This window comes from Physeter macrocephalus, chromosome 1, assembly GCF_002837175.3.
Source record: "Physeter macrocephalus isolate SW-GA chromosome 1, ASM283717v5, whole genome shotgun sequence".
Classification (NCBI taxonomy): domain Eukaryota; kingdom Metazoa; phylum Chordata; class Mammalia; order Artiodactyla; family Physeteridae; genus Physeter; species Physeter macrocephalus.
The window spans coordinates 111,606,339-111,677,726 of record NC_041214.2 but is presented as its reverse complement, the minus strand read 5'-3'; the positions used below and the strand labels follow the sequence as shown (position 1 = coordinate 111,677,726).

The following is a 71,388-nucleotide window of genomic DNA, read 5'->3' as shown; positions in this document are numbered from 1 at the left end:
GCTCTAGGCACCCGAGCTTCAGGAGCTGTGGCTTGCGGGCTCTTTAGCACAGGCTGAGTAGTTGTGGCGCACGGGCTTAGTTGCTCCGTGGCATATGGGATTTTCCCAGACCAGGGCTCGAACCTGTGTCCCCTGCATTGGCAGGCGGATTCTTAACCACTGCGCCACCAGGGAAGTCCGACAGTCTTATTCTTAAAGCTAAGTTATCTTATTCCAACCCACTCTTTAGAAAACTAAGAATATAAAACAGTTTCTCTCCTTTATTTCAATGGACCATCTTGATTTGCAAAAGAGAAAATAAATATATATAGATGCATAGAATAGTATCTAAGAATAATTCATAAATCAACATTTATTAACTTTAGAATTATAGAAGGAGCCTCTATAATTTTTCAAAAGCTTTGTGTACATCTTTCTCCTGTGTATACAGCTAGAGGATTTTTCTCTTTACTTTCTTATGCCCTTAGCAAAAATCGTAAAATTCTAACAACAATGTTTAAGTGCCTACTATTCACCAGGCACTATTCCAAGAACTACTGAACAAAACAAAACAAAGTCCTTGTCTCTGCTGTCATGGAACTTTTTTTTTTTTCCCCTTTGGCCGTGCTGCACGGCATGTGGGATCTTAGCTTAGTTCCCAGACCAGGGATTGAACCCATGCCCCCTGAAGTGGAAGCACAGATTCTTAACCACTGGTTTACCAGGGAAGTCCCAAACTTATATTCTAATGGGAGGGAACAGACAGTAAGCAAGTATACGTCAGTTGGTAATAAGTGCAAAAAAAGAAAGAAAAGAAAAGGAAGAAGACTGAGTGAACTGATGAGGATGATTATAATTTTTGTGACTTTCTGTTTGAATAAAAAAAAAGAAAAGGAAGGAGGAGGAAGGGAGGGAAAAATGAAGCATCATAGATAGACAGGGAGTAAGGAAGGATTAGAGGGGATTGCCCTTTCAGATAGAATGCTCAGAGAAAGTTTCTCTGATCAGATAACAGATGGGCAGAAACTTGAAGGAAATAAAGCCCTATAGATATCTAGGGGAAGAGTGTCCCAATCTGTGGGCATAGCAAGGGGGATGCCCTTAAATAGGAGCTTGCTTTACAAGTTGGCGGCAGAGGCCAGGTGTGGCTAGAGTGAAGTAAGCAAGAGAGTGGTGGGAAATGACACCTGAGAAAGAGCTAAGAGCCAGATGATGTAACTAGATGAGTAAGCAAGTGAGAGAAATGGAAGGAAATGACCTTGGAGAGCTAAGGGTCATGGGGGACCTTGTAGGCCATGGTAAGAATTTAGGCTTTTATTCTGAGTAAGAGGGGAGACAATGGAGCAATTTGAACAGGGGTGTGATATCCAATTTCCATGTTTTGAAAAGATCGTTCTAGCTGCTATGTGTTAAACAGACTACCAGGAGATAAGAGTGTATGCAAAGAGATTAGATAGGAGGCTTAATAATGAAGGTTAGTGTTGATAGTGACTTGCACTAGGGCTAGGGCAGTAGAGGTGGAGAGGTAACAAGTGGTTATATTAGAGATATATTTCAAATAAGGGAGCCTACAGATTTGCTGATTGATCAGATGTGGAGTGTGAAAGAGAGAAAGGAAGGCTGCAGCACAAGCGACTGAAAGAATGGAGTTATTTATAAGATGGGAAAGACTAGAGGGAGAGTAGATTGAAGGGAGTGCTTTGGACGTGTTAAGTTTGAAATGGCTATTTGACATCCAAGTAAATATATCAGGTAGACAGCTAGATATGAGAGTTACAAGTTTGAGTACATTAACCAAGCAAAATATGCTACAATAAATTCTAAAGAATTGTCTACCTTTTCATTCTACAGGATACTCTGCACCTTACTCCTGTTCACCCCACCTATACCTGTCCTTTATATATGTGTGCCATTTGGGTTTTCCAGTTTGCAAACTCCCATTCTTTTCCCCTGAGAATTGTTTCTCAAACAACTAGGTACACAAGCACTTAAAGGTGAAAAAGAGTAACAATGCCGTATACTATGTGCTATTAGAAAATACTCATTTTATTTTACTCTCTGATTGAAAGAAAAGTTAGCTAACAAGGTTCTTTAGTTCGTTGGTTTAGTTTAGTTTAGTTGGTTTAGGTTTAGTTCATTGAGTTTTAAATATTCAGTATCTTTCTCTTTATTTCAGTAGAGGAAAAGGCAGTTTCCAGCACAGCACCTGAATAAACAAAGTATTTTTAGATCTAAGAGATTGCTGCTTTTCTGGGCAAACCTCCTCCTCCATGCCAAAGTATAAAATAGACCCTCCTTTTTGGAGAACAATTTGGCAATATCTGGTAAAATGGAAGATGCTGATATGACCTAGAAATTCCACTTCTAGGTATATTGCCTTAAGAAACTCTTGATATGTGCACAAAAATATAGCTATTAGAATGTTTGTTATAGCTTTGTTTATAATAGTGGAAAATTGGAGCAACCTAAATATTCTTCAACAGGAAAATGGTTAAACAAACCATGGCATATTCAAGCAATGGAACACTATAAACTGATAAAATGAATGACCTAGGCCTATGTTTATTAATGTGGATAAAAATCACAGTGTTGTGTGAATAAGGAAGGCTGGACAAGACATATGTTTTTTTATTTCACACTTCTCAAAAAGGAAGATCATCCTATCTTTACAGAAACTTCCATGTGTGAGACATTCCTTTAATGGTTTTTACCTATATTAGTTAATTTAATTCTCACAGCAGCCTTGTGAAATAAATGATGTTATCCTATTTTGCATTTATGCATTCAAAAAATATTTATATAATATTTGTCAGACACTGTTCCAAGTACTGCAGATACAGCAGTTAATTAAACAAAGTTCCTATTCTCATAGAGCTTTTATTCTAGTGAGGGGAGACAGATAATTTTTAAATATACAAACAATTATATATCAGGTGGTAATGTAGGCTATGAAGAAAAATAAAGCAGAGTAGCAGGATAGAGGGTAATAAGGATTGCTATTTTAGATAACATAAACTAAGACTCACAAGTTGAAGAAACTGAAACTCATAGAGGTTAAGAAACCTGTTGAAAGTCACTCAACGTAAAATTTTGAGCTAGGATTTAAACCTAAATCAATCTAATTCCAGAGGCTCCTATCTGTCATTTACACTCTGGGAAAATATATTCATTACATAATAGCACCTGAGATCAGCAACACTGTAAGGAAAAAAGTTTTTAAAGAATAGAGAGCAGGGGCTTCCCTGGTGGCGCAGTGGTTGGGAGTCCGCCTGCCGATGCAGGGGACGCGGGTTCGTGCCCCGGTCCGGGAAGATCCCACATGCCGCGGAGCGGCTGGCCCCGTGAGCCATGGCCGCTGGGCCTGCACGTCCGGAGCCTGTGCTCCGCAACGGGAGAGGCCACAACAGTGAGAGGCCCGTGTACCGCAAAAAAAAAAAAAAGAATAGAGAGCAGGGTAGATAGGTTGGATGCTTTGAACAACCAAACACCTTCATAAAGTATTAATTGGGAATCAGGGAATAAGATTCAGAAAGTGAGAAAAGAGTTAAGAAATCAAAGCAAGCAAGCACCATTTTTATTTTGCCTTAAGCCTTGATAGCAGCTTGAGTGGCACTGAAAATCATTTTGAGTGCTATTTATTGGAAGTAGGTTGTGGTTGCCAGTATGAGTGTTAAGAAATTAAGGAGTGAGAGTATTAATGAATTTGTTAAGAACATGAATTGGAGTCAGGTAGCCTCGGTACCCAATCATTTATTTAACAGGTGTTTGGCACAAGCCACTTAGCTTTTGTTGTTTTTTGTTTGTTTGTTTGTTTGCCTCAGAATAGAGTCTATTTGAGATTTTTTTCTTCCAGGACTTAACCTTTCAAAGTCTTGTCTTTTCCCTTTGGGCTATGTTGACAATAACTAAGTTCACTTCTCAGTCACTTTTTTTATTTTCAAATATCAGAATAACCATATCTTCTATTAGTAGATAAATTGATCATCATCTACACTGCCTGGTTCACATTTCACTTCTACTGCCATCCCCTGCCATTTATTTAATAGCAAAAATGTTTGAATGCTTACTGTGGAGATAAAGACCAACCAAATGAGAAAAGCAAAACCTATTCATTCTGAGCTCACTATAGCAAGGGAGTCAGCCACCATCACTTGCATTTTGGCAGTGACCCAAAGGCAGGCAGAGGAGTGGGAGAGCTTTGCAGTGGAAAAAAAAGGGAAGGCTGCTGGTATGTCCTGACCGGACACTGTTGGCATGAGGAAGCTGAATGCACGATAACTAGAAGGGAGGCATCCTATGTGACTGTTTAGGGGTGCATATTTGGCTTTCTCTGGTGGTTCCTAAGCTGGAAGCAGGGATAAAAATTAGGGAAGCTCTAAGTTATTAATCAAGTCTTGGCCATTTTGGACCCATTGTAACAGAAATTATTGTTTGGCTTCTCAGATTGTCACTAGAGGTAGCAGTCTGACTTCCTGAGATTCTGACTTATAAGACTGGCTTCCTGGGCTGTTTATTGGATCAACAGATAAGGGATTGGCTTCCTGGGCAAGTTGCTGCAGGGTGTGGGTCAGAGTTCTGTTTTTATATACGGTCTGGCCATTGTCCCTTAGTGTATTCAGTTTCTCACTACTTTGCATCGTTCACAATTATTTTGAGTTAAAATCTTTACCATAATGTTAATGTCTTCTTAAAGTGCTTAATTCAGTATGATTTCCCACAGGAAGACTTTAGCAAGATGAAATTTTTATTTTATTTTTTCTGGTACTGACATAATATTGCTTTTCACTTTCAGTGGTTACCAGTGACTCAGGAACTGAGCTTCCGAAAATTTATCGAACAATCTGATTTACTAGAGGAACTTAAATATGACTTCAATGAAAAAGCTGAATTGAGACACACTGAGACACATAGGCCTTTTGTCTTTAACTATTATAAAAATGTCCTGGAGAGGAATAGCAAGCGCTACCAGGCCCTTGGCCTTTTGCTTGACCAATACATTTATGAACTTTTGGAAAAAGTGTGCAAATTACAAAAAGTATATATCCCACCAGAGGCTGATAAGGAACCAAGAAGCTTCTTTTTCATGAGTGAGAGAGCATTAACAAATCATCATTCTGCTCTTCTTGTCCTTCTTCAAGACCGTGGGGTCTTTAGAGCTGGTCAGTGGAGTCAGCAGGCAGTAATACATCATGGTCTCCAACATGGAAGTCAGATACCATGTATTCAAATGGCATTGCAGGCACATTATGATGTAATTGTGCTAAACCCCAATGACAATTTTGTGGACCTACAGACAGAAAAAGAGTGGAAAGGCCTTTTAACACAAAATGTTGAGTCCTCTTCCAGAAAAATGGTTCAGACTGAGAGCTTTTTATCTCTCCAGCAGTCTCTCCAATGTATTCCAAAAAGATGCAGCAACACTCCTGAAGAACACATGGCTTATATTTGGGATTACTTCATTTCAAAGGCTGAAGGCAAGGATGTTGCCTTCATTGTACATGGTTATGGAGGCTTGGTTTTTATGGACTTGCTTGTTCGTAGAAAGTGGGAAGTAATGAGCAAAGTATATGCTGTTGCACTTATTGACTCTGAACATCACGTAGGACACCAGCTGGGGAGTGACATCCAGTTATTAGCATGGATAAAGCACCACTGCCGTGAATGGGTGACAAGTCCAAAGCCTTTGGATAAACCTGCAGCTACCGTTTTGAAAAAGGAGTTTCCCATGGTTTCTGCTGGTACAGAAAAACACAACTTAGCCCCTTCCTCTAGCCTTCAGTCAATTTTTAAATACTTTAGAAAAGCTTTGAAAGCCAAAGCAGCTATTAATTTCTCTCGAGTGCCCATAGTAACTAGAAGCTCCACAAAAAGAAAGCAAAGTGCTTAAGTTACTTTTTTGCCATCTAAGATTGTTTTGTCCCACTGAAACTTTGCTAATGTAGATGCTAGAAGAAAAAGAATACTTCCAACTCATAGGCAGTATGTTCTGGCTTGAAATTTGATTTGTTAACTTTTTTAAAAAGTGAGTATATTCTCTTCAGTAGCCTATTGATGAACCCGGAAGTCAGTCAGTACTATCATTAATATTTTACAGTATTAGTCAAATTAAGAGTAGTCTAGTTAGAGGCTCTTCTTTTGAAAAGATTTCTCAGTTTCATAGAATGACACCAAAACTGTAGTTGATAGAAATTAAAGACTAAGTCAATCTTTGACTTCTGCATTATTAATGCTATATTAAAAATATAAGTGAACATAAAAATTAAACATCATAAGCAACTCCATTCTTTGTATGTTTGTGAGTTTTTTGTTTAAGTTTGTTGATCTCGTGTGTGTGTTTACTCATACCTTCAGCTAATATTTGAGTGTCTCCTATGTACTAGTCAATACTAGCGTTGGGCACACTGGCAAACAAGGCCAACGTGGCCTTTAACCTTATTTGGAGTTCACAGTGAACAACAAATTGCAAGTGTGAAGAGTGTTAAGAAATAAAGGGTGTCATGGAACATCTAGCATGAGAGCTAATAATAGCCTTGGGGTTCAGGGAATACTCCCTGAGAAAATGATGCCTAGTTTGAAGAACAATAGTAGTTATCTGGAAAAATGAAATCATAGGCAAAGGAATCACATGTGCAAAAGTCCTGTGGCAGGAGAAAGAAGTCCGGTTCAGCAGGAACTAAAAGATTATGGGGGAGTAGTGTTAAAGAAAAAATTATTCATGACATGCATTAAAGACAGTAAGGAAGATTTATTCAAAAGGGATTGCTGCAATGGGGGTTTTGTAGTAGGGGAGAGAGATTGGGCTCAACTCCAAACACAACAAGGACAAGGGTGGGGCGGGGCGGTTACAGCCAAGTAGCAGGGTGAGGGTCAGTGAATGGAAAACTACTAAATAAAAACATTAGGGATAATAGATATTCTTGCTAGACTGACTCAACAGGATTCTTACTGAAGGCGGGCCAGGGGTGGTAAGATATTGACCGTGGAGGATGAGGAATTTTATCAGATATAACAGAGGACGTTCAGATACCAAAGGTGAGATTTTCACTAACTGACTCAGCAGAATTCCTACTAAAACTGGACTAAGCAGACCAAGGGCAGAGCCCAATGTCAGAGCCTAGTCAAGAGGAGGGCTCAGAGGAGCCAGACTCTGATTTGGTAAAGGAGAGAGGTTTTGTCAGTAGCTGCAAAGTTAAGTTAGATAAATAAACAGGCAGCTTACTCAAGGCTGCAATGTCCATGTTAAGAATTTTTACTTTAGGACTTCCCTGGTGGTGCAGTGGTTAAGAATCTGCCTGCCAATGCAGGGTACACGGCTTCAAGCCCTGGTCTGGGAAGATCCCACATGCCGTGGAGCAACTAAGCCCGTGCACCACAACTACTGAGCCTGCACTCTAGAGCCCACAAGCCACAACTACTTAGCCCACCTGCCACAACTACTGAAGCCCGTGTGCCTAGAGCCCGTGCTCTACAACAGGAGAAGCCACAGCAATAAGAAGCCCGCGCACCACAACGAAGAGTAGCCCCTGCTCACGGCAACTAGAGAAAGCCCGTGCAGCAACGAAGACCCAACACAGCCAAAAATAAATAAATTAAAAAAAAATTTTTTTTTTACTTTATTCTAATGACAATGGAAGCCATTGGATGGTTTTAGACAGGAGAATATTATCAGATTTACATTTTATAAAGAATATCCCGATTGCAGTTTAGAGAATAGATTAGAAGGAGAACAAGCTCGGAAGCCAGGAGACCAAAATAATTTTGGCAGTAGTTTGAGAAACGCTTAATACTTTTTTTCAATTGAAGTGTAGCTGATTTACAGCATTGTGTTACTATTAGGTATACAGTAAAGTGATTCAGTTTTTTTGAGGATTATATTCCATTATAGGTTATTACAAGATATTGAATATAATTCCCTGTGCTATACAATAAATCCTTGTTGCGTCTCTATTTATGTATAATATTGAGTTGGCCAAGAAGTTTGTTTGGGCTTTTCCATAACATCTTATAGATGTTACATTTGAAAAACTGACTCTGCCATATCTAATAGGACATACAAATTTTTCTGTACATAGCTCTTTCTAGTGTCTTCCTAGTGTTCTTATTCCTAGTTTTGGGGGTTTTGTTTTTTGTTTGGTTTTTGTCTGCTCCGTGCGGCATGCGGGATCTTAGTTCCCCAACCAGGGATCAAACCCGTGCCCCTTGCAGTGGAAGCGTGGATTCTCAACCACTGGACCACCAGGGAAGTTCCTCCTAGTGTTTTTTTAACTTAGTATACACTATAATTCCTGTTATGGACTGAATGTTTGTGTCCCCGCCAAAATTCATGGTGAAATCTTAATCCCCAATGTGATGGTATTAGGAGGTGGGGTGTTTGGGAGGTGATTAGGTCACGAGGGTAGAGCCCTCACGAATGGGATTAGTACTTTTATGAAAGAAACCCCAGAAAGTTCCCTTCTACAATGTGAGACACAGTGAGAACACAGCCATCTATGAAGCAGGAAGCAGGCCTTCACCAGATACTGAATCTTCTGGTGCCTTAATCATGGACTTCCCAGTGTCCAGAACTGTGAGAAATAAATATTTGTTGTCTAAGCCTCCCAGTCTATGGTACTCTGTTATAGCAGCCCAAACAGACTATGACAATTCCTTAACAGTATAGACATAATATCTCAAATTTCTCTTTCTGCACCATGTCTTGAGTGGCATAAAAAACACACAAAAAGCACTGAATTGTAAATCAGGATATGCAGATTTTAAATGACTCCCAGGGGGAATCCCCTGGCAGTCTAGTGGATAGGACTTGGCGCTTTCTCCGCCTCAGGCCTGGGATCAATCCCTGGTCGAGGAACTAAGATCCCAAAAGCCATGAGGTGCAGCCAAAAATAAAAAATAAAAATAAAAATAAATGACTCCTAGCATTGGATAAACCAGTTACTCTCTCCCAGCCTGCATTTCCCATTGTGTAAATAAGTTGAGCTTTAGAAGTCTCTACCAACACAGATAGTCTATCTAGAATGTATTTAATGCACTTACTGTGAAAAGCACCAAAAAAGTTTAAAAATAAAAGTGTTGCCATAAAAACTATTTTGTCTTATATTTAACTAACTGAACATTGATGTTTCTCATAACCCCCAATTTACTATTTAATGTGGTAGTCAGATGTATTAGTTATCTATTGCTACATATTAGATTACCCCCAAAACTTGGTGACTTAAAACAACAAACATTTATTATCTCACAGCTTCTGTTGGTCAGGAATTCAGGAGCAGCTTAGTTGGGTGATTCTGGTTCAGGATCCCTCAGAAGAGCACACTAAAGACTGTCTGAAGGGCTTTCCTGGTGGCACAGTGGTTAAGAATCCACCTGCCAATGCAGGGGACACGGGTTCGAGCCCTGGTCCAGGAAGATCCCACATGCTGCAGAGCAAGTAAGCCCATGCGCCACAACTACTGAGCCCGCGTGCCACAACTACTGAAGCCCACTGCAATGAGAAGCCCATGCACCGCAAAGAAGAGCGGTGCCGGCTCGCCGCAACTAGAGAAAGTCCACGCGCAGCAACGAAGACCCAACACGGCCAAAAATAAATAAATAAATTTATTTTTTTTTTTTTTAAAAAAGCCTGTCTGAAGCTGCAGTGATCTAAAGTTGGGCTGGCTGTTGGCAGGAGGCCTTAGTAACTCGCTATGTGGACTTCTTCCATAGGCTGCTTCTATTAAAAAATTAACCTGACGCTTGTTAAAATGTTAAGGAAGACTTTACTCAAGACTATTGCAGTTAGGGACATTGCAATAGGGAAGAGAGATCAGGCTCAACTCCAAAACAATAAAGATAGCTAGAAGCTATCTTTAAAGATAGCCAAGAAGCAGAGTGGGGATATCAGTGCATGGAAAACTAAGAGGAGACCTCAAGGGTAGAGAGATTCTTGCTAAAGGCAGGACAAGGGCTTAGATATGAAGAGTGAGGAGTGAGAAACTTGATAAGATACCAAGGTTGGGGGATGACTTAGCAGGATTCTTGCTAAGATTGACCTATGCAATCTCGCAGAAGGTCAAGGTCAAGGACTAATCCCAGGAGAGGGATCAGAAGAGCCTAACTAAAGTCTGGTCAAGGAGAGTCTTTGTTACTTGAATGTCCTCACAACATGGCAGCTAGCTTCCCACAGGATGAATCATCCAGGTGAATAAGCAAGCCAGAAACTACACCGCCTTTTATGACCTACTCTCTGAAGTTGAATACTGGTCTACTTTTTTCCTATTTGTTAGACATGAGTCACTAAGTTCAAGGGAAGAGGAATTAGATTCCACCTCGTGAGAGAGTGTCAAAGAATTTGGAGACATATTTTAGACTACCACATCAGAAATGATGCCAACTGAAATTAATGGTATAGCAGCTCAACTCAATTGTTGCTTATAAGATTATCTTGGTCTGGGAGCATTTTTATTCTATTTTAAAGTTTTTCTTGTTTTGATAAACAGCTGTGTATTTAGAAACTGGTTTCCTCTTTCTCTGCAAGACATCAGAATTTTTGCCACAAATACTTGTGTTGAAAATTAAGTTTATTTTAATTTTCTCTCCTAGGGTCACCCTAAAATATTCCCTTACTCTGACTTCCGATGTGCTCTATTTTAGCAGCTTGAAGTCAAAAACAGATATCTCCAGATTTTTGGCTATAAGCTGCAGACCAGAGATGTGTCCTGATAGAGAAAAGACTGATAAGGAAGGACTGCAGGAAAATCCTAAGACTTTCTGACATCAGTATGTGATAACTTTTCCCCTTCTTGTGGAAAATAGAGGTAATAGGCTAGGATCATTGTAAGTGAAGTACACCAAGATTTGTGTGTCACTTCCCAGTATTAGACTAAACATATTAAATTTTAACAAAGAAAAAGAGAACATATTGTGAATTCAATTCGCTGTGGGAAGTCTCTGTTAAAGAAGACAGCAAGAAATTCTCTTACTTCCTTTTCAATGCTTCTTCAAAAGCAGCAGTTCTCTAACTTTAAAGTACATCAGGATAACCTGGAGGTCTTAAAGACTGCTAGGTATCACTGCCAAAGTTTCTGATTCAATAGAATTGGTAGGTGGGGCCCCAAAATTTGCCTTTTAACTAGTTGCTAGATGATACTGATGATGCTGGTCTGGGGATCACACTTTGTGAACCACTGTTAGGAAGATTAGGGGTGGCCAGGGAGGTAATAACGTTAAGTCTATCTCATGTGAGGTAAAAGTTATGATGGATTATCATCTGGATTATCATCTGGACCAAAGTTCCTCCCCTGAGGAAAGCAACGAAAGGGGTTTGTTGACTGAGCTCATGTTTTACGGTCCCAAAGATCCAAGTGCACTGACACATTTGTCTTTCCCTCCTGTAGGAAAGGAAGTGGTGTGTCTCACTTACCTTTCAAGACCAATACTTTCAGTTTCTACCACATATTTAAGGGCAAATACAAATTAAAAATAAGAGATGTAATTCTCCTTGTTGAAAATAAAGGAAGGCGTTTCTCCCCCTCTCCCTTTTCTTTCAGAATATCTTTCTTCATCCTTTTCAAATGTATGTAAATATTTATAATGGCTAAATTATAATGGCTAAATAAGCCTCCTGCCAATCTCACCACTCAGGAATGTTTCTTCAAGAACCTGGAAGCCATTTTTATATATATATATAATTTTTTCAGGGCTACTGATTTTTTTTAAATTTTTTTAAATTTTATTTATTTATTTATTTTTGGCTGCGTTGGGTCTTCATTGCTGCGCAAGGGCTTTTCTCTAGTTGCAGAGAGCAGGGGCTACTCTTCATCGCAGTGCATGGGCTTTTCATTGCGGTGGCTTCTCTTGTTGCAGAGCACAGGCCCTAGGCACATGGGCTTCAGTAGTTGTGGCACGTGGGCTCAGTAGTTGTGGCTCACGAGCTCTAGAGCACAGGCTCAGTAGTTGTGGCGCACGGGTTTAGTTGCTCTGCAGCATGTGGGATCTTCCCGGACCAGGGCTCGAACCCATGTCCCCTGCATTGGCAGGCGGATTCTTAACCACTGCTCCACCAGGGAAGCCCGGAAGCCATCTTTTTGAAATGCAAAGATCAAGGAAGATAGCTCCCCTATCTCACAGTTCTTGTGAGAGGGCATGAGCCTAACTTTGGTGGACGCCTTTCTCCAGTTAGCGAAACTATGTCCTGTCAGAAAGATGAGAAGTTTGTTTTTTCTCTGGATAAAGCCAATTAACTAACAAAAGTGACCTCCCCAATTACCGTGGTAAAGTTAGGATGAACTATGCATGACAAATATGCTCTCAGGTTCTCTTACTTGAGGACTATTTATTGTTTACTTTGAAAACATATATGTGATGGAGTGTATCTGGCTATATAAGGGGGTGAGATTCCCTTCTGTCTTCACAATCTCTTCCACAGATTGCCTGTGATGCCCACCACATTCTGGTTTAATGCTTATTCAAAAATAAGTGTTTTCTTTCTCTACTGCCTTTGTGGAGAGGATTTCTGAGTTGGGAGAGATCTTGTTTTTAGCTGTATTTCCCAAATAATACATCCCAGTTCCTAAATCATAGAACAGTTAGATAATAGAAGACACCATCTTCAGGCTGAGAGAGGAGTGGCCAAGGTATTGCATAGCGATGAATTTTGCAAGGCATGAAAGGACAGAAAATTCTTTTGTTTGGCTTCTGACTTTCAAGTGTCCTAAAACTTTCATCTCATTAAATTTTTAAAAATCAAAATAGTGTCTGGCCCAGAAAGGAGAGGCCTCCCTAATTTTAGCAAACCATAAGACAGATATGCCTACACCAAAAGGAAAAGAGAAACTTCAAATGCTCCTAAATACCGAGTACAAAATTGAGTTTTGAAGCAAAAACAATACCATAATTATACCCTGACTGTGATTCCTAGATGATCTCTCATGACCTATCCCACTGTACTCCTGCCACACACTCTTGTGGTCATGGCCTGAATCTTGGCATTACCAAATACATATTGCTCCACCACAACATTCACAAAAGCAGATGATACCTGACTCTTCTGCAATGTCCTATCAGTTCAGTTTGCTTACTCAATTACACCTACTAACCTGTTTCTCATCTCCTTTTTTTTTTTTTTCGGTATGCGGGCCTCTCACTGCTGTGGCCTCTCCCGTTGCGGAGCACAGGCTCCGGACGCGCAGGCTCAGCGGCCATGGCTCACGGGCCTAGCTGCTCCGCAGCACGTGGGATCTTCCCGGACCGGGGCACGAACCCGTATGCCCTGCATCGGCAGGCGGACTCTCAACCACTGCGCCACCAGGGAAGCCCTTTAATTGTGATTTTAAGAAACACATAAGTTTACCATATTAACAATTTTTAAGCTCAGTAGTGTTAAGTATATTCGTGCTGTTGTGCAACAGATTTCCAGAACTTTTTCACCTTGCAAAACTGAAACTCATACTCACTAAACAACCCCTTGTTTTCACCACCACCCTCCTAGCCCCTGGTAAACACAATTCTACTTTCTGCTTCTATTGTTGACACAAATAATCAACAATCAAACTATAATAAGGAATAGAAAAGAGTTTTATTAGAACCAAACTGAGGACTATAGCCTGGGAGGCAGCCTCTCAGTAGCTCCAAGGATCTGCTCCATTGAAGCATGGTTTCCAGCACAGTTTCAAACGTTATTATTAAAACAAAGAACATACATCAAACATGACAGGGGTACATTCCTTCAAGGTTTCAAAAGAGACAGATTAGTATGTATTCAATGAGACAGCATAATCCTGGTGTCTGGGAAGGGAACCTTATCTTCAAGAAAGTGTTAATGGATGCCACAGGAAGAGAGCTATTTACCCTTATCTTCGAAGAGGACATTCTTTATCTTAATGGTTAAAGTAGATGTGCTGTATAAGTGTTTGACAGGCCATAAGTCAGGCTGTGTTTTAGTTCACACAAAGTTCAGGCAGAACCACGTATAAGCCAGAATGACTTCCCTATACTGCAATATGTGAAAAACTTCTCCATCACTGAGTGTGTCACATTCACTCTTCATAACAATTTCAAACCTTCTCCCATTCTTCACTCTCCAGAGATTCTCAGCAGACTACCTCTTTCACAGAAATGGGAACTCTCAAATTACAAGTGCCATATCTACAAACTGGCTTCCATCCCCACCTAAGTTTCTTCCCTTCTTCCTGTTACAAAGGAAGTGGTATTTCCTTCTCCTACCCAAGACCAGTTCCCTCCATCTGTCCTCTGAATCCCATCTCTTTCAATCTTCTAGGGAAGTTCACCCTTCTCATCCTTTCTTTCCTTATTCCCTTGCTAACAACCCTATCAGCTGGTCAAGTCTCTCCCAGACACAGTAAAAATAACAAAAATTTCCTGGACACCACACCGGAGGCTGAGCCTACCGAATATTGCCTCTGCCAAGATTCATAAAAACATTTAACCTTGGGGGCTTCCCTGGTGGCGCAGTGGTTGAGAGTCCGCCTGCCGATGAAGAGGACACGGGTTCGTGCCCCGGTCCGGGAAGAATCCCACATGCCGCGGAGCGGCTGGGCCCGTGAGTCATGGCCGCTGAGCCTGCGCGTCCGGAGCCTGTGCTCTGCAACGGGAGAAAAGTTTAACCTTGATGACTCCATTTTCTCATATTCCACTCGTCCCTTACCCACTCTCACCTGGCTTCAGCCCCCAAACCTCACAATGTGGTCTCAATGGTCTTTGTATTGCTACTGTCAGTGGATGGTTTTTGGGGTTTTTTTTCCTTAAATAAATTTTAATTTATTTATTTATCTTTGCTGTGTTGGGTCTTCGTTTCTGTGCGAGGGCTTTCCTCTAGTTGTGGCAAGCGGGGGCCACTCTTCATCGCGGTGCGCGGGCCTCTCTCTATCGCGGCGTCTCCTGTTGCGGAGCACAGGCTACAGACGCGCAGGCTCAGTAGTTGTGGCTCACGGGCCCAGGTGCTCCGCGGCATGTGGGATCCTCCTAGGTCAGGGCTCGAACCCGTGTTCCCGTATTAGCAGGCCGACTCTCAACCACTGCGCCACCAGGGAAACCCCTCAGTGGATGTTTTTCAGCCTGCGTTGCACGACAGTGCTGCTTTCCAGGCCGGAAGGCTTGCCCCTTTGGCGTGACGTCATATGGCAGCGCCGGAAAGGAGGGGGCGGGATTTCCGGCTACGGTTCTCAGGTCAATGACGGATACTGTAGAGTGATAGGTAAGCTGTGGGTTAGGTGCAGCGCAGATCCCTGGGCAGCCTTTCCCGGCAGAATCCTGCGTCCTCTGGGGTTCCTTGTGGTTTGCACCGGCGGGAGCTACTGTCTTTGCACTCGTGGTAGGGGCGGGTTTCTTGTCTCCCAGTGTGTGTGGTGAAGTGGGAGGACGCGGGAGACCTAACCTACGCATACTGGAGCTTGTGCGCTAAGAAGGCCCACAGATAAGAGGAAGCCCAGTGATTTAATAAAGTGTAAGTACGATACCTGGGACGAGAGCAGTGTTTCCCAAAATGATATCCTTGTTCCCTTTTTAAATATTTGGGGGTTTTGTTTCTTTGATATCCTAAAAATATTTACCAGTTACAAAGACAAAACTCAAAAAGACTTTTTCCGAAATCAGTGTTTCTCGTATTGGGGCTGAGAACTCTCGGTTAAATATTTCGAGGAGTCTAAAGGAAATTGTATTTTCTTTAAAAGGTGTCTGAACGTGTTTTAAATGTGAGAAGCATTGACCCGGAGTATTTAATCGAAAAATACTTGAATGATAAATGTGAACTATATACTGCCAAACATTGGGTTCGATGTTACTATAAGTACAGTCCTTGTCCTGATAGAGTGTACCACATAGTGGGGCTAATAAGTAGCCAGGCAATTACAGTGCAGTGTTACAAGCACTATGGTGCAGAAGTACAGGGTGCTAAAAGAACTAATAGGAATACTTGATCTAAAGTTTGAGGTGACAGATAGCTAGAGATGTAGCTGAAGAGGTAAGCAAATGGTGATTTTGTGAAAAAACTTTATAAGCCATATATATAAGTTTAGACTTTAACCTGGCAGCAGTGAGTTTAAAAATACACATTGAGGATGATGTGAGTGTATTGATCAGATCTGCACTAGCTCCAAATGGCTTAGAGATGAGGGAGAGCAAATCTAGAGGCCAGGAGATACAATTAAGAAAATGAGGTTGAGGGAATTCCCTGGCGGCCCACTGGTTGGAACTCCATGCTCTCACTGCAGAGGGCCCGGGTTCCATCACTGGTCGGGGAATTAAGATCCTAAAAGCTGCACAGCGTAGCCCTCCGCCTCCAAAACAAAAAAAAAGATAAGAAAATGAGGTTGAAGAGAAGTGACTGGATTAGAGAAGTATTTAGAAACTAAATAAATATAACTCAGGAATGGAGGGTGTGAGAGGGGACAGTTATGAAATGACTCCCAGTTTCTGCCTTCAGCAAATGGATGGATAGTAGTGTCCCTCCCTGAAATAACACTGAAGGAGAAGCAGATTGGGAAGGGAAGGGAGACAGATTTCAGTTTGTTGCATTTGAGGTGTCATCTGATACATGGTGATCAAAGTCAAGGAGGTAGATCAGAGTTCAGAGGGAAAATGTTTATATTGAAAAAAGGGCTAAGGACAGAACTCAGAAGCACATCCACCTTGTGTGTGTTGGGGGTGTGGGGGGAATGGATCTGAGCATCACTGCACAGGTCAGAGACCCAGGAGCAAGCAGTGTCATTAAATGAAGCCAAGGGAAGAAGAAACTTTTCAAGTATTTTAGTTGCATTTTGTGAAAAGTTGAATTCCTTTTTTGGCTTCAAGTCCAGCACTAGTTTCACATCTTTAAGCACCTTCATTGTTTTGTGGACATCCAGACCTTTAGGATGAAATTGTGGAGCTTATATATATTTGCCCTAATTTTGGATATTTTGTTTGGCAATAACATTATTTGCTGTAAAGTCTAAATTGGAGAAGGGAGGTTTTATTTTTTTTTTTTAATCAGTAGATCTCTCTATATTTCTGTTTTGAAAACATATAAGGGCATTGGTATAGCAGCTGCTAAGTGCTTTTTACTAGTTGCCATTTTCTGTAACTTTTCTGCCCTTTGTCTTCATGTATTGCTTGTTAAGGATCTTGTGTTTGGGTCTGTATCTGGGCTTAGTAGAAAGTGGAGAAGAATACAGCACCATAATCTCAGCCATATAGTGGTACATAACTTTGTTATACAGTAACATTGATCTTCTGGGTCCCTAGATACAAATATGAAAAGGATCTTCAAGGTATCCTTTTGCCTAAAACAATAGTGAAGTTCATATCTAAAATAAGAACCCAAATAAGTTTTAAACTTTTTGCCTAGTGAATGATCACAGGCTCTAGGCCACAGGAGTCTAAGAAAAATTAATGGTGCAAAAATAAGCTGGACTAAGATTCTACTTTATGTTTCAGAAATCAATTGCATTTTGGTATCTCAAATTTATACTTGCACAGTTATTTGAGAGGTTTTTAACTTTTCATTACATTTTTCTTTTTTTATAGGGCTTTTCTTACAGGCCTGTTTTCCTCAAAATGAGTGTCAGTATCACCTTCTTAAGACCTTTTGCCAGAGTTTTGGTGCCATTTACCCTTCATAGGAAGAGAAGGGTTTTATATTCAACAACTCTGCAGAGATACACGTCTTCCAAAATACCAGCTGTGTCCTATCCTAATAAGGAGAGTACATCACCTCCTGAAGAGCTGGATTTGGATAGGTGGAAAATTACAATGAAATCTAGTGTGCAAGAAGAGGATGTTTCAACAGTCTCAAGTAGCAAGGATGAAGATCCTCTAGCTGCCACTAGGGAATTAATTGAGATGTGGAGATTGCTTCGCAGAGAAGTACCAGAACACATCAGTGAAGAAGAGCTCAAAACCGTTATGGAATGTGTTTCTAAATCGTCAAAAAGAAAATATTTAAAATATTTATATGTTAAGGAAAAAATGAAAAAAGCCAAGCAAATAAAAAAGGAAATCAAAATAGCAGCAAAAGAACAAGTAAAAAAAGATCAGCTACCAGAAACCACTAAGGAAGATAAACAGCAAAACTTTCTGTTTCTACGACTTTGGGATAGGAATATGGACATTGCAATGGGCTGGAAGGGTGCCCAGGCCATGCAGTTTGGACAACCTTTGGTTTTTGACATGGCTTATGATGACTATATGAAACCAAAAGAACTGCAGAATGCTGTTTCCCAACTTTTAGAAAGTGAAGGATGGAACAGAAGAAATGTTGATCCTTTCCATATTTATTTCTGCAGTCTTAAAACAGGTGGTGCCTACTATAGAGAGTTAGTTAAACGTTATGGAGAAAAGTGGAACAAATTGCTTTTAACAGCAACAGAAAAGTCTCATGTAGATTTATTTCCAAAGGACAGTATTATATATTTAACTTCAGATTCTCCCAATATTATGACTACTTTCAAGCATGACAAAATTTATGTAGTGGGATCTTTTGTTGATAAGAATATGCAGCCAGGCACATCCCTAGCCAAAGCAAAACGGCTGAAGCTGGCAACAGAATGCCTTCCATTAGATAAATATTTGCAGTGGGACACTGGCACCAAAAATCTCACCTTAGATCAAATGATACGTATTTTGTTATGTCTGAAAAACACTGGTAGTTGGGAAGAGGCTCTGAAGTTTGTTCCTAGGAGAAAACATACTGGTTATCTGGAGATTTCTCAGCATTCTCAAGAGCTTTTCAACAGAATGAAGTCAAAGACTTTTAACTCATTTCCAAGAGGCTCTGTACATAGACACAGAAAAGGTAGCTTGAATGAGAATATTTGATAGCTTAAAAAGTAAATGGATTAGGATTACAGTGTTTTTTTTTTTCCAAAATCAGCTGAAATTTTTAGGAAGCCTCTGCTGAAGTAGCACAGGTAATACGCACTCCTGGTTTTTTTTCTTTTTTTTGAATTTTATTTTTTATACAGCAGGTTCTTATTAGTTATCCATTTTATACATATTAGTGTATAAATGTCAATCCCAATCTCCCAATTCATCCCACCACCACCACTTAGGAATACAGTTCTGTTAGTCTGTTTCATCCTGAATGGAATTCACTTGCTCTTTCTTTTAAAGGTTGTCTTTCGGGCTTCCCTGGTGGCGCAGTGGTTGCGCGTCCGCCTGCTGATGCAGGGGAACCGGGTTCGCGCCCCGGTCTGGGAGGATCCCACATGCCGCGGAGCGGCTGGGCCCGTGGGCCATGGCCGCTGGGCCTGCGCGTCCGGAGCCTGTGCTCTGCAACGGGAGAGGCCACAACAGAGGGAGGCCCGCATACCACAAAAAATAAATAAATAAATAAATAAATAAAGGTTGTCTTTCCAAACTAACTGAAGTATTATCTTTCTCCAATTAAATATCTATAAAACTTTGGAAATATATTTTATTTACTGTAAAAAGAAACAATCTTCGAAAGTAAAAAGAGTTGTCCATGTTTGTTTGAGCCCAGTAAAATAATTGTACCGTTGGTGTGGCTTTTTTATGACTACTTTTGAGTCTCAGACTGCATTTTCCTTCTTAAATGTTCTTTTAGCCATGTCAACAACTACCCTTTCATCGAAAATTGATGAAACTTCAGGTGGTGGTTCACTTATTTAACATTTGGTACAGTGCTGGGCATGTCATAGGCACTAAGGTATATCGTTTAACTGAGTCTTGGTTAAACAAAAAGTTAAGACATCCCTTGGCATGTCATGAGATTGGGCTGTATAATGAAAAATGGGTTCGTGGGGTAATGAAAAATGGGTTCGTGGGGATAAAGCTCATTTCTTGTCCTCTTAGAAGAAAAGGGTTTATTTGAAGAGTGTTACTACAGCACTTCCTGTTGTAGTGTAGATGGCTTTTCTTTTCAAGGAAATACTTCTTTTTTTCCAGCCATGTGATTTGAATGGAAGCTGCCATATTTTTACACACCTTGCTCCCCTGGCCACAATTGATTATCTCAAAAAAGACACCTCACTCAGGGCTTCCCTGGTGGCGCAGTGGTTAAGAATACGCCTGCCAATGCAGGGGATATGGGTTCAAGCCCTGGTCCGGGAAGATCCCACATGCTGCAGAGCAACTAAGCCCGTGCGCCACAACTACTGAGCCTGCGCTCTAGAGCCTGCAAGCCACAACTACTGAAGCCCGTGTGCCTAGAGCCTGTGCTCCTCGACAAGAGAAGCCACTGCAATGAGAAGCCCATGCACCGCAATGAAGAGTAGCCCCCGCTCGCTGCAACTAGAGAAACCGTGCAGCAACGAAGACCCAATGCAGCCAAAAATAAATAAATAAAATTAAAAAAAAAAAAGACTCAAGCTTTGAGGTGGGCATCTGACTTTAAGACAGGCCAGTCAGAATCCTTTTATCCTTTTACAGGATTTTTGGACTTCTCAAGATAGCCTGTGTTAATTCCTTTCTAGTGGTGAACTTTGAGAGGTAGGAAGCTCTAGTGGCCATGCCCTTTTCTGTGAAGGAAGCCAGGCATACAGAAATGAACTTAGAAACCATATTCATTGTAGACTTCTTACACCGTTAAGATGTTTGAAAACATGGGAAATAGAAATGTATGGCCAAATGTTTCTACCTGGTTTCTGAGTTGGACATTAGCATGAATGAGGTATGCTATCCAATACATTTCTTAAAGCAGGACTTAATCTTTTACCAAACACTAAGTACCCACTCTGTGCCAAATAGTTACTATGCAGTTTACATGAATTTAAACAACTAAGTTTAGGTACTATCATTAACACCTTTTTTATAGATAAGGAAAATTTACTCAAAATAATTGAGCCTTTAAGTATTGTCTCAATTCAAAAGGTCTGTCTGACTTTAACCTATAAATTATGCCCTCTATAATAAGGCGAGTACAAAATGCAATGGAAAAACACGAGATGCCTAACCTAAACTCAGGGGATCTGGAGAGGCCTTGAAAAGGTGATGTGTAAACAGAATTGATGAGAAGTGCATTATGAATGAATTTCAACTTTTAAGACCCTACTGAGTAGCAAGGTGCTAATACTTGAACTGCTTGAGATACATGGAAAGTAAAATAGCATAGTGGTTAAGAAAAAGGGATTAGGATTGCCTGACAGGATTGGCACTAGAGGAAGGCAAACAAGGCTCCTAGTGCACCTCACAAGTCTCCTGTGTCCCAGCCCTGCTCTCTGGGTTCCAGCTCCACCCTTACGGGTTCTGACATTGCCTAGATTGATTAATCTCTTGAAATTTCAGTTTTCCTCATCTATAAAAAGGAGATTAGAAATGGTTCTTGACTCATATAAAACATTTAATATGGTGTCTGGCACATAAGTGCTAAGTAAATATAAACTAATTCAGACTATACATTCAAAATATATAGAATTTCTAATATGGTATATGCAAGTTATTGTGTCCCTTTGAGGAATACATTCGTGGGTTTTTTGTTTGTTTGTTTGTTTTTGCGGTACGGGGGGCTCTCACTGTTGTGGCCTCTCCCGTTGTGGAGCACAGGCTCCGGACGCGCAGGCTCAGCGGCCATGGCCCACGGGCCCAGCCGCTCCACGGCATGTGGGATCCTCCCAGACCGGGGCACGAACCCGTGTCCCTTGCATCGGCAGGCGGACTCCCAACCACTGCGCCACCAGGGAAGCCCCGTATTTCTGTGTAATAATATGCTAAGGTGTTTCAGTGATGCAACACTAGAATTTTTCTTAATTTTTTTCCTTCGCAATAGCCAAGCAGTAACTGATTTCTAAGACTGCTTCTCTCTTGTGTAGATGAATCACAGTGGCAAGCTCATCCACAGTTTGAGCTCATACTGATTTTAATTTTACAAATTTTTTTGAATTTGGAATTTAGCAGAACCTCGGATACTGCTTCAGTTTCTCCAAACTAGATGGTCTGATTTCCTGGGCGTGAATTAGGAAGTAACAGCTTTTCTCTTTATCTTAAACACCCAATAATTTATTCTATAGTATTCTTTCTCTTTGAAGGTAACTTTTGTTTCCTATGGTCTAATCATCTTCCCCTTCTTAACCTATTAGCGACATGTTTTCATGTAATAACATTTCTAGTTCTCTCCTTTTGCTCTTTTCAAACATGCTACCAAATTCCCAGCTTTTAATAATTAAACAATTTAAAAAGAAGTCTTTGTTTGCTACTATTATCCCTACTGTATTACGCAGTTCAACTTCTAAGCCAGATCCTTCAAGTAAGTATTCAGAACACAGTTTCCATTTCCTCTACACCACTGCTGTTAATAGAAATATAATGCAATCCACGTATGTACTTTTAAAATTCCCAGTAGCCATGTTAAAGATAAAAGGTGAACTTAATATATTTGACCCATATGTCCACACTATTATTTCAATTTGTATTCATTATTAAAAACTAATGAGATTTTACATTCATATTCAATTTTTCAAACTAAGCATTCAAAATCTGGTCGTATTTTAATGGTTATAGCACATCTTAATACTAGGCTACTCTCGCCTTCTGAAATGGCCCATACTCTGTGAAGTATGTTTCTCCTAGCACCGCTCTCATTTTCCCAGATGACCCCATGCCCTGGGGCCACCTCTTGCCTTTTGAGACAGCTCACACTATGGAGTGTGTATCTCTCTAAATAAACCTTTTCATTTTAAGAAAAAATATACAAATGCTAAATTTTCAATTGTTAAAGTAAAATGTAATCCTACCAAAAGGACAGAATTGTGTTTAACAAAAGCTAACTGCTTCGGTTTTTTAACTTAAATAACATTGAGTTCAGTTCTTCAGTTGCACGAACCACACTTCAAGTGCTTAATAGTCACATGTAGCTAGTGGCTGCCATGTCGAACTGTGCAGCTTGAGTACTGCTTGATAAAACTGTGATCTGTGCTTACATAAGTTCTATTGTTTCCAATAGAATCTGTTTCCAAAACAGATTCAGTGGCCACTTTTTACTAATTAAAAAAGACCATGAATATCTCACTGAACTCTTCCCTCCTTGAAAAACTTCTTCCTTGATTTCCATATCACAGCAATTGTCTTACTTTTCCCAGTCTAGCAGGTTATCTTCCTCACTGGCTCATTCATTCATTCAGCAAATGTTTATTGAGTACCTACACTACATGCCCAGAAGCATTTCAGGTGTTGGTGATACAACAGTGGGAATACAAAATATTCCCAGCCTTCATGGATATTAAATTCTGGCAGGCAGAAAGGAGACAAGACATAAATAATATAAAATGTCAGATGGTAATAAGTAATATGAAGGTTAAGGGAGAAAGGGGAATGCTGGAGTGGGGAGGCATTACTTTTATACAAGGTGGTTGGGGACTGTCTTCTAAGTAGGTTGCTCACTGTGCAAGAACACCCATACAACCCTCTCCAAGCCATGCACTCTGGTGCAGGGCCATGTTTGTTAGAAGAAGCACTGTTTTCTTCATACACAGGTACTATCTGCCTTTAAGCCAAGTGCTTAAAAGATTGTACCCAATAACAGGGTATCCCTTTTCTAATTTTCACAAAGACTGATAAGATGACATTTGAGCAAAGACCTGAAGAAAGTGAGAGTGAGCTATGGAGATACGAGGAAAGGGAATTTCCAGTAAAGGGAACAATGAGTGCAAAGGCCCTGAGAGAAGGTTCAAGACACAAGGAGGCTAATGTAGCTGAAGCAGAGTGGGTAAAGAGAGATAAAGATGAGGTCAGAGGAGTAGCTAGGGGTCTGTCATGTAAGCCTCTCATTGTAAGGACTTGGTTTTTATTCTGAATAAGATGGGAAGATCATATGGTCTTGAGCAAAAAAGTGACACGTTCCTGATATTTTAACAGGATGACTAGAATGCAAGCTCCACGAGGGCAGGGATTTTTTTTCCTGTCCTTTTTAACATTTTTTAAAATTGCCTACTCTTTCTTTCTCCTTCCTTCCTTCCTCCCTCCCTCCCTCCCCCCCCTTCCTTCCTTCCATTTTGGCTGCACCGCGTCTTAGTTGCAGCACACGGGATCTTCTCTGTGGCAATGTGGACTCTTAGTTGTGGCATGCAAACTCTTAGTTGCGGCACACATGCGGGATCTAGTTCCCCAACCAGGGATCGAACCCGGGCCCCGTGCATTGGGATCATGGGGTCTTACCCAAGAACTACCAGGGAAATCCCTAAAAAAAATTTTTTGTTGTTGAAGTACAGTTGATTTACAATGTTGTGTCAATTTTTGCAAGATCTCAGTTCCCCAACCAGGGATTGGACCTGGGTCTCATCAGTGAAAGCCCAGAATCCTAACCACTAGGCCACCAGGGAACTCCCTTTTCTGTCTTATTTACTGCTGTATCCCCAGGACTTGGTACACTGCCTGGCACATAACAAGCACCTTAAAATTTATTAAGTCAATCAATCTGATTCATTTTAAAAGGGTCACTTTGGCTGCTGTATTGAGACGAGAAGAGAGGGACCAGCTAGGAGGCTACTGCAGAAACAAAGGTGAAAGATAATAGTGAGTTGGACCAGGGTGGTAGCAGAGTAGGTACCAAATACCAAAGAGATACTGGAGACAATGAGTATAAACAATCCTTTCAAAGAGTTACTATATGAAGGGGAATAGTAATAAGGAGCTAGAGGGAGTTATGAGATCAAGAGAAGAGTTTTTAATTTGGCTATAGGTGTTTTGTAGATATGGGAGATATAAAGCATGTATGTTTGCTGTTGGAAATGATCCAGTAGTTGGCGGGGTGGGGAGGATCTGATAAAACAGTGGAGTGAGACCTTATTAAGCAAGAAAGATGGGATTTACTGCATTAGTAACAGAAAAGAAAACAGAAAATCTAGGTACAAATGCAGGTACCACACCACAAATATGGTGAGAATATACAGAAGTTCTGTTTTGATTTCTATTATTTTCTTACTGAAAATAAGAATCAAAGTCATCAATTGAGGGGAGGGCAGAGAAAGTGGGAAATAGTCTAGGAAAGTGAGCGAATTAGAATCATGGTTCTCAAAGTGTGGTCCCCAGACTAGCAGCCTCATCATTTGGGAACTAGTTAGAAATGTAAATTTGGGGGCCCCACCCACTGAGTCTACTGAATCAAAAACTCTGTCCGTGGCACCACAGTTTTAACTGTTTTAAGAAGACTTTCAGGGACTTCCCTGGTGGCACAGTGGTTAAGAATCCGCCTACCAATGCAGGGACTCGGGTTCGATCCCCGGTCCAGGAAGATCCCACATGCCACAGAGCAATTAAGCCCGTGCGCCACAACTACTGAAGCCCGAGCACCCTAGAGCCCGTGTGCCACCACTACTGAGCCCATGCACCACAACTATCGAAGCCCTGCCCTCTAGGGCCCGCATGCCGCAACTGCTGAGCCTGCATGTTGCAACTACTGAAGCCCACGCCCCTAGAGCCCATGCTCCGCAATAAGAGAAGCCACTTACTCTTCGCACCGCAACGAAGAGTAAGTAGCCCCCGCTTGCTGCAACTAGAGAAAGCCCGCGAACGGCAAGGAAGACCCAACGCAGCCAAAAAAAAAGAGAAGCCTTTCAGATGATTCTGATGTATACTAAATCTTGAGAATGGTATAGGGAAATATAATGGGATTACAGGCTGAATTAAGAACCAAGGTTAGTGAAAAATTGGAAAAGAATTTGAAAAAAATAAAAATTAAAATAAAAAAAATGTAAGCACACAGACACAAAACAAAGCCCATGAGCTGCTGTCACTTGACACCCAGTGCAATGCTGTTTCTGTATTTCATGGTACAACATCAGATAGCTCAAGCCCAACTGGGTAATTTAATATTACAGGGTCATGCGGCCAACCCTGATCTAACCAGTGAATGAGTGTTTTGGAATACTTGGATGAATAGAAATATGTTTTCATCTTAATTTGGGCTGTAAAGAAATCTGAAAGTTAAAAAACAAAAACAAGGTTAGTGAAACCATGATTAGTCACTTTTCCTCTCTAATTTGTTGTAGCTCTGTGCCTGAATTCCAGGCTCGGCTCCACCTCTTACTTATCTTTTCAGTGTCCCAGTTTCCTCTTCTATAAAAATAAAGTAATTGTAGCACTTAATTCATAGGGTGATGATTTAATGTACTTGATTTCATGTTAAAAAAAATTGCAGACTGTGCTTGGCATAGAGTAAGCATAAATATATGCTGAATATTATAACTATCACCTCACAAATTACACATTTAAATTACAATAATAGGAACGTCCCTGGTGGCGCAGTGGTTAAGAATCTGCCGGCCAATGCAGGGGACACAGTTCGAGCCCTGGTCCGGGAAGGTCCCACATGCTATGGAGCAACTAAGCCCGTACACCACTACTGAGCCTGCGCTTTAGAGCCCGTGAGCCACAACTAATGAGCCCATGTGCCACAACTACTGAAGCCCGCACGCCTAAAGCCCATACTCTGCAATGAGAAGCCACCGCAATGAGAAGCCTGTGCACAGCAACGAAGAGTAGCCCCCACTCGCCACAACTAGAGAAAGTCCGTGCACAGCAATGAAGACCCAACGCAGCCAAAAATAAATAATTAATTTTTTAAAAACCTACATAAATTATAAGAATAGTTGTCTATATTATTCTCCATTTTCAGCTTGTTTACTCATTATTTGAATAGCTCTTTAGAGACTGCAAACAATAGCTACAATTAAGCAAGTGCCCGCCACAAGCCAGGCACTGTATTACAAATTTTACCTGTATTATCACACTTATTTCTCTCAGTAACCCTATAAGTATTAGTACATTTTTATAGTTAAAATATATTCAGTAAGATTACCTTATCCGTTCAAACTCACAGATTAGCAAATGGCAGGGTTATAATCTAAATTCGGTTTTGTCTGATGCAATCAATGCTGCTGCTCTTTGCCCTGCACTCCACTGCCTTTTCATCCATTAACCCATTGGCTGGGGGTTACTGAAGCTTGCATTCACTTCTTCAATGGATATTTATTGAAAACTGGTATAATCTAGGTCCTAGGGAAACAATGGTGAGCAAGAGAGGCACAATATGACCTCATGGAACAGACAGGTGAATGGATTAATATCTTCCATCCTTAACTTCTGCAGCGTGGTATATGGAACTGGATAGCTACATGTGACCTCTCTAAACTTCATTTTTCTCATTTAAAAGTATAAGCATCATATCATGTATCCTCAATAAGCTGTATTCCCAGCAATCAATAAATGGATACACATAAAAACAAAAAAAAGCATATATAATACATACATAATTACAAATAAAAATCACATGTTTATGTCTCCATTTATTTACTTATTTATTTGGTTGCACCGGGTCTTAGTTGTGGGCTCCTTACTTGTGGCAGGGAGCTCCTTAGTTGCAGCTCGTGGGCTCCTTAGTTGCAGCAGGTAGGCTCCTTAGTTGTGGCATGTGAACTCTTAGTTGCGGCATGCATGTGGGACCTCATTCCGTGACCAGGGATGGAACCCAGGGCCCCTGCATTGGGAGCATGGAGTCTTATCCACTGTTCCACCAGGCAAGTCCCTATGTCTCCATTTAAAAAATGATTAAAAGTAAGAGTCTCAGGAATTCCCTAGAGGTCCAGTGGTTAGAACTCCGCGCTTTCACTGTAGAGGGCCTGAGTTCAGTCCCTAGTCGGGGAACTAAGATCCCTGAAAGCCGCTTGGTACGGGCGAAAAAAAAAAAAAAAAAAAAAGAGAGAGAGACTCAGCGATTAAGTAACTTTTGAAGATCACATCCAGAAAAAATAAAACAAACATGAATTACCTATTCTATGTAAAATAGTTTGCTGGGCACTTTTACATATACTGTCATAGATGGTGGACCAGGGACTTCAAATCACCAAATCACCGTATCAGCAAACCACCCTGCTTCTGTCGTGGGAAACACACTTTGATTCTTTCTGCATTCTCCAGACTCGGAGCCTGAGGAGTCATCCATTCACAAATACTGAGCACCTTTCATATATGAAATGTGCAATACAAACTGCTGTGAAGAAAAAATAAATTTTTTAATGCTCTCTGTGGTCAAGGAATTTTTGAGCCACCTAGGGAGAACTTTTTTTTCTTTTTAACACATATTGAGGGAACTATACAATGATCAAAGAATGGTATATGGAACTTATTATCTCATTTGATCCCCAGGACCACCCTTTGAGGAAATACTATTATTATTTGTATTTTATAGAGAAGAAAACATAGGTCTGTAAACAGTAAGAAACCCTCAAGGTTTACTCAGCCAGTAAAGGGATTCCAACCCAAGTTCTGACTCCTTAAGACCAATTTCTGTAACACTCACTGTATATTGTACTGCAAACCCAGAAATTGCAGTTCCCTAGGCAAGGAATCGACCCCGTATAACAAGAGGACAGTATAAATATAGAGAAAAAGCGAAGATGAAGCTGAAAAGTTAGGCTGGGGCCCAATATAACGCTTGGACTTCATTCTGCAAACTCTGGGGATACACTAAAGGTTTCTAAGTAAGGCAGAAACTACTGTGGTCTTCACGTAACAAAGTAACTTCTCTTGACACAGAAATTGCAGCTTGTAGAAAAATCAGTTTTACCACTTGCCTACGCAACCTTAGACAAATTTTTCTTTGGCCTCAACTCTCACAGCTAATTAAAAGAGGGCAATTCCGCATTGGGCTATTGTGGGGATTAAACGAGATAGCGCCTGACACAAGAGGGCGCTCGATAAACGTTGATTTTGCTTTTAGGTAAGAATAAGAATTCGGTCCTTTTTTTTTTTTTTTTTTTTTGAGTGGGTACACGTGATCTAGCAAACCAGACAGAATGAAAGAGCCTGGCTAGCTTCGGTCTGCCAGTTTGCAGAAACCTCACCTGAGCTCACCAACGTTTCCAGGGTTCCCTTAATTCGCCAGTAAACCATGAAAATCTAACCCACCTCTAGTCAAGTCCCTAACCACTCCTCGGACCGCTCAACCTACCCCACCCTTCCCTCAGAGGACGCTCGCCGATGATATCATATCCACTTCCGTTTCCGAGAGGCCCTTCACTCTCTAGGGCCGCTCTAGACTGCCGCTTCCAAGGCGGGCTCCGAAGCTCAATGGTTGCTGGGCGGGGCCGTGACGTCCTTGGCGTGGCTGCAGGGGAGGCCGCGGCGGGGAAAATGGCGGACGGAAAGGCGGGAGAGGAGAAACCTGAAAAGCCGCAGCGAGCTGGAGCCGCCGGAGGTGAACATAACCCCAGCGTCGCGGGCTACGTGGGATGCTCTGGGCCTTTCTTTGAGCTCCCCGGGGTGGGGGGAGTAGGCCGGGGCGAGAAGCGCGGATCTGGCGCTCACCCGGCCAGGTGCTGGGCCCAGACAAGCCCTGGGCACGCCCGGTGCGGCCTGCTGGCATCCGGGCCCACATCGCCTCCTTGCCGGGGGAAAGCCGGTCACGGTTCGTCACCTCCTGGCCCCAGCGGAGGCCCTGCTTCCGAAGAGAAGGGAGATGGGCCCCAGAAAGGAGGACCGAACTCGGGGTGGGACTAGGAGTGGCGGTGCGGACGCAATCACACAAAACGCACACGGGCGCTCGCTCAGTGCGAGTCACCGAGCAGTGGCCGCAGGAACTGGCCGCAGGCCGAGTTTCCGACGGTGCCGGCCTCTCAGTTACACCTAGGAGTTAGTTTGCTGCTCCCTTTTCACTGAGGAGGTGGACTACCCTGGCCTTTTTCTTTCCTTTATTTTCAAGCCTAAATTCTGATCCTGTAATGGGATGGGTCAGGGCGATGGAGGGAAAGGGCAATACCTTTGCCTGCCTCCTGGTTTAATCCGCCGGGTCTAGGGTTACGGTTTGGTTGCCTTTCTTTGAACTGTCTGCCTTTTCTGTGCTAGGCTGTGGCCAGCTAACTGCACGCCAGATATTTAGGTGGCTAAATAGGCTAGTGTGACTCTTCCTGTATTTTGTTACGATGTAAACTCAGGTTACAGCTATCTTTATTCTGTCACCTCCACTCTAAATTTGGGTCTTGTGCATTAAGGAAAAGAAACATCCTGTAATCTCTCCAGCCCTCCCGCCCCTTTGTCCTCACAAGGCTAGTGGCTTAACACGTGCGAGCTGAGCGTAATGTCTTTAGAACGTTTTAAGTACCACACTCTTAACTCTTCTTCAGGTCTTATCCCTGAAAGTATTTACTGTGAGAAAATACAGAAGATTAATAGTATATGAAGGCAACTGTTAGGACCTCCTAACAAGTTTAATGTGATTTGACTTGGGAACAAAAATTGAGAAAAGTATAATGTTCGGTTACTTTTACCCAGAAATTCCTTTTTAAAAAACACGTACGGTGCTATTAGTTGAGCCCAAACTCCTTTCCCCCTTCCCACTCCCCACCCATCTTGTTTTTTGTTGTTGTTGTTATTGTTGTTTTACTTGTAAAATAGTTTATGAAACAACAGTTTAAACCATTTAGTGCTACCTCATTAGCGATTTTTTCGTCAAAAATTGTCTTGGAAATTATCAAGTACAATTACATTTACAAATTAGTAGTTTGAGGAAAAACAAAGATCTGTAGCCTGAAGAATCTTATCTGACTTTTAGACTACCTTTTAACTTTTAGAATGGGTTTCTAACTGTCTTGACTGAGTATCTGAGATGTGTTTAATGTGAGCCAAAGTGTACCTTAAGGGAGTTCCCTGGTGGCCTAGTGGTTAGGATTCCAGGCTTTCACTGCCCTGCCCGGGGTTCAGTCCCTGACTGGGGAACTAGGATCCCACAAGGCACGCCGGGTGGCCAAAAAAACAAAACAAAAAAATATACCTTAAGTGTCAGCATAATTCCGCTATATAATTTGTCCACCACCCTTTCAGTTAGGGATAATTCGCTCTGTAGTATGAATATTGATGTTTCTACTGTAACATATTTTTGTGAAGGGGTGATACAAAGTTATCTTTGCTAATTGCTATCAAAAATTATTGTCTCCTTGTTGGTGACTTAGAATAAGTAATATCCCTTAATAACGTCTACATAATTTGCCTTGGGCGTGCCTTCCTTTGAAAGAAAATACTACTGTTACATGTAAACCATTTTTGAATGTCAGATATTTTTAATGAAATTGTACAAAGAAATCATAGTTAAAACATTCATACCATGGATATTGCTAAATTGATAATTTTACGGCAAGTAGGCCCTGTATTAAAACAGTATCAAGTTTGTCTTGGGGGATTTACCTAGAGATGATTCTGATTTTTGACTCCTATTGAACAGTCCAGTAAGTTGGAAATATAAGTATTTTCTAAAGAGTTAACATAGGGGCTTCCCTGGTGGCGCAGTGGTTGCGCGTCCGCCTGCCAATGCGGGGGAACCGGGTTCGCGCCCCGGTCTGGGAGGATCCCACATGCCGCGGAGCGGCTGGGCCCGTGAGCCATGGCCGCTGGGCTTGCGCGTCCGGAGCCTGTGCCCCGCAACGGGAGAGGCCACAACAGAGGTAGGCCCGCAAACCAAAAAAAAAAAAAGAGTTAACATAGTTAACATGAATTTATGTTAATAAGAGAAGCTACTTACTTGAACTACCTGCTTCACCTTAAAGAGAAGGGATAATATTAAGGGTAAGGCTTTAGGTAGAATTTTTTTCCCTCCCTTTGGTTAAATTTTTGTAGCTCCTTGAAATAAGTAGAAGCTTTAGAGAAGAGCTATTCATATTGTAATCATGCCCACCTCAGGCTATTTTAGGTTATCTAAAACTACTTTAATGAAATTGACATTTATTGTGCCAGGAGGTTCTTGAATATGTCCTGTTAGAGAGATAGGTATGTACCATTTTTTCAGATGAAGAAGTTATCAGAATGCCAATGCGTCATGAAGGGTATCCTTATGGACTTAAAACTTATTGGGTAATTTTTTTCAAAGTAAGGTACCTTTGTACTCCAAGGCCCACCTCTCCTCCCCAAAAATGCTAGTACCATGTGTAATTTGATTTCACATTAACTAATCTACACATTTTCTTTGCTTAGAATGAATACAAACTAAAGTAGTACATGTTGTATTTAAAGGAAAACACTTAATGGACTTTAAAACGCTTTAATGGTCTTGATAGTTTGCCTCTTCAGATGACAGAACCACGGATGTTAATAAAATTGACCACTGATATGAATAACATTGAGTTGCTGACAGTTGATTACTTAATTAATGGTAGAGTAGTTTTCCCAACTCCCCTGTTCATGCTACATTTTTCTAGAGCATTCACTATAGAAATCTTCCCTAAGCATCATAGGATTGGACAGATAGTATTGTTTCATGTGTTAGCACATACTAGTTCAGTTAGTTGTCACACTTGATGTTGTTATTAATGTTATAGTAAGAGTTATGTTTTTCACTTTTTGTCGTATTTATGCTTTGATTTTTCTAGATTCTTTGTTCCAGAATTATTTTCTGGGTAAAAGGAGACCTAGAATTAAGAAAAGATAGGTTTTAAAAGAACCAGAAGTTTTGACTAATTATAACCCTTGAGTCACAGTTCAAAGAGCAGAGTTACACTAAAATCAAAACTAAATGTTCTTTATTCTCTTTGTTTTGATGTTTTTCAGACTTTGTATTTACACAGACTTGTGCCTTTAGTGTACAGATTGCTTCTATATGTAAATCCAGTGGCTTTTTTATGTGTTTCTATATGCTCTAATACGTAGAGCCAGTGAGTTTCCAGTTTTAGCTGTGTGTCAGTCACAAAGAAGAAGTAGTTATTACTGTTTGGGTTTTACTGTAAAATTCATACTTGATTAAAACTATACATAGAATACAGAATAAAATTTAGCATAAATGCATTTAGTGGTAGACTTTGAAAAAATGTTTGCATAATGCTGTCTTTTTTGTAAGAAATTCTAAATTGAGTTCTATATTTCAAATATTGAATAACAATCTTACATTCTTCAGGTGCTTTTGTAATTTTATATCTAAATAAGTGAATGGCACCTCAGACAACTATTCCAGTGCTGTCTTTGCTTCCTAGGGAAATCCCAAAACCTAATCCTGCTTAATTTCTCCCCTACATTGTTATTAAAACTTTCACCTCTTGTCTAAAGGTAATAAAGAGTTTGTTTTATTTTCCTGTAAACAAAATAAAATGTTCTGTTCAAAGTGCTTATTAATTTAGCTACCCCATCATTCCAAAACTGTATAGATCGGGATCTATAACATCCTGTCTTTTAATTCATTACTTGTCAGTCTGTTTGATTTCCCCTTTTCTACCCATTTTAGCTTTTTGTCATGTTTTCTTAGCTGTTGTCAGGGCCATCCCTTAGAGAATCTTTTCTTTCTCCATAAACTATTCATCCAGTGTAGCAGAATACATTCTATAGGGTAAATTGGTAAACTTGGGAAAGAAAATAAAATATTTAATCATCAGCCAGCCTTCTGTCTTACCTCCCAATATGTTTTTAAATAGGCTTCATGTGTAACAGGCCTAAGATATTCAGGATGAGAACTAATTTCATTTATTAATATAAAGAAGCAAAATTACTGAAAGATACCTTGCATTCCATATCTACATATGTATGTCTTCTGTTTGAAATTAGCATTAGCTCATCTTTCTTTCATAATAAAAAATAATATATAAACCTAAATATAGTTGTTGATATTAAGAGTAGCCTAAACAGATGTTAATCAAGCTTTGAGAGTAGAATGCAGTTTCTCAAGAGGGGATGACCTTGAAGTCTTCCTTGAAGTTCCTTTCTAACTAAAGATTGTGTGAAATGTTCATGAAGAACACATCACTCAAGAAGATTACTCCAGGCTGTACTAACACTGTAGTTTGGGTAATAATGGGCTGTTCATAATGAGCTGTTCATAACAGGGTACTTTGTATAACTAGTAGTACATTATTGAAGAATATTAGACTTTTTATTAGTCAAATGTATTATCCTATGATGTGACTAACTGCCAGCAAACCAGCTTGTATAGAATTTATAGATCTTAATTTATAAAAAGAAAAATTCCACAAATAACTAGATATTTGTACAACTTACAGTGTTTAGTTGAAGGGTCTTACTTTTTGTGAACTCTATATTTATAATTTTAAATTGCTCTGTATTTTATGCTAGTTAATTCATGGGAGCCTCTTCTACTGCCACACAATCTCAGTTCCTGCTGTATACTCTAACAAACAGTGGAAGAGACTGTTGGGTTCAGTAGGTGACAACTGCAGAGGTATCTTCCTTATAACGATGCTTTTTGAGGTTGCTGCTCCCATCAATCTGCTCAGTAAAAATAGCTCATCTTGGTAAGTTGTTTCGACTTCACCAGGACCTGAAGAAGAAGCAGAAAAACCTGTGAAAACTAAGACTGTTTCTTCCAGTAATGGAGGGGAAAATTCCAGTCGCAGCGCTGAGAAGCGATCAGCTGAAGAAGAAGCTGTAGACCTCCCAACAAAGCCTACAAAGATCTCCAAGTTTGGATTTGCCATAGGTAGTCAGATGACAAAGAAAGCCTCAGCCATATCCATCAAACTTGGCTCAAGTGTGAGTTGTTATTTTATATATTATATTTGTAATGGGTGTGAAAATTTGTTTTCAAAACCTGCTTTTATTGGATTATGATAAATTAAGTATACAAAGATGTATAAAAAGATACATTGGTGCATGAACTTATTACATGTAAGTATTTAAGAAATTAGTGGCTCTATATTCAAGAAAGGTCTGGATGAATTATAACTCAACAAAGCTGTTTTTAAAAAGGGTTTGGAGTATGAGAAGGAACAACTGTTATAGGGACTATATGATTTATAAAGTAATAATACCTTAGAATTTCCTAAGTTGAGCAAAACCTCTGAAAAATATTTTTAGAGTTTCAGTTTATTTTTATTTTAATTCCAGTGATATTAAAAATAATATCTAGAAATCATTTATTTGTATTTTAAAAGATTAATGTTAGTAAGGTATTGCTTAATAAGAGCTTCCTGATTACCTTACTTTGAAGCTACAAATGGACATTGAGTATTATAATCTATGATAGTAGTCTTTTACAGATCAACTTTTGATTCCTTGTTTTAAGATGTAAACCTTGAATTAATACTTATTAACCCTGGAGTATCTGGAAAGTATTTGAAGTATTAGATTGAAGCATATGAAGTTTAGAGATTTAACTATTTCTGATCTACAGAAGTGTTAATTTCATGTGGTTCAACTAAACAGATCTCTTTAAGAAAAAGAGTTACTTGAATAGTGTATTGCTATTGGCTTTAGAAAATGGTTACATTCTTGTGTAAGGAGAATAATCCTAAAATTGCTTTTAAGTTGTTTGTTCATGTCTGTTCTGTGAAAATTAATTCTCAATTGCCTGGATCCATACAACTTGATTTCATTACATGTCATTCAAAGATCTTAAAAATATGATATGGATCAGATTCCTACTAGATTCCAGGTACCTTTTAGCTAAGTGATATTAAATTATAGACCCTAACTAGAAAATCATTTACAGGAGGAAAACAAATGGACATATAATTAATAAAGTAAAATCTACCCATTGATAACCCACATCTTCAAAAAGAAAGTAGATTTCTCCAATGTTTGTTCTTAGTTCCTTACTATATGTTTCTATGAAAACATAAAGTTGAATCTTTGAAGATAAATTATTTTTATCATTAAATAAGCCTATGTAAACATTATATTATGCTCTTTTTAATGTTTCTTCTTCAGAAACCTAAGGAAACCGTTCCAACTCTTGCTCCAAAAACACTTTCAGTAGCAGCAGCTTTTAATGAAGATGAAGATGTAAGTTGATACCTAGTTTTGTTTGTTTTACTTTAACAAGTTCTTTAAGAAAGATGTTAGTGGCAAATTGTCAAGTTGTACTAATGGTACTAGTGAACTGTTTTTGCAACTCTGAACAGTTGTTTTTTTTTAAAATGACATCTGCAAAATCTGGATATTTCTGTTTATTTTATTTGGTTGTGGGATTATTTAAAATATTATTGACTTTGGGGGGGCAAGGAACTTAATCAAATCAACAAATGCTTATTATGAGTAATAATATATATTTGTGCTATGAAATATGTAGGATCCAAAAAAAGAAAAATTCAATACTGCTGTCTTCAATAATTTTTATAGTTGGAGTCTTCAGTGAGACATTATGCATGTGTTCAGCTTTAAAAAGCAGCTATAGTGCTTTCTTCCTGTATCCCCATGAGGAATAACAATAGTGCAGGTGATTCTGCCAGAAGATCTAGTCAATATGTATGTGTTCCAGAGTGGCGCAGTGGTTAAGAATCCGCCTGCCAGTGCAGGGGACACGGGTTCGAGCCCTGGTCCGGAAAGATCCCACATGCCGTGGAGCAGCTAAGCCCGTGCACCACAACTATTGAGCCTGCACTCTAGAACCCGCGAGCCACAGCTACTGAAGCCTGTGCACCTAGAGCCCGTGCTCTGCAGCAAGAGAAGCTACCACAATGAGAAGCCTGCGCACCACAACAAAGAGTAGCCCCTGCTCGCTGCAGCTACAGAAAGCCCACTTGCAGCAACGAAAATCCAGTGCAGCCAAAAATTAATTAATTTTTTAAAAGAGATTAGGTAGCATTTTGGTTTGTACAGATTGTTATCAGGAAAGGACAATGTAGGAAGAAGGGGACAACATGTGCAGAAGTAGAGAGGCTGGAAATAGTAAACACCTACATAATAGTAATGGCTTGCTTTGAATGCCTAACGATTTGAATCTTTTCACACAACTTTATTTTATCCTCCATATATCCCTGTGAATTTTGTGATATGGTTATTCTTATTTTCCAAATGGAGAAATTAAGTGTGCACAAGTGTTGAACTAGAACTGAGCTTTCTGGTTTCTTGTCCTATGTTCTTTGCATCATACCTTACTGTTTTCCCTGTTTTTAAAGAAATTTTAGACAGGTTCAGACAACACTCTTTCTGCTGTAAGATGGTAATGATAGGTAGGGATAAACTTGTCTCTTAGGTAAAAGAACACTTGCATCTAAAATCTTCATCTGGGACTTCCCTGGCAGTCCAGTGGTTAAGACTCTGTGCTTCCACTGCAGGGGGCACAGGTTTGATCCCTGGTCAGGGAAGTAAGATCCCACATGATGTGCAGTGTGGCCAAAAAAAAAAAAAAGGAAATAAAATCTTCATCTGGTTCTTCCTTTATCTGCAGAACATATTAATTAACCTTGGATATATATCTAAGCCTGAAATATATTGTATAAAGAGTGTGTTCATTTAGTTAATTTTGAAATTTAAAAATACTTTTTCAGTTGTATCTCTTTAGTCTCTTTTAATTTGGACAACTCCTGGGTTTTTCTGCGTATTTCATGGCATTAACATTTTTGAAGAGTTCAGGCCAGTTAGTTTGTAGAACGCCTCAGTTTGGATTTGTCTGATGTTCCCTTATGATTAGATTCACATTCCTTTTGGCAGGCGTATCACAGAAGTGATGCCAAGTTCTCAATGCATCATATCAGGAGCACATGTTGTCAGTATATCCCATTACTGGCAATGTTAACTTTGATCATTTAGTTAAAGTGATGTCTGCCAGATTTCTCTACTGTCAAATTACTGTTTTATCTTTTATAATTAAAATTTATCTTGTGGGGATATGTTTTAAGGATATGTGAAGGGGACTTCCCTGGTGGCACAGTGGTTAAGAATCTGCCTGCAAGTGCAGGGGACACGGGTTTGAGCCCTGGTCCGGGAAGATCCCACGTGCCACGGAGCAACTAAGCCCGTGTGCCACAACTGCTGAGCCTGCGCTCTAGAGCTCGTGAGCCACAACTACCGAGCCCACGTGCCGCACTACTGAAGCCCGTGTGCCTAGAGCCCGTGCACCACAACAAGAGAAGCCACGGCAGTGAGAAGCCCATGCGCCTCAATGAAGAGTAGCCCCTGCTCGCTGCAGCTAGAGAAAGCCCGCGCACAGCAACGAAGACCCAATGCAGCCATAAATAAATAAATAAATAAATAAATTTTTAAAAAAATATGTGAAGATACATACTTTCTTAATGTTCACTCATGAGTGTTAACATTCATTGATGATTCTTACCAGAATCAATTATTATGATGTTTGCCGAATGGTGATTTTTTTCATTCTTTCATCCCTTCTATGTTTATTAGTTTTCTCTTACTGTAAGGAAGAGCTTTTATAAGTGTAGGCTCTATTCAATAGGTTATAATGCTCAAATGGTCCCAGATTTGACCAGTAGCAATCCCTTTAAGCTGGATCTTGCAGATGACTGTAAAAAATAATATTTAGCTCATCAGTAACATTTATACTTAAAAACTTCTGAAAGACACTTGTCACATATCTTTTCACGAGCTGTAACTGTGGAAAAGTAGTAGAGAATGCGCTTTCAAGATGTCTTCTCAGTAAAGGAGACATTTTTGAGAAGGAGCAATACAGTAAAATGGTTAAGAGCCTTTGCTTTGGCATCTAGCTGTTTTGTGACTTGGGACAAGTTAACCTTGTTTACCTTACCTACAAAATGTGAATGATGATACTCATACCCACCTTGTAGGATTGTTAGGGTTTTCAAAGATAGTGCAGATTAAAGCATTTAACACAATGTGTAGCTTATAGTAAACAAATAGTTTTAGTTCTAGAATATCAAGTTTTTTGGGGCGTTTGTTTTTGTTTTGGGGGGTTTTTTTGTTCTTGTGTTTTGTTGGTTTGTTTTTTTGGCCACGTTGCACGGCATGCAGGATCTTAGTTCCCCAACCAGGGATCGAACTCGCGCCCCCTACAATGGAAGCACGGAATTCTTAACCACTGGACTGGCAGAGGAGTCCCTAGAATATCAAGTTTTTACCAGATTTTTTTTCTTTACACAGAATCAGCACACTAGAAGCATGAGGGTTTTTTTTTTTTCGGTATGCGGGCCTCTCACTGTTGTGGCCTCTCCCGTTGCGGAGCACAGGCTCTGGACGCGCAGGCTCAGTGGCCATGGCACACAGGCCCAGCCGCTCCGCGGCATGTGGGATCTTCCCTGACTGGGGCACGAACCCATGTCCCCTGCATTGGCAGGCGGATTCTCAACCACTGCGCCACCAGAGAAGCCCGAGGGTTTTTTTTTTTAATATAGTTAAGATAAATGATTTTCTCCTTTCACCAAAATTTCGGACTTAGATATAAAATTTAGCATTATTGGTAATCAAGTGATTTTAATATAGTTGACCCTTGACCAACACAGGTTTGAACTGCACAGGCCTACTTATACACAGATTTTTTTCAGTAACGTGCTACAGTACTACACTATCCCAAGGTTGGTTTAATCCTTAGATGTGGAACCGTGGCTTTGGAGGGTCAACTGTAAAGTTACACACGGGGTTTTGACTGGCGCTGTGGGGGCAGTGCCCCTAATCCTCCTGCATTGTTCAAGGGTCAGCTCTATCTACATGCAGTCATCTCTGTTTCTATCTTACTTTTTTCTCCAGAGTGAACCAGAGGAAATGCCTCCAGAAGCAAAGATGAGGATGAAGAATATTGGAAGGTATTATAATTTTTGTATAACATTGTAGAAAATTATAGTGAATTAAGAGCAAGAATAAATTGCAAACTGCACATAATCTATTAGTGTTCAAGCTTTTCTTGCATATTTGGGCAAAAGTTTTCTGAGATTACTCTCCTGGTAAAAGAAAATTCATATTTTAAGAAAAAATAACAATAATTTAATGCTATTTTTTTTCAGTTACATGTAATCTAAATTTTTTCAAATAAACAGTTATGAGAAATGTTTCTCATATAAAATTTAAAAGTTTTTTTCAGGTATAAAAAAATGGCTTTCACTCATCTCACTTAAGATATTCCCACCACTTAATCTTGATTTTATGTGTCCCATTTTCCTTAGTAATTTAGATGCCAAATATAAAAAGAAGACAAAAACATTTAAAAATTTTCCTTCGTTGTTTCTGTTATTGTGGAAATAACATTAATTTCACGTTAACACGATGTTCAGTTTCCTGTCTTTTGTATGCGTAAATGGATAACTTAGAGGCTAATAAGAAAGCTGGACTTCAAAACAACCTATACTATATCCCCACTTCTACCAAATGTATATATTCTCCCAAAGAACTAAGTGCTGAGTCTTCAAGCATCAGTCTTCAGACTTCATCTATGATTCAAACAGGAACTGTCCCAGTGGCTGTCTGCCTGCCTCCCTTTCGGACTGGGACCTAAAGTAAGAAATACATCTGGCATTATTACCAAATCTAAACACCCAGAATACATATATCTTCATATATCTAAACGTTTAAAATTGAAACAGAAGTTCATAAAATGACATCTTCTGTTTCATTTTTTATAAATGCTGATGGCAAACCACCACCAAATTGATTTAATGACCCTATTAATGGGTTACAAGCAACTGTTTTTAAAACTATAGTGGTTGCCACTATAGTGGTTGCTGCGTATCAGAATCATCTTAAATGTTTGTTAAAACTACAGATTTACCTGGCTCCTCCTCAGGCCTACTGAATCTGAGATTTTAGGACAGGGTCTGTGTAAAGGGTATTTTTAAAAAGATCTGTAGAGGCTTCTGATGTTTGGCCTGCATTTATAATAGGTGCTAAACAAATGTGTTTTGAATAAGTTAAAAACATGGCCCGAAAGTCATTATATAACATTTAAAATAAGTTTCCTTTCTTTTAACACAGGGATACACCAACATCAGCAGGACCAAATTCCTTCAATAAAGGAAAGCATGGGTTTTCTGATAACCAGAAGCTATGGGAGCGAAATATAAAATCTCATCTTGGAAATGTCCATGACCAAGACAATTAAATGATGTGTTTTGAAATTGGGGTATGGGGTGGGTGTAAAGTTAAAAGGAACAGTTTCCTTTTTTAAAGAATGGTATAAGACTATCTTTGGAGCCGCCTTTTTTTTTCTTTTTCTTTTTTTAAAGATTGAGTGGTACACTAATAAATGAGAATTTGAAATTAGAGGTAATTTATGTTTTATATACAGATTTCAAGACATTTGCTAATTTTGTAGTTTCATGTGATTAGTTTCCAAAGGTTATAGATGATTAAAAAAAATCAGAAATGGTACCTTTCTAAGAATTGCATATTTTTTTAGACACAACTACTAGCACATTAAGAGGGAAGCAAAAAGTTGTCTATTTAAACTGTAGGCAGTTACTCTCTAACTTAACTCCCTTGTTAACCTAAAGTCTGGCTCCCAGGAACAGCCTTATAGAGAAGGGAGTATTGTATTGGGAGGAAAATGTTGCTGGACTATTGACTGAGAAAGTAAATTAGATAAAAATTAAATACAGCTTTTTTTTCCTAATGGGCATTTGTTTTGTTTCGAATCATTATAAACTAGTTATTGCATTGCTATCAGTGGATACAGATGCTTAGCTCTTTAAAAAGAACATTTTAAAATTTTATGTAAACTGTTGAGTATTTAAAATAGCCCACTTCACTTTAAAGTGTCCTGTCTACCTTTGATAGTCTTCAAAGAACAACCATTTGCTACCAAAGTAAATCAGTATTTTGAATGTGCTTCTCTTGATTTTTGTTATTAGCTAGTTCCTGTAAGCATTTCCACCAGATCATCAGGCAAATCATAAGGAAGCTGTTTCTTTTAAAATAACAAACCACCACCAAAAATTTAAATGTACATAATAGTTAAATATTTGGCTGTTCTTATTTTTTAAAGGATATAAACACCAAAAAAAAAAAGGCAACATTGTATGAAGATGGAAAATAAGAAAGATGCACTTTCTGTAACTTTATCAAAGCATTTATGTTACTAACTTGTGAAATCCAATTTGATTTGAACTTATTACAGGAATTCTTATTTAGCACAATAATATGGTTTCTTTTAACTGTATACATATTAACCAGTGGCCTCTCAAAAGCACATTTTAGATACTGAAAATAAAAGGAAAGAAAATGCATCTTTAAACATATTTTATGGAATCTTTGACCACATATACTTTGTTAATCTTTGTGTTGTAGGATTGTGTTTATTTTGTATTTTTGTATTGTATATGAATTCTTTTTTTAATGTGACAGTTAAACACATCTTTAAAGCATAGTCACACATAAAAGAAACATATAGTATAATGATTTCCTTGAAAACTCTTACAATGTTAGATTTGGAGGCAGCTTCATACTGTTTAATTGGTGATAACTACTCTCTGAGCTCTTTTAATAGGTAATAACTCCAGAGAAGCAGCCTGTATATATTCCTAATACTTTGTTCACTTGCATTTGAGTTTAGAGTAAGCCCCAAGTAAAACAATGGAAATGTATATAGAACGATTAGTTCTTACTTACATGGTTTAATTATATCAAGATACGTGAATTTAACTTGCTTTAACGTAGGCAAACTTCCCGTTTTTGTTCATTTTAATGTTTATGTTGAAATAACATCCCAAAACGACTGAGATGAATGTCTTTACTAAAATACCAATAAATTTGTCAAACTCTATCAGTGTTCTTATTTTCTGTTACACTTAATTGTTGCTGGGTTTGTTTTAAGCAAAGAAGAGACAGATGTTTTTGGTGCTCTTGCCCAGATTGTTGGCCAGAGTAATGGGAAATTTTAAATTGCTCTTTGGAGTCTACCTAACTTAGCACATAGTTCTAGAACATTACAGTATCTCAGGTTAGAAAAAGACCTAATCCAAATCCTCCCTTTCCTCTACTGCCAAAGTATCACCTATTATGTGCTGTAGGAAATCCTGCTGAGGCATACCTTTGAAAATCCCTAGGTGTTAGAAGGTATTCTCTTGTGTCTGCCATCCATTGTCTCTAAATATTTTCTTAATGTTTATAATGCTGCTGCCCTATAGGTCAGGTGTTAGTAAATGAAAAGATTGAACTACATTTTAAAATTAAGGTTCGTTTCTAGTTAGGCTAATTACAAATGAAGGCTATGAATTTCAAATGTTTTTTTCTTTAATAATCAAGGTTAGCTTGATATACTGTGGAGGGATTGTTCAAGTTACTTCCCTGCTGAGATGAAGATACTTCTTTTTAATTTTTTTTTAACTTTTCGTTTTGAAAAAATTTCAGACTCAAAACATTGCAAAAATATAATGAAGTACTTCCATGTTCTTCAAATGATAACATACAACCACAGGACAATTGTCAAAATCAGGGAATTAACATTATTAAAATATATCACCTTACACTATTATTCTACAGACCTTATTCAAATTTCACCATTTGCTCCACTAATATCCCTAGTAGAAGATTCACTACATTATCACATACTGTTTAGTTGTCATCTCTCTTAAGCCCCTTTAATCTGGGACTCTTCAGTGTTTGTCTATTATGACTATAGACTTTTTCAAAAGTACAGGCCAATTATTAGTAGATCTCCCAATTTGGGATTTCCCTAATGTTTCCTCACAATTAAATTCAGTTTATGCATTTTTGGCAAAAATAAGAGAAAACGGATGTGTCTTCAGTGTATCAGCAAGCACATGATGTCAATTTGTCCTCTTACTAGTGATGTTAATTTTGATGACTTGGTTAGGGTGGTATCTGCCAGATATATCCAATGTCAAAGTTGTAAATATTCTGTTTGTAATTAGTATCTTATGGGAAAATTCTTATAAGTATCATTCTCATACTTTTGCCCACTAATTGGCAGACATTCATGGTTTTTGTTTTTTGGGTGTTTTCCCCCATGGTTCTTTACTGAAACAATTGTTAGTGTAGAATTTGCCAAATGATGATTTTTCTATTTTCATCTTTTATTTTTTGTAGTTCAAATTCTGTGAGGAAATTTCCTTCTCCATTCTTTATTCAATTTTGTATAGATAATGAGCCTGTGTATTCTTATGTTCTTCTATAGGTTATAATGCACTACTATCATATATTTTGTTACTCAAATTGTCCCAGATTTGCCCACAAAACCCCTCCCCATTGACCCTTGTGTCTTTTTGACATGTCCCCATTCTTTTTTTTTAATACATCTTTAATTTCTGGCACCAGAAGATATTCTGGACTCATCTCATATTTTCTCTTCTTTAACCCGGAAATCAGTGATTTCTCTAAGCATCCATGGTTCCTTTTAGAGTCAAAATCTGCACTCAGTGTACTCATTGGTACTGAAGTGTCATTGCTTCTAGCCTACTTGACAGAGCTAGAAAATGTATGTATATACATCTATATGAATTTCTAGATCTATATGTGTGTGTGTGTATGTGTATACTTTATGTATCTCCATGAGTTCATATAGATACTTCCATTACCAGACCAACACCAGATTCATTCTAGTCTTCCTTCTTTCTCTACTTACTACTCTTGTCCAACAGTAGGAAATCTGACTCTGTATAATCTGTTCACTTATTTGCTTAATTTCTAGAATACACATAAAGTTTCAGAATTAATTCATATATTTCCCTATGAAGAACTACTAGCCAGAGTGCAGTATTTGTATATAGTTCCTTTCCTTTTTAGTCTTAAGAGTACATAATCAAAATACTATTTTACAAAGTTATGTAGGTTAGTTCTTTGCTCCCCCTTTCAGTATGATTGTGTTACTCATTTGTAATGCAGTTTGGTTTTGTTTGTATTTCATAATGAATTACTGCTCATTCCTTGTTAATTTTTTTTGCATGTGAAATAGCATAGGTCTAAAAGTTGGAACTATACAAAAAGTATCACTCCTCCCTATTTTTTCTGCCTCATTCTCTTCCTCCTGTCCTTTCTACCCTGTTTACACCTATTCCCTGTACGTAATCCGTCTCTGGTTTCTGGTTTATCCTTCCTGTGTTTCCTTTTAAATAAATGAATAGATGGGTGTTTATTATTTCTCCTTTTTTCTTACATGAATTGTAATACACCACAGTTATTCTTTTATCCTTTATTTTTCTTCACTTTACAGTATACCCTGGAAACTATACCAGTTCATGGAGATCTTTCTCAAAAAAAATTTTAACAGCTACATAGTATTCCATTGTGTGAATATACCATAGTCAATGCAATTACTCTTACTTGTATGGGCATTTAGGTCATTTCCAATGTTTTGCCATTACAATGCTGTAATCGAACAACCTGTGCAGGTGTATTTTCTTGTTGGGATGTATCTTCCTTCAGGTAAATTCCCAGAAGTAGGATGCTAGGTCAAAATATAAGTGCATATCTACTCTTAATTAGGTATTGCCAAATTCTCCTACAAAAGGATTGTACCAGTTTGTTTTCCCACCAAAAATATATGAATGCCTTTTCCCACAGCCTTGCCAGCAGAATGTGTTTCTCATGCTTTTTAATTTTTGCCATATCTGATAGGTTTAAAAAAATGGCATGAGACTTCCCTGGTGGCACGGTGTTTAAGAATCCGCTGGCCAATGCAGGGGACACGGGTTCGAGCCCTGGTCCAGGAAGATCCCACATGCCGTGGAGCAACTAAGCCCGTGAGCCACAACTGCTGAGCCCGCGTGCCACAACTACTGAAGCCTGTGTGCCTAGAGCCCGTGCTCCGCAACAAGAGAATCCACTGCAATGAGAATCTCCCGCACCGCAACGAAGAGTAGCCCCTGCTTGCCACAACTAGAGAAAGCCCGCGCGCAGCAACGAAGACCCAACACAGCCATAAATAAATAAATAAAAATTTTTTTTAAAGGCATGTTAGAGTAGTTTTAATTTGCATCTCTCTAGCTATGAGTGAGGTTGAATATCTTTTCATATGTTTAAGGGCCATTTGAATATCTTTATGAATAGTCTGTTTATTTCATTCCCACTTTACTATTGGGTTTTTGGTCCTTTCTCAAATTTTAAGAATTCGTCATATATTAACTCTTTATACATATGTTATAAATAGTTTATCCTAATTATTAATTGTCTTTCGGCTTTGGTTATGGTGTTCTTTGTAATACAAAAAGCTTCCTTTTTTTGTAATGTAGTGAATTTTATTCATCTCTATTGCCTTTCAGTTTTGTTAATAGTTAGAAAGCCTTTCTCTATACTGAGGTTAAAGATAAACTCACCCTTGTTTTTCTAGTGCTTGTATTGTTTCATTTTCAAATTTAAACAGACTCCTGATCCATTTGGAGTATATTCTTGTGCATTTGTGAGATCAAGATCTAATTTTAGTTAACACATCTGTATGATATTAAGCCATCCTAATTGGAAGCAGTCTGCTTTTGTGTTTTGGGGGAGTGTTAAATTTTTTCTCATATGGGTTTTGCCTATTTCTTGTTAAGCTTCTTCCTAAATATTTAATCATCTTTGTTGCTATTGAAATGAGGTTTTCTCTATCATTTTGTGTTGGTTATTGTTTTAAGATATGAAGACAATTTCTGTATGTTAATTCTGTATCTTGCTATCTTACTAAACTTATTGTTTGAGTTTTATCATCGAGTCTCAAGAATTTCCCAGGTGTACCATCATATCACCTGCAAATAGAAATGGCTTTATCAATTTTTGTGCCTCAATTTATTTTTCTTGTGTAATTGCATTGCTTAATACCTCTAATACAGTATTGAATAGTAGTAGAATAAATGGGTATCCTTGTCTTTTTCTCAGTGGAAATGTCTCCAGCATTTTACTATTAAATAAGATCCTGGCTTTAGGACTACATATCTTATCATGTTAAAAATATCCATCAATTCCTAATTTTCTTAAGTACTTTTATCAGAAATAGGTGTTGGATTTTGTTGAAAGCTTTTTCAGCATTTTATCAATGAGGGGAAACTGTAATATATAGAATTAACATGAGAACTCTCCGGTGTAGTAGAAGTAGCAACTGCAGGAAGAAACCACCACCCACAGGGCTAAGGGAATAAGTGAACAAGCGAAAGACAGCATCTTAGAGGAGGGCCCTAGAGGCTGAAATTCAGATCTTTGAGGAGGTACAGCTGCTGGCTGCAGGGAAGAACAGCACACCAAGCTGCCCATCACCACACTGAAGACAAATTTTGGAAATTCCTATTCAACTTGTTCATGAAAAGTCCCTGGTGATTTGTAGCCCTTTACCCCCACAAGAATCCATTGTTAGTTAGCAATAATTATTGGTTTTAGTTTTTCACTTTTTACTTCTTTTCATTTTCCTATACTTTCCAAATTTCCTACATTGATCCTACATTACTTTGATAATTGGAGAACTGAGTGGGGAGTAGAGGTATCTCTAAATAAGGCAAATTAGCTGTCATGTTAGGGCTTCAGATATGTGGGAACTTTTTCAGACCAAAGACCTTGGGCCACATCGCAATAGACACCCACTTAATTATTGCATATGGACATAGAACTCTTATTCACATCTTGTACTTTTTAAATATAATACAAATGTGCTGTTCTAAATATTTTGGGGTTTTTTTCTAAGTATAAGTCCTCTTTGGGAGCATTTTATCTGTGGTATTCATTGAATTTACATTGATTAGTATTTAGGGAAAAAAAACTGTTGTGTACTATGTAAAATATCAAGGATGACCACTATAACTTTACTGCAAGAAGAGTTACCTCTGAATGCTGGTGCATCTATATCACTGATTGGTATGTCATCCAAATACACCACAAATGAATTTCACTCAGAATCCAGCATTGTCCTGATCTCATGCTAGTCACACATCTGGAGTTACTTATTTTATTTCTGCTTTTAGAATTCCATGACTAAACCACAGTTGATGTAAAACTTGGTTAGATCAATAGAAACTATGAATTTACCCATGTAACCATGACTGAAATAAAACAAAGTTTCTAAGTATTTATGGAATATATAATCTATTATATCCTGACTTTAAGGAAAAGAGATCAAAACAAGCAGCAGGACACTTACATCAAGTACTGCAAAGAAAGTAATATGGAAAGGAAGTAAGTACTAATTAGATGATAAAATACTTGCAAATCATTAAAGCAAATCTAACTGAAGATGCAATTGAAAATGAAAAGGTGTACATGTAGGGAGGGGGGTATATAGGAACACTGTACTTTTCCACTTAGTTTTGCGATTAACCTAAAACTGCTCTTTAAAAAAATAAAGTTTTCTTTAAAAAAAAAAAAACAAGATGTGAGCAGTGGTTTGACTCAGATTCACAAGGTATGTCTCTTAACCATAAATATAAATAATACTGAGTTGGATATAAAACCCCCCAAATAGTCTAACAACACCGTTGTAATGCTGTGTGTGAATATTAATTTAATCTGTGTAGAGACAGTTACATACATAACCATACCAGCAAGTTTCCCAAAACAGGATTTAAGTGTAGTTATATTCTCAAAGAGCCACTTTGAGATGAAAATGTCCCTTTCCCAGGTAATTTTAAACAGGTGTTTCTTCTCATTCTATCTCATTTGAATTCTACAGTGGGCACTGACTATGAGATGATCCAAGGAAGAAAACTGGGAATCTTAAGTATGAATTTTACTACAGTCCTTGCTTTCTCCAGTAGAGGAACTTAAGAAGCAGCTGCTATTCTGTGCCAACTTTTTATTTTTTTAATATTTATTTTATTTTATTATTCTTTATTTTTGGGGCTGATCAGGTCTTAGTTGCGGCACGCAGGATCTCCATTAAGGCATGCAGGATCTTTTTTTTCGTTGTCAGTACTCAGCCTTCTCTCTAGTTGTGGCGCGTGGGCTCTGTAGTTTGCGGCACACAGGCTCTCTCATTGAGGTGCGGGAGCTCAGTAGTTGTGGCGCGCACGGACTTAGTTGCCCCTCGGCATGTGGGATCTTAGTTCCCTGACCAAGGATCGAACCCACGTCCCTTGCGTTGGAAGGCAGATTCTTTACCACTGGACCACCAGGGAAGTCCGCTGTGCCAACCCTTAATATAAGGGCTGCTGGTAGTGCCACCATGCTGAAATGGAGAAAGATTTTGATAACAGTGATCTCTTTTCACATACAGAGTTAGTTACTTTCATTCCTATTGTGATTTCCTTGCTATGGACATAGAGCCATTAGAAAACTCGGAAGCTTCAAGATTAAGAGCAATTTCAGATATTAATCTGGAAGTAATGTGTGTAGGACAGAAAGGAAAACAGGGCCAGCGTGGGAGCTAGGAAACCAAGATAATGGTAATACACTACATGCATGAATTTATAAAATCTTATAGTAATATGTTAACATTAATTAGCGGTAATGTAATAGAAGTAACAGATCAGACATTGCTAAGGAATTCAGTGGTTGAATCAATGATAGAAGAAATGGAACCATCCAGATAACTAGAGGTCTGGACCTAGGTACCTAGGAGAATGGTAGGTGTTAAAGAGGAAAAAAATTGACAAATATATACAGGATAACTTTTAAAGTTTAAGAAAAACCTCCAGCCAGAATTTAGGAAAGCAGATGATGACAGAAAATCCACAGAGGGTTTTCAAGGGGAAATGGGGTCAACATGAGGCCTAATTGTATTGGGTACCATTGGTGTGGGAGTTGATAAATCTGACTCTTTTGTCTGTTTTCACATCTGTTGAAAAGGTTGATATGTATCTGAACTTACACGGCCTACAGCTCATGAAGTGGATGCCTGTGAAGTAGAAGACACTGTGCCAGGAACTTTAATGTGATGTGTAGGCTAGCTACTAAAATAATAGTTCAAAGAATATATAACTCACAAGCTAATGGGAGGAGGGGAATGGAGTGTTTTAAAAAGGCAGAAAAGTAGGGACTTCCCTGGTGGTCCAGTGGGTAAGACTCCACACACCCAATGCAAGTGGGCCCGGGTTTGATCCCTGGTCTGGGAACTAGATCCCACATGCATGCCGCAACTAAGAAGGCTGCATTCCACAACTAAAGATCCCACATGCCACAACTAAGACCTGGCGCAGCCAAAATAAATAAATAAATACTTTAAAAAAAATAAGTAAAAATAAAACATAAAAAGGCAGAAAAGGAAAAGAAATGTAGAACAGGCAGGACTGAAAACAAAGCAAACTAAAATGGCAGATTTATATGCAAATATGTCAGTAATTATGTCATGTTTTATAATTGGACTAAATATTCCCATGAAAAGACAAAGATTGGTGGCCTGGACCTTTTTTTTTATTAAAGACAACCATAGGGAATTCCCTGGTGTTCCAGTGGTTAGGACTCCATGCTTCCACTGCAGGTGGCAAGGGTCCTATCCCTGGTCAGGGAGCTAAGATCCTGCATGCTGCGTGGAGTGGCCAAAAAAAAAAAAAAAAAAAAGACAACCATATACTGTTTACAAGAGACATACCTTAAGTATGAGGATATGAACAGGTTGACAGCAATAGGATGGTAAAATGTACCACATGAATACAAAAAAAACTGATGTCGCTCTTTTAATTTCAGTCAAAATAGACTTAAATCCAGGAGCATTACCAGAGGCACTTTACTTTATCCTTTCATAATGATAAAAGGTTCAACTCACCAGGAAAACAATTCTATATGATATGCAACTAATAACAGCTTCAAGCTGTATAAAGCAAAAATTGCCAGAATTAAAAGCAGAAGAAATAGCAAATCCACATTCATACAGGGATATTTATTTATTTATTTATTTATGGCTGATTTAGGTCTTGATTGCTGCATGCAGTCTTTCTCTAGTTGCAGCGAGTGGGGGCTACTCTTTATTATGGTGCACGGGCTTCTCATTGCTGTGGCTTCTCTTGTTGCAGAGCACAGGCTCTAGGCACGTGGGCTTTAGTAGTTGTGGCACGTAGGCTCAGTAGTTGTGGCTTGCGGGCTCTAGAGCGCAGACTCAGTGATGTGGTACATGGGCTTAGCTGCTCCGTGGCATGTGGGATCTTCCCGGACCAGGGCTCGAACCCGTGTCCCCTGCATTGGCAGGTAGATTCTTAACCACTGTGCCACCAGGGAAGTCCCCATCCATTTACTTTTAATCTAGTTGTATCTCAGAATCTAAAATGTGTCTCCTGTAGACAGCATACAGTTGGATCATGGTTTTATTTTTTTTTAATCCTGTCTGACAACCTCTGCCTTTTGACTGGATTGTTCAGTCTATTTGCATTTAATGCTTTATTGATGTAGTTGTATTTTTGTATGCCATTTTACTTTTTTTCTATATACATTTATTTGTTTATTTTTGGCTGCGTTGGTTCTTCGCTGCTGTACGTGGGCTTTCTCTAGTTGCAGTGAGTGGCGGCTGCTCTTCATTGTGGTGCACAGGCTTCTCATTGCGGTGGCTTCCCTCGTTGTGGAGCACGGGCTCTACGCGCGCAGGCTTCAGTAGTTGTGGCTCGCGGGCTCAGTAGTTGTGGCTCACAGGCTGTAGAGTGCAGGCTTAGTAGTTGTGGCACACGGGCTTAGTTGCTCCGTGGCATGTGGGATCTTCCTGGACCAGGGATTGAACCCATGTCCCCTGCATTGGCAGGTGGATTCTTAACCACTGCACCACCAGGGAAGACCCTTACTTTTGTTTTCTATGTGTCGGGTTTTTTGTTTGTTTGTTCCTCTATTCTTCCCTTACTGCTTTCTTTTGTATTGAGTGAATATTTTCTAATGTAGCATTTTAATTTCTTTAATGATTTTTTGTTTTTAGTGATTGCTCTAGGGTTTATCATATACACTTTAACTTATCAGAATGAGCTTCAGATTTATACTGGCTTAGTTTGTTATATATAGAAAGGTTAATCCTATATAGCTCTACTCTGTTACCTTGCCCCCCTTTCTGTGGTCCTGTTACACCTGTTACATCTATTAATGTTACAACCCCGGCAATACATTATTATAATTATTATTTTACCATCTACAGCCACTTCCTTATCCAATACCTTTTTGCTCTTACCTCCTTTGTGTTGTTATTGGCATATATTTTACACATATATTACATTTCTATACGTTATTGGCTCAGTAATACATTCTACACGTTACTTTATACAACTGCTTGTTAAATCAATTAAGGGAATAAAGGAGAATAATTGTGCATACAACCTGCTATAATTTCAGAACTACTAGACTTCCCTGGTGGCACAGTGGTGAAGAATCTACCTGCCAATGCAGGGGACACTGGTTCGAGCCCTGGTCCGGGAAGATCCCACATGCCGCGGAGCAGCTAAGCCTGCGCACCGCAACTACTGAGCCTGCTCTCTAGAGCCCGCAAGCCACAACTACTGAGCCTGCATGCCACAACTAGTGAAGCCCGCGTGCCTAGAGCCCGTTCTCTGCAAGAAGATTAGCCACCACAATGAGAAGCCCACGCACTGCAACAAAGACCCAACGCAGCCAAAAATAAATAAACTTATTTTTTTAAAAATTTCATAACTACCTTTACTGGTGCTCTTTGTTCTTTTATGTGAATCTGAATTACCATCTGAGTTCAGTTGCTTTTGGCCTAAAGAATTTCCTGTAAGTATTTCTTATAAAGTCAGGTCTGTTAGCAACAAATTCTCTCAGTTTTTGTTTATCTGGTAAAGTATTTAACCTCACTTTGGAAACATAGCTACTCTGGATGTAAGGTTCTTGGTATACAGTTTATTCCTTTGAGTACTTTGAATAAGTTATCTCACTGCTTCTGTCCTCCGTTGTTCTGCTGAGATGTCATCTGTTATTGGGGTGCTTTTGTAAGTGATAAGTTGTTTTTCTCTTGCTGCTTTTACAGTTTTCTCCTTTTTTTTTTTTTTTTTCCTTTTTTTTTTTTTGCGGTACGCGGGCCTCTCACTGTTGTGGCCTCTCCCGTTGCGGAGCACAGGCTCCGGACGCGCAGGCTCAGCGGCCATGGCTCACGGGCCCAGCCGCTCTGCGGCGTGTGGGATCTTCCAGGACCGGGGCACGAACCCTTGTCCCCTGTATCGGCAGGCGGACTCTTAACCACTGCGCCACCAGGGAAGCCCTTCTCCTTGTCTCTGACTTTCAGCATTTTTAGTATGATGAGTCTGTTTGTGGATCTCTTTATGTTTATTCTTTTTTCTTTTGGCTGCGCTGAACACCCTGGGGGATTAGTTCCCCAACCAGTGATTGAACCCGAGCCCCCTGCAGTGGAAGCGTGGAGTCCTAACCACTGGACTGCAAGGGAAGTCCCCTCTTTCTGTTTATTCTGATTTGAGTTCATTAAGCTTCCTGGATGTGTAAGTTATTATTTTTCAATAAATGTTGGAAGTTTTCAATCATTATTTGTTCAAAAAAATTTTTTTTTCTGCTTCTTTCTCTCTCTTCTCTCCTTCTGGTTCTCCTATTATGTATACATTAGTACATTTTATTATGTCCCACATTTCTCTGAGGCTCTTCATTTTCTTCATTCTTTTTCCTCTCTGTTCTTTGGTTTGCATGACCTCTGTCCATCTATCTTGAAGTTCCTTTGTTTTAGTTATTTTACTTTTCAACTCATTTTATTTGGTTCTTTTTTCCCTTTTTCTTTATTCTCTATTTGATGTGATATATGTACACCTTCCTTTGCTTGTTTAGTCACTGTTGCTATGGACTGAATGTCTGTGTCCCCGCTACCCCCACCCTGACCCAAATTCATATGTTGAATCCCTAACTCCCAGTGTGCCTGTAGTTGGAGATGGGGCCTCAAAGGAAGTAACTACAGTTAAATGAGATCATAAGGGTGAGGTCCTGATCAGATAGAATAACTGTCCTCATAAGATGAGATACTAGAATGTTCTCTCTAGAAGAGGTCATGCGAGCACACAGCAAAATGGTGGCCACCTACAAGCCAAGAGAAGAGGACTCAGAATGAAACCTGCCTTGCCAGCACCTTGATTTTGGACTTACCAGTCTCCAGAACTGTGAGAAATAAATTTCTGTTGTTTAAACCACCCAGCCTGTGGTATTTTGTTATGACAGCCCAAACAGACTAAGACAGTGGCTTTCTTTAGTTCTGTTTCTTTAAATCTGTCAGGTGGTTACTCTCACAGGCAGTTTCTGTTGCCTACTTTTCCCCCAGTGTATGGGGAATATTTTCCTGCTTCTTTGCATACTTTGTAATTTTTTGTTGGAAACTAGATGTTTTAAATAATGTAGAAAGTCGGGGTACTGATACCATGCCCCTCTCCCTTCCCAAGGCTTGGTTATTGTTTTTTGCTTGTTTGTTTGTTTAGTGACTGCCTGGATTATTTTAGTGGTCTATTTTCCCTCCAATAGTCTAAGCCTCTGATTTTTCTCAGTACGCCAAGTCACCTTGGGATGACAATTATTTTAGTACTGTTCTCTTCCTCTGTTTCCATGATCACATGAACTGTTAAACTCCATTAATTGCTGGCTAATTGCTCATTTGTTTTGAATAATACCCTGGGATTAGATTATTAGAGCAATAATTTGGTGTTCAAACAAGCTAATCCAGTCAAACTCTGGTTCCTTTGCAATAATAATTTCCTTTAAAAAAATTTATTTATTTATTTATTTATTGGCTGGGTCGAGTCTTACTTGCGGCACAAGGGCTCTTCGTTGCAGTGTGCAGGATTCTCTCTAGTGTGGTGCATGGGCTCTCTAGATGTGGCCCGTGGGCTCAGTAGTTGCAGTGCGCGGGCTTCTCTCTAGTTGTGGTGCACAGGCTCTAGAGCACGTGGGCTCTCTAGGTGTGGCTCAGTAGTCGTGGTGCATGGGCTTAGCTGCCCTGCATCATGTGGGATCTTAGTTCCCTGACCAGGGATCAAACACACGTCCCCTGTGTTGCAAGACGGATTCTTACCCATTGGACCACCAGGGAAGTCCCTACAATAATAATTTCTGAGGTCAGTGTTTGATATTCATTCTGATTCCAGGAGCGTTCCCCTCAGCTGTCTTTTTCCCTAGTTCTCTCCTACAAACCAGCAGGCCTACAGTTTATCCTATATCTTGAATGTCCTCTCAATTGCCTCTTGCCTTAACCGCCACTATGCTTGAGAGGACCCCTTAGGCCTCAATATCTTCAGACTCAGTTGCAAATGCAGTCAGCCCTTTGGGAAGAGATTAGGAGCTTTCGACAGTCTGCTTCTACTTCCAGGCAAAGTCTCTGCCAGGATTCTGGAACTGGAGGTGAAGACCATGGCAAGTTTCTGAGTGACACCCCTTCTCTGCAAGCTGAGTTCTTGGCCAAGAGGTGGCTGCAGACTGAGGTCTTCTCGGCCTTCCTCTCCTGTCATGGAACCGCCAGTTCATGAACAGAGACAAGGGTGCGCAGGGCCTCTTCTCAGCTCACTTTGCCCAACGTAGAACCTCTGTTCCACAGGTGGGGGCTGGGTGGAAGAAGGGACCCCCAGAGGTTCCTTCCTGGTTGAGAAGGAACCTCTCAACCACACTTGCTCAGGCCTTATCTCAGCAACAGGTAGCTGGGAAAAGGATGAGAAAGACTGACAGCCTGGACTTCCTGGGAGGACCACCCTGCAACCGGGAGCTGACGGGAGAGGGAGTCTGGTATTCTAGGATGCAGCAGTCTGGCGTGGCGTTGCCACCTTACTGAGCTGAGACAGGAAGGGAAGGAGTGGTCTTTGTTCAAATACCACAGGCGCAGGGCTTCCCTGGTGGTGCAGTGGTTAAGACTCCGTGCTCCCAATGCAGGGGGATCGGGTTCGATCCCTGGTCAGGGAACTAGATCCCACATGCATGCCACAACTAAGGAGCCTACCGGCTGCAACCAGGACCCGGTGCAACCAAATATAAATAAATAAATATTTTTTAAAAATACCACAGACACTTTTAAAAAAATTTATTTTATTGAAGTATAGTTGATTTACAATGCTGTATTCATTTCTACTGCACAGCAAAGTGATTCAGTTATACATACATATATACATTCTTTTTCATATTCTTTTCATTATGGTTTATTACAAGATATTGAATATAGTTCCGTGTGCTATACAGTAGAACCTTGTTTATCCATCCTATATATACTATCCCTAACTACCACTCTCCCTCCTCCACCTCTCCTACCCCTTGGCAACCACAAGTCTGTTCTCTATGTCTGAGTCTTTTTGTTTCGTAGATAAGTTCATTTGTGTCATATTTTAGATTCCACATATAAGTGATATCATATGCAAATGCCACAGACTCTTGCCTTTCTTAATGAATTCTCATAGATTCTTCTTGAATAGATGTTCCTCATTTGCTGTTTGCACTTAGGACTACTTCCAGACCCCTTAAATGGTTGTTTTTGTTTTCACAATTTTACAGTTTCGTTGGGAAACGTATCAGCAGAGTGCCTCATCTGTCGTACCAGAAGTCAATCCTCCAACTCATTTAAAAGATAATTTTATCTTGAAACAATCTCAAGCTTACAGAAATATTACAAGTAGAATAATTTTTGAGACATTTGAGAGTAACTTGTCAACCTGATGCCACATCACATCTGAATTAAGTATTCTTATAAATAGGCACATTCTTTTACATAACTGCATACAGTCAGGAAATTAACATTGATAGGATACCACCATCTAACCTTTTTACCGCTTTCAAGTTTCACTAATTGCCTTACAGCAAAATAATCTGGTTCAGAATCATGTACTGCATTGCTGTCATGTCTGGTTAGTCACCTTTAGTCTGGTTCTTCAGTCTTCGTTTTGTGTGTGTGTGTGTGTGTGAGACCTTGACACTTTTGAATATCACAGGCCAGTTACTTGGTAGAATATCCCTCAATTTGGGATTGTCTAATGCTTCCTCATGATTAAAGTCATGCATTTTTGACAGAAATATCACATGATGTTATAGTCTTCTAATTGCATTCTATATAAGTGGTACACAATTTTGATTTACAGACCATGATCGCTTTGATTACTTGATTAAGGTGTCTGTCAGACTTCTCCCCCATGAAGTTTCTCTTTTCTCCTTTGTAATATTTTTTTAATAAGCTAATGTATTTTATTTAGACCTCCAAATAGCTTTCCTTTTTTTTTAAGAATTATTGAGGTATAATTTACATAAAACTCACCCATTTTAAGTGTACATTTCTTTTTTTTTCACAACTCACATACACACACTGCATTTTATTTTTACAAGAGACAAATAAACTGACACCAAGCATTGTAAATGGATGACCACAACAAAAGCAACAATGATTGCAATTACCAAACACGAAACACACTCATACTATGTCATAATATTGACATTCAGTCCAGTAATCCTCCATTGTAACAGCTCCTTCTCCTTTGTAATATTAATAAGTACTTTGTGGGGAGAACTATGGAAATGTCCTGCTCCCCTTCAACTTTACAATTTATTCTTTTTTAAAAAATATTTGTTTAAAACACATGAAAGAATGCTCAACATCATTAATCATTAGAGAAATACAAATCAAAACTACAATGAGATATCATCTCACAGCAGTCAGAATGGCCATCATCAAAAAATCTAGAAACAGGGCTTCCCTGGTGGCGCAGTGGTTGAGAATCCGCCTGCCGATGCAGGGGAACCGGGTTCGCGCCCCGGTCTGGGAGGATCCCACATGCCGCGGAGCGGCTGGGCCCGTGAGCCATGGCCGCTGAGCCTGCGCGTCCGGAGCCTGTGCCCCACGACGGGAGAGGCCACAACAGGGGGAGGCCCGCATACCACAAAAAAAAAAAAAAAAAAAAAAAAAAAGAAAATAGTACCTAGCCATTGATACTCTTGGAACAATCTAACAAAAGGAAACATAAAACTGATCTGAGAGGACCCTTTTTCAATGAAGGCAGGTGACACAGGATTCCAAAGATAAGGCCCTACTGGAGATGCGCTTATACTCTAACATTTATAAAACTCTGGAGAAATCCAATAAACAGCAGTATTCAACTTCAAAACTTCACATAATAGACTATAAGACTGGTATATTTAAAATAATTAAACAAGTTATCTATGCATCTTTGTTCTAAGCCTTTACAAACTATAAATGATACATTTATAAGATCAGGGGAGACAAAGACTTTTTTTATTTTCCAAACAGATGTAAAACCCCTGTTTAGGAACCTCCATGAAGATTATAGGTTTAAATTTCCTGATTCAATTATGAGTGGGAAGCATCATGCACAGTTTACATCAAAGCTATTTTTTTTAAAAAAGACAAGACACTGAAGGTCTGGATTAACTCTAAATTTATCAGTTTAGGTAACCTTGTGAAATTATGTAAACAGCCAATGGCTTTTAATAAAACAGCAGTAACAAGCAGATTTAATCAGGAAGGAAGTGATCTGACAACAACAAATCAATGTGTGCTTCTAAAAATGAATTATTAGAAACTAAATAGAGAATTTTCCCCATGGAAATATAAAACTGAATTTTTGGAACCTTCACACTTATTTCTACATGTAATTTATGTAATTCTCTAAACACATTTAAATTACCCAAAGATGGCAGTTAATTGTACTACTTTTAATTTTGTGGTAAGATTAAGTGTAATAAGTCTTAATAGTATTATGTGTTCCGTCAATGGTTATTTTTTAATGTGTTCAATTCTCCTCCCCTTTAAAAATGGATTAACTCTATAACATATCAAATAACAGCAACTGATTTATGAGCTGAAAATAGTGACAAGCTCAACTCCAAAGCTTATGCTTTAAACAAGATTCAACATCTTTTATTTACATATTTATGACATACATTAATGGGTCTTATACAATTAACTAAATCTAATAACAATGGTGACAAGGGAACATAAAGATACAATTCCAAATTTTTGTCAGGTTGAAATACATTTTCACTAACTGAAAGATATGATAAACAAGCAGCCATTATAAAGTTAGACTGTATGTTAATCCACTTAAAATTGAAAGTCAGCCACACAGCTATCAAAACAATGGGAAATTTGCAAATGCAAATATTACATATACAGGTATAATGCATGCATGGCATCACATTTATTCTTCATCTTTTAAGCCACTTTTAAAGTAAACTGAAATAAGCATCTTAATAATATATGTACATCAAGGCACATTCTTTTCTTGTGCTTTAGGAATGACTTACATGTGATCTGCTTGTATCTTAATTTTACAACTTATATTAGCTTCTAATACTTAGAAGTTTAATTTTAACAATTAGAGCTTGAGTGGTAGTTTCCCAGGAGAGAAATGTGGCATCTCCCCGTGGTTATTTTGAAAAACGAGAAAACTGGATAGCTTAAAGAGGTGGGAATTTAAAAATCAAACACACGAAATTAATTTCACTCTCAGGCAACTTTTAAGAAGAATTTACCTTTAACAATTTGGTGGGTCATAATCAATTTATTTAAGTAGTATACTGTAATGAGGGCTGAAGAATTTTCAATATTCTGAAATTACTTGACAATTACATGGTATCCACAGGACCGCTGTAGATGTCTATATCATTATCCTACTTCTAAACTGCAGTTTTTCAACAAAATTGAACAATTAAACATGATACAGAAACTGCAAACATACCAAACCTAGTTTTTACTTCTTTTTTCCCATTTATTATCTTATGTTATCAAGGAGAAATTTCCCATCAACAGAGTTTAGTAACAGTATTCTTTGCTCATGGTCAATTTACTTGCCTTGAAGGATAGTAGAGTAAGGCTTTAATAGGCATTTCATGCATTTTAATGGTATTTTAAAAAATCAGCTATTCATTTAAGGGTTCCCCATATAGATTAAGTACACTGTGCAAACTTGATTACAACATGTAACTCATTAAGTGCTTTAAAATAAAGAATCCTTGACTTTATAAGGGGTTAAAATAAATAGTAAGTCAAGAATCACAGATCTGAAGCATTTAAAAAAATGTAATATACTTATGCATCGCACTAAAACGTTTTATATTAGAATTTTTAATCCATAAACAAGGCAAATGAAATCACAGAACCTCTATATTTTGAGAATAAAAGAGAAGAAAAGCCAATGAGTACAGCCTTTTAAACTCAAAGTATATAATAATGTCAAAATGCAAATGAAACTGTATGGTTTTTAATTTATTTAGTACAGTTCTTTATAAACATTAATTCATAAAAAGTATACCATGATAATCCACTGCCATCAAATAGATTTGTTTTCAATTTCTTTACAGTAAATGGACTTTTCTACAGAACCCATTAGCCAGACAAACTGTTTAGAAATGTTAAAACACCACCAAAACAGCCCAGAGCCTTGACATACAAACTCTAGGCGGACAGCCACATAGTACTGTAAACAAATGTTCTGTGAGTCAGTTTATGTGAGATGTCCCTTCTGTTCATCTCCATTACTACATTCACTCTGTTTCTGAAATATGGGCCACCTCCACTTCAACAGTTTGAATAGCTTCTGCAACTTCAGATAGCTTCTGTCCTTGCTGTTGTGCTAACACATAGTTAACCACTTGCATGATACTTTGGTCAGAAAGTGTAGATACTGACGGACATTCTTCAGTAGCTGCAACAGCTTCGAGAGCTTCCATAGTTTCTCCTGTAACTACCACAGTTTCAAGTTCTTGAGGACCGCTGTTTTCTTGTTCCTGCATATCTGCTGTTAAGATGCTAACAGCATGCTCCACTTGAGTTCCTTGGTTATGAAACTGAAGGGTATCTTTTTCCAGCATAATTTTACAAGGCACATAATCTCTGTGGAATTTAGTCATATGTTTACGGAGTGTTCGAGCATCTATGTAGGCTTCACTACATACGGGACAGACATAGGGCCGTTCACCTGTATGTGTTCTGACGTGGCGTTTTAGAGATCGGGCATCAGCCCAAGCTACTCCACATGTTAAGCACTCAAATGGCTTAACTCCTATTAAAAAAAAAAAAAGACGTGTATGTGTGGTGAGGTCCAAGTACCAAAATATATTACAGCTGCCTGATAAATAATGCTTTTCTTTTAAGTACAGTAGCCCATAAACGTTTCTATCTTGACTATGGCGATCTTTTACTTAGGACCAAACGGTTTTAGAATAAAGCAGATTCTAGATATAATCTCTCTAAAGATGTTCTTATTGATAGAAGTTACTGAGAGACAATCCTGAGGTTCTGTGAAGTGTCTTTTAGCCTTCACAGCAATCCTATAATCCTAGGATAAAAAACCAGAAGCTTCAAGTGGTCCATTCCAGCATAAAAATATTGATATAGAATATTAAGCTCACTAAAACAGGAATCTATCTATCTACACAACAATTAGGTAGTCAGGTTCAGGATCACCTCTATCACTTGAATAAATCTTCCGCAATATGGGATTAATCTCTTATTAAGGAAAGCGAGATAATAGGCAAGAGGAATGGTAAAAGGAGAATCACTACTGGACTGGCTTTTATTCTATTGAAAAGTTTTATATATATATATATATATATATATATATATATAAAAAACTATATGAAGTATAGTTACCTCCATGGTTGTTCATGTGTCTCCTATACTCTCTCAGCTGAGTGAATTTTCTTCCACATTGTTCACACACCCGTTCCAGGTTTTGCTTTGCTCTTCCTTTTTTTCCATGGGTAGCTTTCTTTACATGCCTTCTGAACAATGCCTTCTCATAAAATTCTTTGCCACATATATTACACCTAAAATAAAGGAAAACCCCAAATTTTTTCCAAAGCACCAAAATCCATAATAATTAACCCAAGTACATTTATATCTCAAGTTCAGATCCTCCTCAGATTTACCCACCTGTAAGGCTCAGTGACAGAGTGAGACTTCACATGGGAATACCAATCTTTCTTCCAACTATAGCACTTATCACAAAATTGGCACTGGAATGGTTTCACACCAAGATGTTTGTTCATGTGCTGGCGAAGATCTCTAGCTTCAAAGAAACTTTTTTCACATCTGCAATAACAAAGTTCATTCACCCACTGGATCATCTTATTCTTTTAAAAGAAGTTTCCAAGAACTCAGTATATTCTAGGGTTTCTAGAACTCCACAAGATGATCCCAATTTAAAACAAAAACAATTCTTACTATTCCAATCTTGCATCAAGGCTGCAGGATCTTAAGTTCTTTTAGCTGCAGAGTACTAGAAACATTTTAGAAAGAATCCTGCACAGCTCCCAAAGGTTATCATAGGTATTATTATTTTCTGTCTCCTCCTCAACCCCATCTGATCTCCCCTTTTTACATCCCTTTTCACGCTCTCCCAGTCTCTGTCCATCTGTTGGAAGTAGGCCTCACTCTTGACCAGAAGGATGGAGCAACTGACTTAGGCCTAGGTCAATCAGAGCACAGCATTCTCTTAGCCATAGTGATTGATTCACAGAAAACCAAATGCCTTAACCAGATCCAATGGTAGTGAACCTCAGGGCTTTTATAGGAACTACGAGAAAAGCAGCTTGACAATTTGGGAGTTGAGAGAATGTAAGCCTGAAATCATTGACACTGCCTTGTCCATACGGAGTCTCAGAGACATCAAGTGCTAATGAATCTGAAACCAGTTTACATTAAACCATTCAGACTCCTAGACTCGACTTTCATTCAAGTCAGTTTATTTTTTAATTTTTTAAAATAAATTTATTTATTTGTTTTTATTATTGCCTGTGCTGGGTCTTCGTTGCTGTGCACGGGCTTTCTCTTTGTTGTGGTGGGACTATTACTTTTTTGCGGTGTGTAGGCTTCTCATTGTGGTGGCTTCTCTTGTTGGGGAGCACGGGCTCTAGGCGCACGGGCTTCAGTAGTTGTGGCACGTGGGCTCTGTAGCTGTGGCTCACCGGCTCTAGAGCGCAGGATCAGTAGTTGTGGCGCATGGGCTTAGTTGCTCCACAGCATGTGGGATCTTCCCGGACCACAGCTCGAACCCATGTCCCCTGCATTGGCAGGCGGGCTCTCAACCACTAAGCCACCAGGGAAGCCCTCAAGTCAGTTTAAATCGGGTTTTCTTATACTTGCAACTAAAAATGTATGAATAATAAACTACCTTTGTTTTAAAATAAGACTGATTATAGAGTGACATCAGCATATAGGGCAGAGTAGGTAACTCCAAAAGCCCACCCCTACATGAAAGCAGTAAACAAATGGGCAAAAACTGTCAGAATCAATTTTATTGGACCTGTGGAAACTAATTAAAAGTTTACAGTGACCAGGTAAATATTTAATCAAGAAAACAACTGCTGAATCTTGGTAAGAGAGCTCTGTGGCATTTCAACTCACCCTGGCCCCATCCCTGGGCTCCTCAGCTCAGCAGACAGACTGCATTCCTGCTATGGGTCCCTAGTACCAGAGGAACTTATTCTCACAGAACTGTAGTTGTTTTGAGCTATATGGTGACTCCTTGAAGTTACCCCTCAAAGGGCTTGCTTGTATTTACCCTAACTCTTCCAGGGCTGAGGACTCGGGGAGGGGTGGGGAGTAGGGAGGAGCAGACGGCTGGAAACACTTACAGGCAAATGTACAGCCACAGCTGCTGGGGCAAGGAACAGCAGTTCGGTGCAAACAATATCCAAACCAAAAGCCTGGGAGGAAAAGGCTGGAGACCGAGATGTTTTGGGGAATAAGAGCTTTGAAAAACTCTCACATATTCCCAGGAATCTAGAAGTCCAAATATCTGCCCAGTGCTGGGCACATGCTCAGAAAAGATCTGAAAAGGCTCTATACTCTCACCAATGGCTGACTCTGCACAAACAGAAAGAGAAGACCAAGGCAGAATTGTAAACTGCCTGGCTGAGTATTGAAGGCATTCTGGAATCAGTGGTGATGCTCGCACAACACTGTGAATGTACTAAAAGCCACTAAATTGAACACTTTAAAATGATGAATGTTATGTTCTATGAACTTTACTTCAATTATAAAAAAGATTTCACGAGGCTTTGGAAAATGAAAAGAGGGAAAAAAGGAATCTGAAGAAGGGAGAAATGAACAGAGGGTCCAGTACTTCCGAGGAACTGCCTAGGAAGAATCTCTGGCTGGCACCAAGGGACCCTTCTTTCCTACAGTCCCTACTGTAGGAAAGAACTGGTTGCACATTTGAACAACTTCTTTAAATCATTTAAAATGAGTAATTAGTATGGTATGAAATTTGTGTCTAAATAAAACTGTTACATAAATAAATAGGAACATCTAGACAAAAAAAAACTGATTAAAATCAAGAGTAAACAAATAACAGTTTAATATTATCTTCACGTATTCTCCTTTTTCAGTTTTACTGAGGTGTAACTGACAAATAAAATTGTAAGATATTTAAAGTGTACAATGTGATGATTCAGTATATGTATACATTGTGAAAGGAATCCTCCCATTTGTTAACACATCCATCACCTCAGATATATATACGTGTGTGTGTGCGTATAATTACATATGAATATTCAAGTTCCTACTCTCTTAGCAAAATTCAATCATATTATACAGTGTTATCAACTACAGTCACCTCAAATATTTTCTTTTGAAACAACTTTCAAATAAACTAAGAAACCAAGGAAATTAATTGAATGGTTCACATATTAAATACTTACTGAGTACAATGATAGCCTCGAACTTCAGGCTTTGGTTGGTGCTTCTTTAGGTGCTTGCTGAGCCCAGAGCCCCTGTGAAAAGACTTTCCACAAACTGAGCAAAGGTACTTCGACTCTCCTATAAAAAATAAAAACCATGTCACAAATCCAGCAATCAGGTGCTCTTCCAACAGAATGCTTTACGTTGTATTTCAGAAGTTATTTTATCAAGTGGGCACGGAAGCTGTAACATTTGGCACCCACTTTCTAAGAAAAACAAACTATGTCAAAATCCCTATTTTCTCTCAACTAGAGTACTAGCGAGGCTACTACTACTACCCACAGAATGTGATAGGCTTGCATGATCATCTGGATTATAACAGTGCAGAGTTGTATACAAGTTCTAGAGCAGACTATCTACCCTTCATCAGCCATTTTCCACATAACTGCTTTAAGCACCTGAAAATAAGTATATGTGGACTAAAAGTTCTAATAAAATTATAGGCCACATACCATGTTGACAGTTACATCTGTCTATTGCTTAACTTTTTAAAAGCAAGACCATTTCTTTAGGTGCCTGGATTTAATACTCAGTACACATTTTTCTGCACTGACAAACAAAATTTTTACACAAATAAGATAGCTCTAAAACTAGATTATAAGAACAACTTTTAAACTTTACTCTCAAAATAAAACACAAAAAAACAAAAAACCTTTACTCTCATTAATAAAAAACTGCACACATACAGTCATCCTATAGCATAATCAATATACTAGTAAATTAATAGTATATAACATGTAACTATGTCAATGTAAGTTTCTCATTACCTGTGTGAATACTCATGTGTTCCTGAAGACTCCGTTTGGTAACAAATGACTTAACGCATAGTTCACACTGGAACTGCTTTTGTGATTGATGGAGACTCTGGTGTAATTTTAGACCGTGCTTGTAGATGAAAGTCTTTCCACAGACCTAAGAGAGCACAGGTGTTTAAACCAGTAAAATAGAAAAAGAGATAAGGGCTGTTTCTGAAGAATGAGGACACAGAATCTACTATGCTATTTTAAATTAAAAACTTAAATTATAAACAAAATGACAAAGTTAAAGTTGATACAAGGGCCAAGGATTTTAGCTGGCTGATCATCTTCTGATTCAGTAGTTAACAAATATTGCTATTTTTCTTACACCCATGAGATCACTGGAAGAACTCAAAACAGTACCCCAAAAAACCTCATACTGTCCTTTGTGAGACTGGTAAACCATATACCTTATATTAAAAGAGACATGGGAGCTTAATCAAGAACAATATACTCAATTCCTGCTACACCAACTAGAACAGTGCTTCTTAAACTCTCTATGATGAAGAACCAGTTTTTTTCTTTCCCCAATCTATTAGGGAGAGATTTTTGTTAAACACAATGAAAATGTCACAATATCAAATTGCCATGACAGTTTCTACATGTCTACTCTCCATCTTTGCACTTATCTTTATGGACCACACATTTTGAGTAGTGCTACACCACAAGACCAGAGGCCCAATTAACACTTAGTTTTTAAATATATGAATAAAATGATGCTTAGGACTTGGCTTCAAAATAACTGAAGGGAGGGGGAAGTAAGGGAGTGAGTGACAGTACACATAAAATACAACTGACCATAGGTAACCAACAAGGACCTACTGTATAGCACAGGGAACTACACTCAATATCTTGTAATAACCTATAATGGAAAAGAATCTAAATAAGAATGAATGGATGAATGAATAAATAACTGAATCACTGCTGAACACCTGAAACTAACACAACATTGTAAATCAACTATATTTCAATACAAATTTTTTAAAAATTAAAAAAAAAAATCCCACAATTGACCATGTGTTGATAACTGCTAAAGCTGGGTGAAGAGTACATGAGGGTTTATTCTACTCTCTTACATTCTTTTTTCTTATAATACGAAGCTTAAGAAATGAAAGAGAGAAAAACATTACAAATTTCACTGGTTCCAAAACAGTTTATTAATAAAAATAGTGGGTCATCCTTATATGCAAGGCTATAGGTGCTACTAGAAATTTTTCACCGTTGCAAATAGCCCAAAGCTGGCTTATCACAGGATTCTTTACCCAGGAATCACATTTTGGCATTTAGTATTCAGCTCTAGAGAAGGACACATAGCTTAGGCAGAATTTCTGCTAAGATGTGTTTAACTCACAGGTTCCTTCCCAAGCCAGGTTGGCCCTACTGAACGTTAAGGGATGACTGAGATGATGAATTGGTTATTCTTACCCAGTATCACTCTGAATCCTAGCAAGTTTCCCGAACATCCTAAATAGATTAATTTCAAGTTACAACTTCAGCCAAATTAAAGAACAGAATTGGGAATCACCCTTGACCTAGGCAACAAACTGAAAAAGTTATGGACTTCCTGTGACATTTTACAAAAGTGATGTGATGCCAGAATCAACCAGTCTTATCACCGGTTATGTTCCAATCTTCTTTAAATAACAAAATAAATATAATGGCTTTACCTGGCATGCATGTGGTTTTACCCCTGTGTGCTTTAACATATGTATTCGAAGAGAATATAATTTAGGTAATGTCCTTCCACATATCGAACATATAAATTCTCGTTTGGTTCTGCCCTTCTCAGACGATGATCCTGAGGCCTCATTAGATGCAGAACTGGAAGAGGATGAAGTAGGCGCATCTTTCCTGGTATGTCGAATAAGGTGTGCTCTCAAGGAGGCACTGTACTGAAACTGTTTCTTACACAACTAAAAGAAAAAGTAAACAAAATTCTGCCTGAATGTATTTCCATCACAAATGTTAAGTGAAACCCAACTCGTACTTCAACTTTCCATATCTTTGTTACAATTCTATCACTCAATAAACATATATACTATGTAAAAGACAATATGCTAGGTACCACACTATAGAAATGAAAGGGACAGACCCAGCCTCTACTCTGCAAAGATTTATAAACTAACCACAAAAACAGGGTTTATATGTAAATAGGTGAAAGATCAATACTTAAGAGGGAATAATCAGAGTATAAGGAAAGGCATCATCACCGAGGCTGGGTCTTGAAGGAATGGTAAGATACAGACAAAGACAAGAATACTATTATTATATGAGTACTAACAGTTGTTAGGAAGAGCAAAAACAGGGGCTGGAAAAAGTAGGAAGATAAAACTGTGATAGTCCTTGGGTTTTACCCTGTACTTGTTGAGTATTCCTGAAAGCTTCTGTTCTTTATTTTAAAACCAGAGTTATATATAGTCATGATCTACAAAACTTTTTTTTAATAAATAAAACTGGCCTCTTGGTTCACTACCTCTACTTTTTTGACTCTTTCTTAATGATTATCTCTGTAATTCTGAGTAATATGAATAATAGGAAGTGACTCTCTCCTTTACCTCTCCACTCTCTACACGTACATGATCCTTCCCGTTACCATACTTTCTCAATACAGTTTTATGATCATTTTGATGAGATCAATTTCAGTGCTTACATTATTTGGATGACGTTACATGTTATTACAGCTGGACCATACAGACAATATGATTCTCTTTCCTTTCGTTTCCTTTTCTGTTTTAGTTCTCTTTGTTTTTACTGCTAATTCATCATCAAACCTTTCTCTCAACTGTCTATTGAGAGAAGGTTTAAAACACATCACCTTGTGGGAGATCGCTGTCAAAGCACTATGTTGGTGTTCCAGACTGGGGCAGTTGTTTCCCACGCTTGGACTCTACAGATTGGACCCCATGTTTCCCGTTTCCCATGTCTTGCTCATTTTAGAGGAATACCTCTGCCGACAGCTTCCTGAGAAAGGGAGTTTGGGAGGTAAAACTTTGCAGACCTTGCATGTCTGAAACTGTTCTTATTCTACCATCATAAATATAGTTTGATTACTGATTCCAAGTTAGAAATCATTTTCTTTTGTAATATTAAAGATATTGTGCCTTTGTCTTCTAACTTCCACTGTTGCTGCTGAAAGGCCTGAAGCTATTCTGACCCTTATCCTTTCTCTCTTGTAATTTATAAGATTTTCTTTGTACCTTGATTCTGAAATTTCATAATATATCTTGGTATAGATTTATTTTCACCCATGATTCTGGACATTCAACACACCCTTTTAACAAGGGAACTTCTATTTTCAAGTTCTCAGATTTTTTTTCATTGCATTATGATTTCTTTCTCTCCATGCTATCTGTTTGGAATTATCTGGATATTAGAAGACAACCTAGACCAATTCTCTAAAATTTCTTTCACTCCCATTTCTACCTTGTCTTTTCCTTTATTTTCTGAGTGATTTCGTCAACTGTATTTCCTAACTTTTCTGATATTTTTATATGTGTTATTATGTATTTTATTCCTAAGAAAAACTCTTCTGTTCTCTTGATGCGTCCTTTTAAAAACACAGTACATGGTTATTGTTTTATTGATGTAATTTTTAAATTTATCTCTAATATAAATAAACCATAAACCATAGTTTATGGTTTGCGTTGTGTGTGTGTGGGGGGGTTTCTTCTAACTGCATAGTCTTGGATTCCTCAAAGTTGTTTTTTTGCTTGAAATATTTGTCATGAGTCTGTATACCTGATGTCTATTCACATTTCAAAATAAGACATTTAAAAACTGATTGGAACTTGTGTGTAAGCAGAGTAGTAAACTGTCAACCACAGGCTTTAATGAGCAGTATCTTTAGATCTTTTGTTATCAGACTTTGGATTTCTCACCTTTAAGAAATCCTTCTATTTTAAGATTAAGGGTTTGGTTGTTAACATTCTGGAACTTGAGTAGGGAAAGAGAGCTTGAAAGGATTCAATATTTAGTATATATGCTTTTACGTTCCCTTGTTTGGTATATAGTACATTCACCCTCATTATTCACAGTGTTTCCTAGAGCAGTTGTGGGTTTTATCTTTTTCAGAGAGTAGAACATGGATCTTTGGCTGAAGGCATGGTGGTAGTGATTTACTTACTTCTTAAAAAGACTTTCTAGGGACTTCCCTGGTGGCAAAGTGGTTAAGAGTCCGCCTGCCAATGCAGGAGATTCGGGTTCGAGCCCTGGTCCAGGAAGATCCCACATGCTGTGGAGCAACTAAGCCCGTGTGCCACAACTACTGAGCCTGCGCTCTAGAGCCTGCAAGCCACAACTACTGAAGCTCGTGCACCACAACTACTGAAGTCCGCGCACCTAGAGCCCATGCTCTGCAACAAGAGAAGCCACCGCAGTGAGAAGTTCGTGCACCACAACGAAGAGTGGCTCCCGCTAGCCACAACCAGAGAAAGCCCATGTACAGCAATGAAGACCCAACGCAGCCAAAAATAAATAAATTAAAAAAAAAAAAAAGAACTTTCTAACAACCAGACTCATCTCTACTTTCAAGGTAGCTAGTACCATTAATTTCTGATCCTTTTGGTAGTTCCACAATACAATTTGGATTGATTCTTAGCTTTCCACACTGAAAGCCTGGGAATGAGCCCTTTCAAATCTGCTGAATCAATGACTCCGTCTAGGGACTTCCCTGGCAGTCCAGTGGCTAAGACCCTGTGCTTCCACTGCAGGGGGGTATGGGTTCTATCCCTGGTCGGGGAACTAAGATACCGCATGCCGCACGGTGCAGCCAACAAACAAACAAAAAACACTCCATCTATTTATCAGAATCCAGAATTTGGTTGCTAAGGTCTCCTGTTCTTTTTGCCTTTCTATGAGACTTTTAAAAAGATCGTTTTACTGTTGTCTTACTAGGGTATCAAGAAGAAGCAGAGGTAAATATTTTCTGGCAAGAACATGACAAGTACAAATCAGAAGATAACTCTTACGGCAATATAAGGGAGACAGAGAGAAGAGAGAACACAAATGGCAGGATAATAATGAAGCAGTAAATTGGATTCTATTTATAATGAAGTTAGAGCCATCTATAATTAGCTTTCCAGATACTTACTGGACACTTGTAATCTCTAGCTCTTTCATGTTTCAGTATGTGCTTTATAAGAGCATATCGTCTCTGAAAAACCATTCCACATTCCCCACATTTATGGGATGCTTCTTCTTCGGTATTCTCTTTAGCATCCCTTTTTGGTTGTTTCATCTTTTTTCCTCTTTGAACTAATTTCTGAGCCACCTAATTAAAGAAAACACAATAAATAAATTAACTATCTCAAATTCACATTACCTTAATATTGGTATTTAAAACATTAAATTGCTTTCCTGCATCCACTCCCCTTCCCCCCAAGATAATTATCACCATAAGTTTAACCGCAGATTGCTTTCAACTTAAAGCTAAAACTACAAAGGTAAACTCTTTTTTCATCATACCTGTTGAACTGCTGACTTGGGAATGGCTTTCCGTTTCTGCAGCTTCTTCTCCATTCCTTTGTGTAGTCGGATATATCCCCCTTCGTTAACAGAACGCTGCCGAAGCCTGCTTCTGTAAGTATCATCATCATCGGGACTATGGTCTGTCTGTGCTGTCGGTTCAACAAGATTTTCCTGATCTTTTAAAGACTGGCCAAGGTTCTGCCTATGCTCTGAAATATCTTCAGCACAGATATCCTCTGTTGCTGTACCATTTCCCATATTACCGTTTTCTGGAGAGCTACTGATTACATTCTCTTTTGAAAGCTTAGGATGAGTATTAGAGACTGTGCCATCTTCTCTGATGTTTAAAGTTTCTAGTTCTGTCTGGCTGTTTTTTGTTACTAAATCAACAGACTCCATTTCAGGATGGGAATCAGTTACACAGCCTACAGGTGACAGAGCAGCTTCGGTCTGTGAAGAAACCTGCGGCTCAGGCTGTTGTCCTAGCTCTCCATTCTGCTCTGGCAATTCTCCATTCACCAGCAGTACAATTTCACAATCCCCAAGTTCAGTGGATAAAGTTGTTGTGGTTCCCTCGTTGTTAGCCACAGGAGGTGCTGTACCTCCATTTTGTTCTGGTAAGTCCTGTGTAGATGTAACTGTTTGTACCTCACCCTTCTTATACACTGTTAGTTGCTTCTCTTCCATTAGTTTATGTACACTTTCACAGATTTCTAAAACTTCTGACATGAAAAGATGACGAGCCAAGATGGCTACATCAGCCATGCTACAGAAGTCAAAACTTAGCACAGAAGTATAGGCAAATTCCAGTAAAGGAAGGAAGCTTGCCTTACAAAAGCCTATGCGAAACAAGAAAGATGAAAGACAAAAAGGTCAAATCACCACTAAAACACCTTGTAGAAACAATTACTGTATGATTATGACAATATAAAATAGAATATAAAGGCAAATATGACCATTTATTCTGCAGTTAAATATCCTGGATTTGTTTCGAGTTCTGGTTGCTTATTAAGCCTTGACTAACTAACTTCTATGAGTCGAGTCTCTCAATACCTAAAATAGAAAATAATATCACACTTACTGCCTCAAAGAGTTGTTGTAAGGCAGTCATTT

At 38.9% G+C, this 71,388-nt stretch overlaps 4 protein-coding genes and 1 pseudogene across 11 annotated transcripts in view; 4 read left to right on the top strand and 1 right to left on the bottom strand.

Moving 5' to 3' along the window:
- LOC102991914 (putative protein FAM172B) overlaps positions 1–6,241 on the top strand; it is a 12,542-nt gene extending 6,301 nt beyond the window's left edge. The window contains 1 exon segment of the mRNA XM_024120132.3: positions 4,772–6,241. Coding sequence (XP_023975900.2) covers positions 4,772–5,866 — 1,095 coding nt within the window. The 3' untranslated portion in view covers positions 5,867–6,241.
- An 8,876-nt stretch (positions 6,242–15,117) lies between these two features.
- On the top strand, positions 15,118–19,309 carry TRMT10C (tRNA methyltransferase 10C, mitochondrial RNase P subunit). Of its 4 annotated transcripts, none has more exons than XM_055085787.1 (3): positions 15,118–15,169; positions 17,479–18,745; positions 19,063–19,309. In XM_055085787.1, the coding sequence occupies exons 2-3, from the start codon at positions 17,509–17,511 to the stop codon at positions 19,275–19,277; spliced, it is 1,452 nt and encodes a 483-aa protein (XP_054941762.1). In that variant the 5' UTR covers positions 15,118–15,169; positions 17,479–17,508; the 3' UTR covers positions 19,278–19,309. The 4 variants fall into 4 exon arrangements, with proteins under 4 accessions (XP_054941762.1, XP_054941767.1, XP_054941761.1 ...); XM_055085792.1 differs by lacking the exon at positions 15,118–15,169 and adding an exon at positions 15,176–15,286; XM_055085786.1 differs by lacking the exon at positions 15,118–15,169 and adding an exon at positions 15,187–15,418.
- Positions 19,310–28,978: 9,669 nt separating this feature from the next.
- Positions 28,979–46,221, top strand: PCNP (PEST proteolytic signal containing nuclear protein). Of its 3 annotated transcripts, none has more exons than XM_055085778.1 (5): positions 28,979–29,098; positions 34,148–34,362; positions 35,539–35,613; positions 39,274–39,329; positions 45,091–46,221. In XM_055085778.1, exons 1-5 carry the CDS (start codon positions 29,035–29,037, stop codon positions 45,107–45,109), a joined length of 429 nt encoding a protein of 142 aa, XP_054941753.1. In that variant the 5' UTR covers positions 28,979–29,034; the 3' UTR covers positions 45,110–46,221. The 3 variants fall into 3 exon arrangements, with proteins under 3 accessions (XP_054941753.1, XP_007105488.3, XP_028349659.1); XM_007105426.4 differs by lacking the exon at positions 45,091–46,221 and adding an exon at positions 40,492–42,291 and having other exon boundaries at positions 28,981–29,098; XM_028493858.2 differs by lacking the exons at positions 28,979–29,098; positions 45,091–46,221 and adding exons at positions 34,054–34,124; positions 40,492–42,290 and having other exon boundaries at positions 34,200–34,362.
- An 11,804-nt stretch (positions 46,222–58,025) lies between these two features.
- ZBTB11 (zinc finger and BTB domain containing 11) overlaps positions 58,026–71,388 on the bottom strand; it is a 37,589-nt gene continuing 24,226 nt past the window's right edge. For 2 of the 3 annotated variants that reach the window (XM_007105424.4, XM_055085775.1), the window contains exons 4-11: positions 70,273–71,114; positions 69,899–70,078; positions 66,477–66,722; positions 64,780–64,924; positions 63,973–64,090; positions 61,202–61,360; positions 60,920–61,095; positions 58,026–60,329 (exon numbers count right to left, since the gene is read on the bottom strand). In XM_007105424.4, coding sequence (XP_007105486.2) covers positions 59,812–60,329; positions 60,920–61,095; positions 61,202–61,360; positions 63,973–64,090; positions 64,780–64,924; positions 66,477–66,722; positions 69,899–70,078; positions 70,273–71,114 — 2,384 coding nt within the window. In that variant the 3' untranslated portion in view covers positions 58,026–59,811. The remainder of the gene's footprint in view (positions 60,330–60,919; positions 61,096–61,201; positions 61,361–63,972; positions 64,091–64,779; positions 64,925–66,476; positions 66,723–69,898; positions 70,079–70,272; positions 71,115–71,388) is intronic. The other variant, XM_007105423.4, reaches the window with a different exon arrangement.
- LOC102987860 (NTF2-related export protein 2-like) overlaps positions 71,036–71,388 on the top strand; it is a 2,410-nt pseudogene continuing 2,057 nt past the window's right edge.

Bases quoted from the DNA above. Each gene is read 5' to 3' on its own strand.
- TRMT10C (XM_055085787.1), top strand. From the start codon at position 17,509: ATGAGTGTCAGTATCACCTTCTTAAGACCTTTTGCCAGAGTTTTGGTG. The intron at 18,746-19,062 runs GTAGCTTGAATG...TTTCTTTTAAAG, and splicing joins TGTACATAGACACAGAAAAG to GTTGTCTTTCGGGCTTCCCT.
- PCNP (XM_007105426.4), top strand. From the start codon at position 29,035: ATGGCGGACGGAAAGGCGGGAGAGGAGAAACCTGAAAAGCCGCAGCGA. The intron at 34,363-35,538 runs GTGAGTTGTTAT...TTTCTTCTTCAG, and splicing joins CCATCAAACTTGGCTCAAGT to AAACCTAAGGAAACCGTTCC. The intron at 35,614-39,273 runs GTAAGTTGATAC...TTTTTTCTCCAG, and splicing joins CTTTTAATGAAGATGAAGAT to AGTGAACCAGAGGAAATGCC.